This window comes from Ips typographus, linkage group LG15 (assembly GCF_016097725.1).
Source record: "Ips typographus isolate SLU linkage group LG15, UJ_Ityp_2.0, whole genome shotgun sequence".
NCBI lineage: Eukaryota > Metazoa > Arthropoda > Insecta > Coleoptera > Curculionidae > Ips > Ips typographus.
Genome location: NC_138436.1, coordinates 744,214 through 816,302, shown reverse-complemented (window position 1 = coordinate 816,302; position 72,089 = coordinate 744,214). Strand labels below are relative to the sequence as shown.

Below are 72,089 nucleotides of genomic sequence, written 5' to 3'. Positions count from 1 at the left end.
CTCACTTTAGGCTTGAAGGTGTCATCAAAGAACCTACGCAAAATGTCTTCCCAGCTTAAAAAAACAGAGATTAGTATGGATTACTATAAAAGATATAAGAGTATCTACAGGAAAATCTTGCGACTTGCAAAACAAACATATTATGATAATAAACTATCTTCTTCTACTAACAGATCAAAAACTATTTGGAATATTATAAACTCTACTACTAAAAATAAAGGAAACAAGCAAATAAATAGGATATTAGTAAATGATATTGAAATTACGGATTCCAAAGAAATAGCAAACCATTTTAATTCCACTTTCGTAAATATTCCCTTATCGCTCCAAAATCTACACATACCAATAATTTCTAACTCCCTCAATGCAGTACCACATGTTAATAATTCAATCTATTTATTTGATGTTACAGAAAAAGAAATAATTGAAGTAATAAACAGTTTAAAAAATACGAATTCCACCGGTCCTGACGAATTTTCGGCAAAACTCATGAAGTTTTGTAGTTCAGAGGTCAGTAAGCCCTTGTGCATATTATTAAACTTGTGTTTTACGCAAGCGATTTTTCCGGACTTCTTGAAATTATCCAAAGTCATTTGTGCGCACAAGAGGGGTAGCACGGCTGATATCGGAAATTATCGCCCAATATCACTCCTGTCAATATTCTCGAAAATTTTTGAAAAAGTTTTATCAAATCGCATTCTAAACTTTCTAGATTCCAATAATGTACTATCAAACTCACAACATGGTTTTCGAAGCAGGAAATCAACTTTATCAGCACTATGCTATGTTATTAACCAAATTTATAGGGAACTAGATCAAAATAAAAACGTTATGGCCCTTTTTATTGATCTGACCAAAGCTTTTGACTGTGTCGAGCACACCTTGCTTTTGCAGAAATGTCTTTCTTATGGAATACGAGGAAATTGTCATAAATTATTGAACTCGTATCTATCTAATAGAAAACAATATGTTTTATTCAATAAATCTGAATCAGACCAGTTAACAATTGAAGTTGGCGTCCCGCAGGGCAGCGTCTTAGGCCCACTACTCTTCATTATATACATTAATGACATGCCAAAATATTTGAGTGCACCACATTGTGAATTTGCTGATGATATTACTTTGTTATCCTCAAATAAGGATGAGCATATCTTGAGAAGGACTTTGAATGATAATTTGAGCTTGTTATCAAATTACTTTAGTAACAATAAATTAACTCTGAACCAAGATAAGACGTATACAATGGAGTTTCATCCTTGCGGAGCCAACTACCTGAAAATTCATCTTATCAAATTGAGTGGTAAAACTATAAAACAAGTTACATCTTTTAAGTTGTTGGGTTCACTTGTCGTTGAATTGGAAAGAACATGTCAATTTTGTCAGCAGCCAATGTTCGAGAAGCTGTTTTGCTTTACAGCGCCTAAAACAAATAACGAGTCGGGCAACAGTTAAATCATTCTACTATGCTAATATTGAATCTCGTATGAGATATGGAACAGTGCTGTGGGGTGCATCGTCTGCATCCAATAGAACTTTCTTAAACCAAAAACGTGCCGTACGTATAATGTTTAATTTAAAATCGAGGGAATCATGTAAACCATCATTTATCTCAGAGAAAATAATGACTTTTCCTTGTTTATTTATATTCGAACTTTTAAAATTTGTAAGGCAGAATGCGTCCGCTTTCATAACTCTAAATAATAATCATAACTATGCTACCCGATTTGGAAATAACTATCAATATGAGTTACACAGACTTGAATTATTTAAAGCAAACCCCTATTATATTGGTGCTGTGATATACCAGGTGTCCAAGAGCACCTTGGACATAGGAGATTAACATGGGAAAATGGTTTTGATTTTTTTGCGCCTGTACGGTTGATTTGATTGAAAAATCGTGATAATGAAAGTTGTAGTACCTATCACGGACTAGTTTTCTGTATTTTTTTCAGATCTCTAACTTGAGCCCTTTCGTCGTAAAACACGAACAAAAATGCGAAAATTTAAACTTTTTACCTGCACTGTATAAGCGGTTGCCGAGCAACCGTACCCGCAACAATGACCTGTTTACCCGTTGCCCGACAACCGCCTATACAGTGCAGGCCAAAAGTTTAAATTTTCTTATTTTTGTTCGTGTTTTACGACGAAAGGGCTCAAGTTAGAGATCTGAAAAAAATACAGAAAACTAGTCCGTGATAGGTACTACAACTTTCATTAATACGATTTTTCAATCAAATCAACCGTACAGGCGCAAAAAAATCAAAACCGTTTTCCCATGTTAATCTCCTATGTCCAGGGTGCTCTTGGATAACTGGTATAATAATATCCCACCAAAATTACGTCAGTTGTCGAACAGCAGGTTTTTATCAGTTATGAGAGACCTTTTATTCCCAGGCTACAGCTTTGAAGACGTATAACATGTGTAATAAGTGATAAGTATTTTCTTTTTTTATATACGTGATTTTGTAATCTTCCTACATCCCTTTTGTGATATTGGAAATAAATTGTATTGTATTGTAATTGTATTGTTAGTTAAAATTGTACAAGAGATATCATTCAACCAAGAAATATCAGCAATTAAAAATCAAACTGAAATAAAAAACAAAAAGACAATTCTTAGATTAAATCCTTTTATTGATTCAAAAGGTGTTCTCAGGGTAGGGGGAAGAATTCAGTTATCCAATGTCCAAATTCATAAAAAACATCAAATTCTTTTACCAGCCAATCATCATTTTACTTGGTTATTGTTTCAATCTGAACACATACGATTATTACATCCAGGTCCTCAAATGTTGCTAAGCTCAATACGTAGTCAATATTGGGTAATAAATGGTAGAAATTTAGCAAGAAAGGTTTCTTTTAAATGTATGAAGTGTTTTAAAACTAATCCTACAGCTTGCAGTCAAATAATGGGTATGCTTCCAAGAGAGCGAGTTAATCCTCAACCCCCATTTTATAATGTTGGTGTGGATTATGCAGGGCCATTGTATATTAAGGACAGGTATGGTAGAGGTGCAAAGGTAACAAATCTGTTTGTTTATTTGCCTTGCAACTAAAGCGGTGCATTTGGAATTGGTAACTGCACTGACAACTGATGCCTTTCTAGCAACTTTTAGACGATTTGTTTCAAGAAGAGGTAAACCTCAGTCTGTGTTTTCTGATAATGGAAAAAATTTTGTGGGTGCTAACAATGAGCTTCAGCAACTGGGTGTCTTCTTAAAAAATGAATCAAAAAGCATTGCTCAACAGTCAATAGAAGATCAAATTTCATGGAAATTTATTCCATCATACTCACCAAACTTTGGCGGCCTCTGGGAGGCAGGAATAAAATCTTGCAAAACTCATTTGAAAAAGATACTTGGAAACTCTACCTTGACATTTGAAGGTTTATATACTACTTTAACACAAGTTGAAGCAGTATTAAACTCGCGACCACTAATACCTTTATCATCTAGTCCAGAAGATTACGTTTGTTTAACTCCATCACACTTTCTCATTGGGAGAAGACTCACAAGTCTGCCAGATCCATCATTATCAGATATTCCAATTGGAAAATTAACAAGGTATCAACATTTACAAATGTTACTTCAACATTTTTGGAAAAGGTGGTCTTGTGAGTATCTCACAGAACTACAATCTAGAGCAAAATGGCACAGTGAAAAGGACAACATTAAAATAGGTGACTTGGTCTTAATCAGAGACAAAAATTTACCTCCATTACAGTGGAACTTGGGACGTGTAGTTCAAACAATTCATGGTCCTGATAATCATGTGCGTGTAGTACAACTAGATACAAGGGGTGGTAAAATTAAGCGTGCAATTTCTCAAATTTGTCGTCTTCCTTTAGAATAAGTAATGTTAAGTAAAATTGTACATCTGTTATTCTCCTTGTTGTTTTGAAAGGTACTGTCCTTTCAAGGTGGGGGGTATGTTGGGTTATTAAGCTTTGGCAGCAGTGTAATGTCAAATGCCAAAAAACGCAAGATGTCATGTGTCAAAAAATTTAGGGTTAAGTTAGTGTTCCGGCATTAATAGACTTAAGTGCACAGTGCGGCAACGTTGTGTTTGTGCGCGTGTCCTCCCCACCCCGGGAAAGAGACGAGAGACTGAGACGGAAGACGGTCGACGATTCGAGAGAAAAACTCGAGCGCGAGCAGTCATGAGTCAAGTCAAGTTAAACCTTTTACAATTATGTTTTTACGTTTTATAAATTGTTCTGTAAATTTTAATGCGTTGTGTTCAAAATAAATACTAGAAAAACTACAGTCCACGAGTTTCAAAACAGTTAGTTATGTTAAAATATAGGGTTTTTTGGTTTTTGTTTTGAAAGAAAACATTGTAAAACGTTGGTGGAGACGGGAGAGCAATAAAATCCAATCCGATGCCATCATCTTCATTTTGATATGTTTTATTTTATTGGTAAATTAACAAACCTGGTTGGAGAACAATTACATTCCTAAGGAGATCAATTGCGGGATAAAAAGGCCCCATCAATAGATAAAAAAAATGTTGACAAATGTTTTCATTTACGTAGAAAAAATATCGTATATAACTCTCACAGAATGCTTATTTAATCTACTCATACGATTTACGCACGAGCCGTAAGGCGAACATCGTACTCGCAGGAAAGTATCATTCCATGCTTGTAATATAATATACTATTCTCACATTGTAAATCTTAATGGCTCTCTGAAAAAGGCTGAATGCAATGATAATAATAAAATATGTGATAGCAATTTTATGGAGTATATACTGTATTACAAGCCTCACAGATAAGCAAAGAAGCATGTTTTGTTGTCATTGTCATACGGGAAATTTTTGCTAGATATAAAATTCTTGGTTAAATATTTTATTTTTTTTATAATTGATTTTATAGATTATAAACCATGAACATAATTTGTGTCTGTTTGTGCCATGTTCATTGTTTTATCAAATAGCAACCAAGGCAACAAACAAGGTACAAATTCTTAGTCAAACAACTTTCTGCATACTTCATTGCATATTTTCTCTTACAGTACAGTAAGTGTCATGTGTTAGCACTTTTTAACCCAGTACTGATTCACTTTGACTATACCATATATCTCATTAATAACTTGAACTTTTCCTTATCACTTTGATACATTTAAAACTAATTTAAAGATTTTAAGCAAAAAATTAACATAGTTAATTTATGTGATATTTTTAAAAGAGAGTTGGACGTTAGTAACTTTGTGTTGGCGGTGTTCCCCGATTTTAGAAGAGCCCTCGAGACAGTTGACCGCAAAAAAAAAAATAATAAAAAAATTGCATTGTATGGGCTTGAACGGTACGGTTCTGGGATGGTTCGGTCTAACAGACATCAAAGAGTAAAGTATAAGAATAGCATGTCTGATCCTTTGTGTGTTCAGCATAGAGCACCACAGGGAACTGTCTTGGGGCCATTGCTGTTCTTGCTTTATGTCAATCACATAGTTGGGGCTGTGGATCGTTGTTGCATCGAGCTGTTCGCAGATGATACAATGATTTACATGTCTAAAATCTGAGAGTAACTTGAATCTTATGCAGACGAACGTAAACAACGATTTGGAAAATATATTTAGATGGCTATGTAAAAATAAGCTTAGTGTCAATCCACTCAAGTCAAAGTTTTGTCTGTTTGGGAGAAAAAGCAGGTTGAGAATCGTCTCCTTGGAGCAGCTTGATGTAATTATGAATGGCACCAGGATTAAGTACGAAAGTCAAATAAAGTATCTGGGAGTAATTTTTGATTCCGAACTGAAGTTTTATGCCCACGCTGATTATATAACTCTGAAAATTTGCAAAGAAGGTGGGCTACATTTCGAGAGTAGGAAGACAATTGTCTATGGAGACCAGACTGTTATTGTATAACTGTATTGCGGCCCCTCATCTCAAGTTTTGTTCTGCTCTTTTGTACGGTCTACCTTAAAATAGATCAGATCCAGATTGTGCAAAATCGAGCAATGAGGTGCATATTGCGATGCAACAGGTATACTCCCATCGTAACAATGTCCACGATTTTAAGCATGTTACCTGTCCAGAAAATGATTGTTTGCGGTTCACGTGTTTGAGCTTAAATTAAAAAGTCCACAGTTACAGCGCAAGAAACTGTTCTGATTTTGTTTTGAGTGGAAATTGTAAAACAACTCATATATTCAATTCAGTATTGTACAAAGGCCTTCAAGATTTTAATATGTTGCCCAATGTAATAAAAAACTGTGATAATTTGAACAATTTTAAAAGAGCCCTAAGACAACATGTTGTAATTTAAGTGCTTTAGCTTGTTTTTGTTTAATGTTTTTACTTTTTAATTCGTTAGTTGTTTTTAAACAGATCCATATTTGTTCATTTTATTTATTTTATTTTTACATTAATTTTAATATTTTTATATTTGCATGATTTGTCATTGTGTTTATTTTTATAGCTACATGCTGAATAAATACCATTATTATTGTAACATAGAGATTACACTAGGTGCCGTTACCTTAAGTTGCCCCGGTCTCCCCCAGTACAATGTTTGTGTCAGCAAGATTGGCGAATTGGGGTCATGATGTGAGTATAAATACTGTACCAAAATCACGTACAGATCACTGATCTCTGAGTTAGTCTGGGTACGCCTATTGTAACGCAAAGTGGAGCAGTAGGTGACCAAGTGCCACACCCTAGATCAGCCCTAGCAAAGGAAATAGTGTGGGCGAGCAGCATAAGTTGCCGCCATCGGACCTAAGTCTAGTGTTCATTCATCCTCGTTAAAGCGTCGCCCCCCGTGTTGCTCCTACCTAGATCGGACCACATCATGCTCCCCGCCATCTTGGTAATCTGGGGGTAAGATTACTGTTTAGTCACTAAGGCACTATAATCTAATAAAAGTGGTATCGAAAAGTAGTAGTCCATATTCACACAGTGGAGTAGTGAGTATAAGTGAAATCAAAACTCAGAGTCGATCTCCACAAATATTTATTAAAAGGTTGTTAATTGCCTAACATGTTTCGGGTGTATTCAGACACCCATCTTCAGAGGCTTAACTAGATCACTAGTCTGCTGACTGTCATTCTAAAAGGGGGGACAGCTGAACCCAAATGTACCAAGGTGGTTTTTTATTCTGCACGGGGGAAAAAACCTTGATCAAAAACCCGGTTCTGGTACAGAGGTGACAGGTTGCTCCGTTTTTTATTCTCAAAGGGGAAAAAAACTTTATCAAAACCCAGTGTTGATGTCAAAAAGTGAAGTTACTAGCTCGGTTTTTTATTCTTTAAGGGGGAAAAAACTTAATCAAAACCCGAAGAAGTTGAATGATGTAAAAACTGCATGTCTATCTGAGGAGACCAAATGGACACGAAAGGGACGTCACACAACAAAAAACCGCGGTGGACACTCACAAGTTCAACATTAAACAAATTAAAATGAGGGCGACTTTCCCTTTGTCACTGTGGAGGTGTGACCGTGCAGGGCAACATGGCTTGGGTGCAGCAGGACATGGACATGGTATCTAACTAAACTATATGATTTTTGTAGTATGTGTGTGTTGGTTTCGGGTGTTTATATTAAATTTTATTCTCTATAGTCTATATTGAGATCTTGGAAAAATAGCAACTACAGAGGAGTTAATTATGGAAAGTTTTGAAGGCGTGGAGCGACATTTTTTTTTTATTTTTGACAAGCGTTTGATAAAAATATAATTATACTGTATTATCTGATGACGTAGTGTCTACGTCATAAACCTTTTACTATTGAGTATTTTTTTGTTTTTAAATAGGCCTTTCCTTTGGTCCATGTATTTATGGCTAACCGGACCAGGGCACTATATGACGCAGTATTTGAGTACATCGCGAGAACCTTTCCAACGTGCATCCGAGGGACTGTCATTACGGACTACGACTCTACAAGGTCGTTTTTTTCATTATTGCCAGGTATGCATGAATGGTGTCATCATTTTCTGTTTATAAAAAAATTATGTTAAGAACACTGGGTATTTTATTTTTAAGTCTCAAAAGGCAAAAGAACTAGGTGTAATCCGGAAAATTCAAGAGGCAGCCCATAAAGTTTACCTGAGGAAGCTCTGCGCATTGGTACTTCTACTTAGGGACAGAATTATGGATGCATTTAATTATTTGCAGGTTTTTCACATACTACCAATATTGATTAAGAGCAATTAAGTTACTTACAATTTTATCTGTTATTAGAATCGGGAACGGGAACCAATTTTCGGCGAATTCAGGAACTACATCAGACGGCAGTGGATTGGACGGGTCACCCCCCAACATTTCAGCGTTGACGGAGCAGCATCGGACGAACAACGTGATGGAGGCTTACCACAGGCAGCTAAACAGTGAGCTGGCGAGACATCCTGGTGTCTGAGACTTCTGGTACACATTGTACACACACAAAGAAGCAGGACATCAATTAGTGGATTTGTATGAACAATTGTTTAATAACTCTATTCCTAATCAACTTCTTCTTCTTGTCCCTATCCAATGCCCAAATGTCCCTCAAAACCGTCACCAAATAGTAGATAATCCTCCGCTTCTTGTCCCTCTCCAGCGCCGAAATGTCCCTCAAAACCATTACCAAATTCTAGATAATTCTCCGCCTCTTGTCCTTCTCCAACGCCCAAATGTTCCTCAAAACCGTCACCATATCCTAGATAATCCTCCGCCTCTTGTCCCTTTCCAACATCCAAATTTCCCTCAAAACCACCCTGAAATCCTAGATAATTTGCCTCCTCTGAACCTCTTTATCTAGCTCCTTTTCAGCGACCCGTCGTTCATCCTGATCCAAAGTTGAATCCCTAGTTATTATTCCTCCACCCAGTCCTCCTAAAATAATTAATCCCGACCTAAATCCTGATGAACCTTTAAGGTCCGCATCTCCGTTTTATGTCCCCGATTCACCTCGTCGCGAGTCTCTTACCCACGACTTTTTTAATCCGATTCCACTAAGGCACAAGTTTAATTTTCCAGAAATACCCGCCGAAATTGGAACTTCTCGCCGCCTTAGGAGATGACGACCAACTAGATGAACTACCGCCTAGTGTTGACGGCCCATGGGTTCCAGCCTTAGAAGCCACCCCCTACGACGACGAGGATATGACTACAGTGTAAAGTACGCCTATCAAATAGAATTCGATTTTATTCAATGCCCAATCTCCACGATGCGGTGTGTGTGGAGGAGATTTGCATAGAGATAGGCTGCCCATTGCACTGTACTTGTGTAAGTAAAAAAATTTTTGTAGTTTTGTATTTTTTGTTAGGATTTTACTATTTATGATTATAATTAATTCTTGGATAATTTGACTGTTTAATTGTACAAATGGTTTTTTTTATGTTTTTTTTTTACATTGTACATATGATTTTGTAGTTGTGGTTTCAATAAATATTTTGTGTCTCCTAAGTACAACATTTTAAAAATTGATGTACATAGGAATAGGCAAAGTAGTGTAATACATATAATTATCAGTCAGCTTTCTTATTATTTTGGCATATAATTATTAATATTGTCACAAGTAGATTCTCGTTAATTAACTACTACCAATACGTTAATTACTTAGTCAGCAATAAGTCATCAATTGTTCGGACAATGATCCAAGTGCTTAGACAAGCAATTAAGAAATTGAACTGACTAAGGGATCGCAATACCTTACAATAAATAGCCGAGAAATTTGGAAAGAAGTTAGTTAGAAATTATCCGCGAAACTAAACGGTTCGGTCGCGAAAGTAAGGGAACTCTACCCTGACACTTACCCTCGTCCAAAATGGTTTGTGAATTAATTATCATGTAAGTACAAACTCTATAATTTGAATTAAACCAACTTATGTCTGACAATGCTTTTTATAAATTCAGTTTTCATTTAATCTTTCTTTATTAGTTTCTCTATGAATAAACGTTGTTGTTTTTGTTATCCAATCTTTGAGTTTAACTTGACTACGACCCCAGCCTACACGTCCCCGCGTTACGACTAAAACTTAGATCGTGACAATATCATTTATATATTTAGATTATATTTTCAAAATTTTTAACAAAATTTAAGCTAAACTGTTATTATGTATAACATTACTGTGTACATAAATATGATCATTTTGATCATATAGTGAGAAATTTGGACATTTTGCCGTAAGCCATTTTTTTTTCAATCTATTTTTGCATTTTTGGTTAGAATATTTACTTTTGTTTATTCTTAGTTTATTTGACTTTCTAGTTGTTTATATGTTTGGTTGTGGTTTCAATGTAACAAAGAAAAAAGCGCTTTTAAAAGACTCTTCAAAGACAAAGTTTAAGTCAGAAAAGTAAAGAAAGACAATATTGTAACATAAAGATTACACTAGGTGCCGTTACCCTAAGTTGCCCCGGTCTCCCCCAGTACAATGTTTGTGTCAGCAAGATTGGCGAATTGGGGTCATGATGTGGGTATAAATACTGCACCAAAAGTACGTACAGATTACCGAACTCTGGGGTCTTCCCCAGAGGGAAGTCACTGACTGATCTCTGGGTTAGTCTGGGTATGCCTATTGTGGAACGTGGAGCAGTAGGTGACCAAGTGCCACACCCTAGATCAGCCCTAGCAAAGGAAATAGTGTGGGCGAGCAGCTTAAGTTGCCTTTCCTACTTACTTCCCTTTGTTAGGTTCTTCACGTCTTTACCGGCTCGGTGAATGCCCTCGGACCTAAGTCTAGAGTTCATTCACCACCGTTAAAGCGTCGCCCCCCGTGTTCCTTCTGCCCTATAACTTAATAAAAGTGGGTTACCTGTGGAAACCTGTGTATTCTTCCCCCTCAACCAACCCTTAACGTGACATGGTGGAGGCGCCTCGTTTCATCCCCGTCTGCTAATCCCCACATTAGTGGACACGCCCTCGCAGACGCAGTTAACGGCGCAGGAAAAAGGGAATGAATAAAGGGTACAATTTGAGATCCGCAAAGACAACCCATTTGCACTAAGGTACAGAAGCTCAAGTGGAAGAAGATAAGCTAAGACAAGGGCCAGAAGGGTAAGGAATAGACATAGCAAAAACACAATGATAGGTTGTGGAAGAAAAAGGGCTAGCCTGCAGGTCCACAATTGCTTGAACTGAGTAGGGCAATGTCAAGAGGGGCCTGTAGGACGCTCTAAGAAGGCAACCATAGCGCAACATTTTTGGTACATAGCAGCACATTATTTTCGTATTATATTGGGTATGGTAAAAGGCAAATTTTCTTAATTAGGTTTCATAGAATAAGTGTATAGTTAGCGCAATTATTTATCTACAATATCTTGATTTCTAGGTCAGTGTCGCGGTCCCTGACCTAAGTGTAGGTATGTGATGACCTAGCAAATTCGTGCAAGTATAAAGTTTTAGGTTACAACAACAAAATGTACTGGTATACAAAAAGGTTTTATTTATGTTTTAAGAGATGAATGGTAAACAAAGTAATAATTTGAATCTTATTTTATTTTTTTTAGGGTCAACCTGGCAATCTTGTTGCGTCTATCGATCAACCGCTAAAGCCTTGTTGAAAAGCGAACTAGCCTTATGTCTTGGAGAAGCCGACATCTTCAGATGGGTCCCGCCACGACGGTTCTACTTACACCCGTGTGCACCCGAAGTCTTTAATAAGTCGAGCTGAAGAAGCATCTCCAGATGGGCTCACGTTAATTAGGAAGAAATATACATGTCCAAGGAGAGGTGTGCTAAAGGAGCACGCAAAAGGACCGAATATGAAGGAATGAAGCTAAGCGATGGAGTTTGCCGCTTAGAGAATACAGTGCCAAAAGAAGGCACTACGATGAGATGAAGCCTAGGTGAAGCGTTTCCACTTACACGATGGTGCCAAAGAAGGGTACAATGAGCAATTTACGTGAATTTCGCTTAATAAGGAAGGCAATAAGATAGACGCAACAGCAAGGTTGAAAGGTGACCCAATGTAACATTTGTGATATTTTAAAGTACACCCCTATCTCTACTACATTAAGCTATTATATTGTAATCTGGTGAAGAAATAAAGGACTCGTTCACCCTATAGCATTTAAGATTAACATTAGTATATGTAGACTTTATGTATAAGTTTCGCTTTTAGTGTTCGTGGCGAACACTTTCTAGGGGAGGGGCATGTAACATAATTACACTAGGTGCCGTTACCCTAAGGTGCCCCGGTCTCCCCCAGTACAATGTTTGTGTCAGCAAGATTGGCGAATTGGGGTCATGATGTGGGTATAAATACTGCACCAAAAGCACGTACAGATTACCGAACTCTGGGGTCTTCCCCAGAGGGAGGTCACTGACTGATCTCTGGGTTAGTCTGGGTATGCCTATTGTGGAACTTAACGTGGAGCAGTAGGTGACCAAGTGCCACACCCTAGATCAGCCCTAGCAAAGGAAATAGTGTGGGCGAGCAGCTTAAGTTGCCGTTCCTACTTACCTCCCTTTGTTAGGTTCTTCACGTCTTTGCCGGCTCGGTGAATGCCCTCGGACCTAAGTCTAAGGTTCATTCACCACCGCTAAAGCGCTGCCCTCCGTGTATCTTCAGCCTAGCCAGTTTCACATCATGCTCCCAGCCATCTTGGCCATCTGGGGGTAAGATAACTATCTAGACTATAAGGCACTATAACGTAATAAAAGTGGGTTACCTGTGGAATCCTGTGTATTCTTCCCCCTCAACCAACCCTTAACGTGACAATATTGAGGGTGTCGGAATTTATTTTGATGACATTATTGTCACTGGGGCTACAGAGCAGGAGCATGATGCAAATTTGGCATTGGTTTTAGACCGTGCTACAAAATATAATGTTAAGTTTAATGAATCAAAAATGCAGTTTAAATTGAATGAAGTTAGATATATGGGGCAGATTTTTTCAAAAAATGGCATAAAGCCACAGGAGTCGCATATTGAAGCAATTATTGATATGCCTTTGCCGAAACAAAAAAGTGATGTTTTGAGATTATTAGGAATGGCAAAATTTTTGGGCAAATTTATCCCTAATTTGTCAAAAGTTACCGCGCCTTTAAGAAATTTGACACGTCTTGATGTTGTATGGTCATGGACTGGGAAGCACACTGAATCACTGAATCAGTTAAAGCATCTGTTAACACACTCTCCAGTGTTGTCTTTTTTCAATCCTTCTCTTCCGATCGAAATAGAGACTGATGCATCTTGTGATGGACTTGGTGCCTGTCTTCTTCAAAATGGGTACCCTATAATTTTTGCGTCTAGAAGTTTGAATAAAAGTGATGTTAAATATGCTCAAATAGAGAAGGAGACCTTAGCTATCCAATTTGCATGTGATAGGTTTCATTATTTTATATATGGGGTTGACAACATTAAAGTTTGCAGTGATCACAAGCCTCTTGTTTCTATTTTCAAAAAAGATTTACATGCTGTGACTCCACGGCTACAGCGCATGTTATTGCGTTTATTGAAATATGACTTAAACGTGACATACAAACCTGGAAAATACTTGTATATTGCAGACACTTTGTCTATAGTCGATTCACAACCCCAATAGACCAAAACAAAACAAAGCCTGGAACGTGATCAGCTCGTGATAACCGATTTGCAGGTGGCTGGCGCGATTCTTATTGGTCAACTCGGAGAAGGCGGCTTGAGCTTTGAGGTTTGCAAGTGCAAGTTTCCAGGGACGCACTCATTCGTTTACGTGCCTTTTGTTTGCCGTTAAGCTTTTCTGATTGTTGTTTAGAGTAATTTTTTATTTTTTGTTTAGCAAAAATGTCTAGTACAGACACTGCAAGTGAAGTTGACACTTTTTTAACTCCCCCTAAGAGAAGGTCTAAAAAACATTTGAATGTGGAGATAAAACAGGTGATTTTAAATGTATATAAACACGAGATAGTGGAAAACCAAACATCGACTATAGACGAAGTTGTTTTAAAGGTCTCACGCAAAGTAGGAGTGTGTCGTGCTTCAGTTTTTAATGTAATAAGAGAGTACAAACGAAATCACACTTTCTCTGAACCAAACACAAATAAAAATAAGAAGACCATTGTGAAATCATTGGACGAGGCTGATAAACATGCGATCAGAAGAAAAGTGCACGATTTTTTTTTTAAAAATGAAATACCCACAATCGACAAGGTATTGAAAGAGGTTAATGAAGATGCCGTTTTGCCAAGTTTCAAACGATCGACTTTTTATAAGCTTTTAAAGCACTTGAATTTTAAATGGAAAAAGCGTGGACGAAATAGTTTGTTAATGGATAGAGAAGAAATTGTGTTGTGGAGAAGAGATTATCTGATTAAAATAAAGTCATTTAGAGAACAAAACAGGAAAATTTACTATCTGGACGAAACGTGGGTTAACGCAGGCCACACTACCTCTAACGTATGGGTCGATGAAACTATCACAACATCGAGAAAAGCTTTTTTAGAAGGACTCTCTACCGGATTAAAAAATCCCACAGGTATGTTCCAAGCTTTTTCATCTCCTTAAGTTGTTCTTGTTTTCCATTTTAGAAGAAACATGCGATTTTAATTCATTCTTCTGTTAAAAAATATTTCCATTTAAATTGTACAGCGAATACATATTAATTCTAATTCTATATTTTTAGGTAAAGGAAAACGACTAATCGTCTGCCATATTGGCAATGAAAATGGATTCGTTGATGACGGCCTGTGGTGTTTTGAATCCAAAAAAACAGGAGACTACCATGAAGAAATGAATGGAGAATCGTTTGAAAACTGGTTTTCCAACATTTTACCCCGTATAGAAGAGAATGCAGTGATTGTCCTTGACAATGCTCCTTATCATTCTCGAAGACTGGAGAAGATTCCAACCACTTCTTCAAATAAATTAGACATTCAAAACTGGTTGCAGTCCAAAAATATCCATTTTGAAGACTCAATGCTCAAAGTCCAACTTTTGGCATTAGTCAAGCAACAAAAGGCTAAATACGAAAAGTACATTATTGATGAACTGGCCGCCAGTCAACTGTACTTCGTTTACCGCCGTACCATTGTGAACTTAATCCAATTGAGCTAATATGGGCTGAAGTCAAAAATTTTGTAGCCCAGCGAAACACTACTTTTAAATTTGGAGACCTCAAGTCAATTTTCAATGAGGCAATACAAAGCATTACAGCGGAGAAATGGGAAAAGTGTGTTGAACATGTAAAGAACAAAGTGGAGAATCAAATGTGGAAGCTGGACAATATAATGGAGGTACAAGTAGAGGCACTGATCATTGACACTGCAGATGATGATGAGGATAGTGATGAAGATGAAAGCACCTCAAGTTCGTAAACACTTTTTTCATGTTTCGCATAACCCGAATCAGGGATAATATGAAACACCGATAAAAAAAAGTTTATCACAAAAATAAAAATAAAAAAATACATCAAAATTTGAAATTTGTGTTATCATCAAAATTTGATTACTCTCCTAAACCATGTATAATTTTGGAAAAATCTAGTAGCAATTTGAAACAAATTATATGCGTTTATGTAAAAGAAACGTTTCATATTACCCCGTTCTACGGCACCTACATTTACATTTCAATATTTGTAAACCATTTTTATGTTGTCAAATAAATACCCCTTACAATATATTGTAATGTACGTTAATATTCCGCCACTAAAATTTATGTTTCTATAATAGGAAAAGCCCTCTAAAGCAAAGTATAATTATTGACGTTACCGTTATTGCCTCTATCTGGTCAACATATAGAAAAACATTCTCTTGTAGTTTTTCCAGACTTTACAAAATTTCTAGCGTTAACAGTGCACATAACTAAAAAAATTTTAAAAAATCCATTACAATAGTAAGTATACAATATTTATTACTTCATCGTGGTTCCAAATACGGCCCTGTTTTATAGTACACTTTCCAACAATCACCTGCATAGGGCATGCATTTGTTTACGTTCAGTCTATCCATAAAATGAATATACTATAGAGCGTTTTTAATAAAACCTAATGATGGTAAGACTGACTCAGAATTGGAATTTGTTGTACATATGTTAATAAATAATTTGCCTATGTATGAGTTAAAAAAAATGAATTCAAGAAGGCCACTGAGAATGATGTAGTGTTAAAAGAGATGAAAGGTTTTATTCAGTCTGGCTGGCCAGATAAGAATAAAATTCCTTGTCACCTTAGAAATTACTATAAACTTAAAGATGAGCTGTTGGTTTGCAATGATGTTCTATTTTTTAAGAACAAAATTGTTTTCCTGATTCCTTGCGCCCAGCTATGCTACAAAAATTACATGAGGGACACTTAGGAATTGAAAAAGTTAAGTCTAGAGCTCGGGGAATCTTTTATTGGCCTTCTTTGAGCCAACAAATTGAAGATTTTATAAAAAAATGCCATATTTGTGAAAAGTATGCTAGGAAAAATGTGAAAGTGTTTTTACATCCATTTCCTGTGCCTGAAAGGCCCTGGGAAAGAGTTGGAATTGATATTTTCTCGTATGCTGGACACCCATACTTAGTGTTAATGGACGCATATTCAAACTGGTTAGAGGTGGTTCTGTTAAAAGATAAGTCCAGTAGTCAGGTCATTTTAAAACTCAAATCTATCTTTGCAAAATTTGGATGCCCTGATTTAGTGATATGTGATAATATTCCCTTTAATAGTATGACCATGCAAGAATTTGCTAAAGACTGGAATTTTGAAATTGTTACTCGTTCTCCCAACTACCCAAAATCTAATGGGTTAGCGGAAAAGGCAGTTGGCATAGCAAAGTTGCTTCTTAAAAAAAGTGTAGAGGAAGGTAAGGATATTTTTGATGCTTTGGTTCAATATAGAAATACCCCTTTGAAGTTTATTAATTATTCTCCTGGGCAGCTTTTAATGAGCCGAATTTGCAAAACTAAAGTGCCTATTTCAGCTGACTTACTGAGGCCATCTTTATGTAGTGAGGTAGGCAATAGCTTACAGCATAGGTCAGATATCAATAAAACATATTATAATAAGACAGCCAGGAAGGCAACTGTGTTAAAACAGGGCCAGAACATTAACGTATATAATCATGTCAATAAGTGGTGGGAACCTGCTCAGGTGCTAGATGATCATTCATCCCCTCGTTCTTACATTGTAAAGGATGGCTCAGGTAATACTGTAAGACGAAACAGGTTTGATCTAAGAGAGTCTAGAAATGAATGTAAGCCTGGCTATGATCTTTTGAACGGTGATGATCTGTCCCCCAGTATTGCTGTTAGGAGCCATCCTAGAAACACTTCATTGGATGAAGAGGTTGTGCCAGCAAGTACATCATTAAGCCATTGTAATCTTAGTGATAATATTAACCATTTTCAGTCAACATCTAGTCCAGTGAATACCACGTATTCTAAAGTAGTAACTAGAAGTGGTCGCCATATTAAGGCTCCTTCACGTTTAAATCTATAAGTTGGTTTTCTGTTGTAGTTAGTGTTAGTTTTATTTTAAAGTGGAAGGATGTATTATATGTTGTTAGTTCAGCACACATTCCTACTAGTGACTTATGCCACTAGTGACAGTTGTCATGTCAGCGGGATGTCGGATACGCGGGAGTGGCTGGACTGGGAAGTTAGATGGAGGATGTTTAGTTGTTCATCATAAAGCCTGTTTAGTTAGAAATGTGCTTTGTCTTTTATTGCAAGCCAGCAATAATACAACCATCTTAAATAGAATTCCTTTCATCATCATTTTCAGGCCATCTGATGTAAATATGTTTTAGTTTATTAACTATGTATAAACAAGCATTTACAATTTGCATAACTGTTGAGGCAACACTTCCAAATCTATCTGCAATGACAACTAATGGATCATTATGTGCCATGTACCATAAAAACATTAAAACTGATCTTTCTGGGATATAAGGGTAATTTTCGCCCCTATATTTTTTCTTTATTAAATCATATTTATCATGTTCTAAAACAATTCTGACAAGACGTTCAAACGTGTCTTTTTTTAGTCTAAACAATTGGAAAAACACATCCAAATTGTATTTGTATATCCAATCAGTGTGATCAACTGTAGGATGGAAGTACTGGTTCGGAATGAATATTAATTTTTTTCTGGAACTTGCACTCAAGTATTCGTTGAAAATGACCAAAACGGGCGTTAAATCAAATAGTTCTTCCATTAAGGATAGCATCAACAAATATAGAGTTTCCGTTTCCATTTGCAAAATGGAGACGATGGAGATTCCCCATATTAAATCCAAAGTTTAAAATAAAGGATCCATTCTTTATTTTAAATTTATTTATTTTAATTTTTAACGGTTACCTGGTAAAACTTATGCGGGTTACCACTGTATTTTCGTGAGCTCTCGGTCGAGTGATAGTGAACAAAAGATTTGGAAGAGTGGGGGTATAACCGCACGTATACCGGATTTTGTTCACCGGGATCCAGCGTGATCTCGCGAAAAATTGCTTATTTATTGCATGTTAATTTTTTGACACATCAAAACAAAAACAAAAGCAAAGTGACCAGTTGGCATTTGACATCACAACAGATCCAAGATGGCCGATCAGCGGAACTTGTTTACGTAAAGTCATCCGCCGGGTGACGTTGGATGCTCGGGGGCACGATATGCCCTATAACCGAAAAAGAATTACTGGCGTGGTCTGTGGTTATGTATTACTCTTTGATTCTCTCTCTACATTAAAGTAGTCAATCTTCACAGAGTGGAGACATTACTTTCCTTTTGAGATAGGTAAGTTCGAATAATCAAAATATCTAAAAATTTAGATTCATTACTTACTGTTTAAAAAAAACATGGCAGCAACACAAAGATGTTTTCTTTACAATCATAGTACTTGATAGATGTTGTCTCATACAAGTGGTTTGTAGAACTAGTACAACAGGTGTCCAGGAGCATCATGGACATAGGAGATTAACATGGGAAAATGGTTTTGATTTTTTTCCGGATAAACCGGTCATTGTTGCTGATACGGTTGCTCGACAACCTCTTAAGCTGGATTTATAAACTCTGTTGTTCCCGTTGCTCGTAATTCGTTGTTCGTGATTGGCGCTGTTCCGAAAATAACACATAGGGATTCGCACGCATACATTTATAAACCTCGGTTATCGCGTTGCTCGTAGTTTCCATTGTTGCTGGCTGTTATTCTCTGTTGTTCCCATTTAACCAAATTTTATTTCTGTTGCTCGTGATTCGCGATTCAACCAATGAGAGTGCTTAAACAGATCAGATAATATTGACATTTCTAACGTCAACACAAAATTATTAAAAGGCACGTTCCAGTCATTCGACCGTTTTCTTGGCTTGGCTTGGTTATCTGTGCGTTTTTTTGTTGCGTTTGCGTCGTTTTGTTTGAGATGGACATGGAGGAATTGCAAGGAGAAAGTGAAGTAGGAGTAGGGTTGTCTGTAGAGACGGAGGAACTGCTTATAGACCTGATTCAAAACTATAAATATCTGTACAACTTGGCTCACAAGGAATACAAAAATAATATAAAAAAGGAAGCCGCATGGACTGACATGGCGGCTGCCTTAAAAATATCAGGTATCTTGTTTGAGATGCGTTTTTATTATCCAATTATTACCATTATACCGTTCTTTTTTTAGTACAAGACTGCCAAAAGATGTGGAAGACTCTACGAAACAAGTTTACCCGCGAGAAACGCGAAGGGCCTAAGTCGGGAGCTTCGGCAGAAGTGAGGTGGCCATTATATAAGAAAATGATGTTTTTTGAAAAGTGTCACCGACCAAGAAAGTAAGTTTAGATAATGATGTTGCATGATTCAATGAAGTACATGGCACTACATGGGTATGTCATTCAAACAGAACTCATACGACTACCCCACTCCCAACTACGTCAATGACAAGACCGCTTTCGGCAGCGTCATCAATTGCCTCAGTATCGTCGCCAGGGTCCATATGGGACACTATGGAGGTGCTGTTGTCGCCTGAGGATTCCACTAGCAAACATTTAGAAGAAGAGACAGTTACAACACTTACAACACATGATCAAATAATAGATCCTGTAGAAACACCACGATCTGGTAATAAATGATGAGTATTTTGTAAATATTTTCGACAACGACCTTAATCTGTCCCATTTTCAGAAAAAAAAAGGAAAAAATCTAGTCAACAACCCATTGTTGAGGCCACAGAGTTGCTCTCCGTTGCCTGAACTATATAGGAGCAGATGAAGGTTCCGCACAGCGAGAATAAATCATGTACTGACCACATCTGCGCTGTTTTGAATAATTTGCCACCAGAAGTTGCAAAAGAAAAAAGGAAAAAACTCTTAATGATTTCGTATGAAGACTAGAATAAGTTAGTTTAAGTTTTTTAGTCAAAAATTATTAATAGCTTAGTTATGAAACTGTCTATATAGTATTTATTTCACAATGTATTGTAAAGTCAAACCCAAACGGATTTATAATAATGGTTATTTTTAACCTCAATGTTTTTTTAGGAACTTCACAAGTTAACCAAAATATAGAAGTCATAGATGTAGAAGTTGCCAACACTCAAATTATGGACAAATGAATTAGCATTGAGAACGCATTAAAATTCGTATTAATGCGTTTAAACGCATTAGAAATTTCGAATAAGCAGGTTCCAGAAAATAACATAATGGAGTTGTCGCTGCCAATAAAACTACCTGTATCTTCAATAACTCTCCTTTTAGAAGCAGAAAATGAGAGAATAAAAACGGAAGAGAATAAAAAGCAAATGGTAGGTAACATCGAATTTACAATGAAAGTTTGTGGCAGTATGTTATCACTTGTAAACATTTCAGATGCATAAGTTCCTGCAAGTATCGGGAAAAAACGCAGCCGATTTCACTAGAAGAGGATTAGCGACAATTTTTACCAATGAATTGGCGGTTCAGTGTTCTTGGACAGGCCAAAAAAATAATTTCAGAGTAAAAGACTCTGAATTTGTTCGGATATTAAAAGGCAATTTTTTTTTGTATAAATGTATTGTTTTACATTTATTATGTATCTACTTCACAGAAGCCGTACAGCACGTATTCAAGTCAGCCACGGATAAAGAGATTGAAACGTATATGATGGATTGGTTCCGACATGGAAACCTAAGATTGAAAAGGTCCTTAAATTAATTTCATCGCGTTCAGAGCAGTCATAAATAAGAAATCGAAATTGATTTCAAATTGATATTTTTAAATGGATGGAAAATATATGTTAAACTTTCAGGTGAACAAGATTTATCATTAGGTTAGGCGTAGTTATTTTTTATTATTATACTCATAAGATATATGATATACTAAATATAAGTTAAGTATACAGGGTGTCCCGTGACTCGACCGACAATACCTTTGCCATGTATAGGTGTTCTATGAGTCATTCTGATGACAAAAGGTCAGAGCCACTATACATATAGGTAAATTCTTTTTTGCTTTGGAAAAATTAGATATGCAACAAATAACTTTTACTATTCATTATTAGGCTTTTCATATTTTCTTGAATATCTCTTATACAAAAACGAATTGACCTATGGTTGCTACAATTTTGTTCATCAGAATAACTCTTTAGAACCCTTTGTCTTGGTATACCTTTGTCTGTCGAGTCACGGGACACCCTGTATTGTTAGTAAAAGTTAAGATTTGTTTTTATTTAGAATCTGTTCATTAATTTATTTTAGATGTATTTTTTAAATACATATTTTTTTCCCTGCATTTTATATGCAAATAATGTGAAATACAAAAAGATCTGTTTTAACAGGAATATGTTTTATTATATCATAAATAATAATTTAAAATTAGTGGTTTAATAATATTTTTTATACCTTTACTGTTACGGCACTAAGTCGTATTCGTAAGGCAGAACCATTTTGTTGAACGCTCTCGACAAGGATTTTGTTGAATCAAAACTTTTTACTTTACGTTTAACTTAATGTTATTTTTCCTGAAAGTAACTTTTATTTGGTTGGTTTGGATTTTCATAAAAGACTTATTTTTAAACTTTAAGATCTGTTATAGGTATATGCCAGTGCAGAAAGGAGATTTATTTATTCATGTGCAGCGTTACTTTTCATAATGTGACAAGGTGTGGTGCCTTTATTTTTGAGTTTAGAATAAAATTTCTTATATGAAAGTTATAGGTATTTTGTATACATGCTGTCTGACAAAAACACCAAGAACAATGAAATTAACAAAATCTACATTTTTAAATGACACTGGAAAATGTTATTACATAAATAAACCGCTTTCCTGCATTTCTTCCGTTTCAAAGACGAAAATGTCAGTGCTTTACCTATGTATTTTTGAAATGACACAATGCAGCCAATTTATTTATGTAAAATATATGCAGAGTGTTCGTTTGGAAAAACGTATATTCAGGCGAATTTCTTGATTTGCCATCTACGTTTTATTTTTTTATTGACAGCACGTATAAAATATTTATGCAAATATCTTAACTTTTGTATAAGTTTTTTTTTCTAAATTGAAAAATATATAATAAACAACCTCAGCTTGTCACATTATAGAAACTAACCTTGTAGAAATGGAAACGATGCTGGAACGATTTTTACACCAGCATGTGTCGATACTGGTTAGACACAGTTTCGGTTTAATGTCGTAGCCAAAACGAAAATGTTCTAAAAGAGAGTCAAAACTAAAAAGGAACATTTTTAACGTAACAGGGAGAATGTTGAGTTGCGGGACATATAACGAACGTTTAAACTTAAAAAAGATGTAAATGTGTCAAATAAATAACGAAACAAAGAAACATAGAAACTAAATTGTATTGAAACAACGACGTTATTTTGTTTAGTGGGTAATCTAATAATAAACATTGATAAAAAAGTGGAATCACCTGGGTTTACTTGACCCTGCCGGCTGCCCCCCTGAACGGTGTTATTTAATTTATTATTATTGTAACATTTGTTCCTGTATAGCTGTGATTAATAATTTATTGATGGGTAACCAAATTAAAGTCTGACAAATGGGTAAGAAAATCTACTTTTACGTTAATTTATTGTTATAATGTGTTATGTTTATAGATTTAAAAACTAAAAGTTCTCCGATGACGGAAGAACAAAAGTGAATTATGATGGAATTTATAAAGAAAACTCCAATTTTACAAACCGGAAAACTTTCAAATGGAGTGTCTTACAAAGACGTGTCAAAACTATGGTGTGAATTAACAGATATTCTGAGTTCTGTCCCAGTGCCACGTAAGGAATGGAAGGATTGGAGAAAAGCAAGTAAAAATTTATATAATTTTTCTAAAAAAGCCATAAAAATCAAATACAACTTTTTGTTGTGCTTAATCAAATTACCCACCACAGCAGGGTACTACGCTGTGATACAAGGTGTTTTATATTCAACATATGTTTATGCCATAATTAAAAAACGAAAGATTTCAGCAAAAAACAAACTACGTCACTGGATTCTACGGAAAAATATCTATAAGAATCCGTTTTCACCTCTTCAAAAAGTTTAAAGATATCTGAGATACGGTGGGTACCTCAACAATGATATTTTTCAATTTTCCCCTGTATCTTAACAACGAAATGGGTTATGACAATTCTGCTGACGCCATGTTAAATTTCACAAAAAAGTAACACACTGTCGCAAAAACCGCAACCCCGTATCTTTAAAAATAAGTGAGATACCTTACAAGAGTGTCGAAAATAGGACACCCTGTACACCAACATTCTTTTAGCTATGCGATTAATCGATTCAGATACTCACTTAGTAGGTACGGTATGGAAAAAACGATGTGGTTTGCCAAAAGCAGTTGTATTAAAGAAACTTCAAAAAGGTCAAATATTTGCGCAGCAGAGTAGGGAGGGTCTAATTTTTATAAATTGGAAAGACAACATAAATGTTTTTATGCTGTCAAGTAAACATACTGACAAAATGATCGAGGTGAGGGGCACAATAGGGGTAAAACTAAAACCTGAAGCTGTTTGGGCTTCATTATATCAGGGCTAACGAATCTGTCGATCTATCTGATAAGATAGTCGCCTTCGAGTTACTTTTGATCACATCTATGGCGAACGCATACATACCGGGTGTCCAAAAGCACCCTGGACATAGGAGATTAACATGGGAAAACGGTTTTGATTTTTTTGCGCCTGTACGGTTTATTTAATGGAAAAACGCTTTAGATAAAAGTTGTAGAGCACATTTTCGGCTATCAACTCGTAATTTTTTCAATACCGTAGATTTGACCATTAAGACGAAAAACGGCTCTAAAATTCGGAAATTTTAAATCTCGCGCCAAGCGGTCGTTCAGGAAAGTTTATATCCGGCCGTGCTACCAACCTTTCAAAATCATAACAAATCGCTGTCAGTAATTCTGTAATCAAAACATTCAAAACAAGTTTATTTAGTAATAATTTTGAGTTATTATCCACATAATGCGAAGAAAATGCAAATAAATCGTGATAAAAACACTTTATCAGTAGGCACAGCCCAAAAATCTGGTAAGTTGCGTTTATAACCTCATTCAATGTCTCTACTAAACTTATTTACTTTGTAGCAAAATTCTTTAAGAAAACATTGGTTTTGCTTGCAAATATTTAATGAGGACGACCGAATCGCTTATCTCAAGCCTCTTCATAACACTTAAAGTGATAAAAACAGTGGACAATGAAGCCAGATCTTTGAAGATAAGTTTCCTACTGTACAGGGACAACAACAAAGGGGCCAAATACTTCCTTCAAAAGTGGTGTGATTTAGCTTCAATGTGCTTAACTTCATGGACTATCATCAGCGAGGGTCTTCATCAGTGTTGCAACTAAAACTTAAAATGATTCAGTGTTGATACCTGACTTAAATCTCAAAATTTGGTCTGACTGAAATGTGAAAAATCTTAAACTGGCTATAAAACCTCTGAGAAACCTCTTCTAGGAACAGAATATGGACTTACACAGTCAAATTATCAGTCAGGTGACAAAAGTTTTTGTATATAGGGTAGGTATTGTCAAAAAACCAACTTTTCAATTGAGCTATCTACATGAGCTGTTCTATTTTAGCTTTAGGTATTAACATTATAATTGTGTTCTTTTTTCCACACACTCAATTGTTCCAAATAAAACTTTGTACACTGAACGTTTGTATTAATTATTTATTCATAGTTCAAGGTATGGTAGGTAAGGTAGTATACATTTTCTTCAAGCGAAAAGCTTAGGTACGTAAGTTCCAAATTAGCAAAGGTAGGTGAAATGTAGTGATTGAAAGTCTCTAAAGAGAAACAATTTGCTTCTCATTCAATACACCATTTCACAGGACATACCTTTACTAATCAAATGTGAACTCGAGTCACACATTACTTGCAAATAAACTATGTTTGGTTAGTAGACATTTTACAAGTATCCTTGTAGGTGAATGATGTTCAAGTTAACTAATGGAGCTAATTAAATATCAGTACTTGTTTAACTTTACTTTACAAATTTTAAGTAGGTTTTGGAACTTGGTTCTTCATTTCAGTTGTTTATTGGTGTATTTTTTGTAGCAATGATTTTTTCCATTAAGGTTACTTCAAGGTATTTTCTTTTAGTTCTAGCATCCGGTTCCTGTTGAATAATTAGGTTCTGCATAATTGCTATTTTGTGGGGTTGGTGTGCATATGAGGTGCTTAGTTGATGCAGACGGTTCACGATGGGGATGATCCCAGTCCTCTGGTACAATAATTCGTTGGAAGGGTGGTGCATTGGATTTCGTGGGTGTCTGATCTTTGTGACTATCCTCAGACATTGGCTTTCAGCAACTTCCAAAGTTTTGGTGGTACTACTCCTGGAATTCCAGTAGAGGACATGGCCATATTCCAGCATTCTTAATAAACTAGAGATAATTATTATTATAGCATTGTACTTTTTGGCACAATAACAATATTAAATTTTAAAAAATATCATATTGTCACGATTAGCGTGACGTGTTGAATTTAATTCAACTTATTTGCCTGGGATCTCGTTTCAGCGTAAAAATAAAACACAGTTAACTCTACCATCAAGTTCTATTAAATAAGTACCTTAACCTAACAACTCCTAACTTACTAACTAATAAAATAACAGGTTTCCTAACCCAACAAAAACGTTGCTAACTCCCAATAAAATCATAATAAACCAGGCGTAAATCAATACACAACATAGAAGTACAATAAACATACTTACATCACTATAGAAGACAGAATCTTGGAGAGATGCTTGTCACTTGGAGCGCGTTCACGAATAACTTTACTTGAGCGTTACGGACATGTCTAATAGACATTTGCGGTTCGGTCACTAACGTGGTGTACAGCAAAACTTGACTGACTGGAATGAACTGACTGAACCCCTCTCTAGGGTACAACTTCCTTTTTATAGCATTCCAGACACTGGTTCCACCAATCAAAATTCCCAGACCTGCTCTTATCTAGCCGACAACTCGTGACGACCTTTCGACCCTCGGTACTTGGAAAACATTCCACATATTTCGCAAATCAGCAAATGCATCATAAGTGCAGTTGCACTCTGACCGCATTCCACAATTTTAATGTTTCCGTTCAAGTAATAAATTTGATTTATTATCCTTCGTGACAATATCTTGGTAACAAAGCATTTGCGGACCCATGTTTATAGGACATTTTCGACTCAAATTTACCTAAAGAACACATTGTGAAATTTGGTCCCTTACACCCTGTATAAAATAAACTATATTACAAAAAAGCTTTGTTACAGAAATACAGTTCATTTTCATTCAACTTTTTTTCCAATGCGCCATTGATTTTTTTTTCTTAAAAATTACAAATCCTTATTCAACAGGTGTAACATACAACAAGTGCAATTAACTGTTCTCAAAAAAAGTGCAGTGTATGAGACAATAAAGAGGACAAAAAATGGCACGGGGTTGAACCATAGAACGGATGCCGGCCGACCGCCGAGGTTCAAAAAAACAATTTAAACGCTTTAGTGGCCTTTTATGGAATATAAGAATAAGATTAATATAATAATAATATTTTTTATTATAATTAATAATATTTTAATAACCACAGAATCCAAACACCACCGGCAAAAACAAAATTCAAACCTGTGATTCAAACAGGTAAGGCAAATGTCATTCCTTAAAGTTAAAAATATATTAACTTTCTGTGCGATCTTGGGCTTATGCTATGCGTTTTCATAAACGGCACTATATATCTGTATATAACCCACTTTCTACGTTATACACTGAGTTATGCATTGTGCGCTGTATAAACCCACCTTTATACACAGGATGTCCTATGTGTCCTGCATAAATCCACCTTTAATCTTTTTGACATAAAAAAACAAAAACAAAAGCCTGGACGAAATCAAAGTGACAAATCCGAACTTTAATTGACATAACAACACAACAGATGAAAAAAGACTAAAGTTTAGTTCTCATCGACTTATTTCCTATTGGTAGAAGCAAAATTTGAAAATGACAGCCCGCAAGAAGCTGAAAATGTTCAACTTCTTGCGTCTGTTTCTAGTGTTTTGACATTTTGGACGACGCAGAGGGCAAAAGTTATATCTAAATGGCAAAACTGAAAAAAAAAAGAATAAACACGGCAGTCACAGCAGTAATGAGGTAGGTTCCCTATGTTTATATTCATATAAAATATACGTTAATATCTCAAATTCATTTTTAGTTTTTATGTGGCAATTGCCATGGAACTTTGAGAATAGAAGATATTTTCATTCATCCTTGTTTCCAAGGCGACAAGAATGAAGAATACACTTCTGCAAAACATGCTGAATTAGCCTTGGAATTAGCTGAATAGTAGAATACCTATTTAAAACTGTAACAGTTGAGTTAAAAAAATAAACAAAATATTAACAATTTGTGACAATTGACAATTAAAAATATCGTGTTTTGAGGCAACTACTGTGAACAGGGAAAAAGGTTTCGCCAGATCTGTCAGCTGAAAATTTACTGTTGACCAATAGGAAATAAGTGACGTCAGACGCAAAACGTGGTTATGAGAACTAAGCTTTAATCAGCTGAATTTGTTTCCTCAAAAGCCGCATTCGTTTTCAAGCTCCATAGAGCAAGCAGAGCGTTTTTGACGTCACGATGAAGTAATTTGGCAAAAACCATAGATTGACCAATTGTCAAACTACGTCATTGTGACGTCAAAAAAGCTCTGCTCGAGCCTGAAAACGGATGCGGCCAAAGTGATAAGCCGCGTGACGTCACAGTGGGTGCTCGGACTGCACAATATGCACTTTTTTTATATTATATTATTAATTATTTTTCACAGAATGGATGCATTCTTCTTCCATCTGAGACCATATTTATAGAGAAGGGTAAGCTCGAATAATCAAGGTATCTAAAAATTCAGCTTCATTAAGTACCTATTGGATTGTTTTAACAAAACGTTTTAGTAGCACAAAGATGTTTGCTTCATAGTACTAGATAGGCAAAGGTTGTATTTTATAATTGCATACAGGACTATCATTTGATCTGAAAAATTTGCCACTTATATGAATTTGAAAATACACATCAAATTTGACTTTTGATCTCACTACAAACTATTTCATTATTACGGTTACTGCAAACATGCTTTTATATAACACTACATACAGTGCTCTCATAAAGTACAGTACATACTGCCTAAATTCAATAAAATTTATTTTTTCTAATTTTGGCATATAAAGTGACACTTTTCAAAACTGATTAGAGTGACAAAACGTTTTACTTTATGTAACTAGTTATGAAAAGTTCATTTCATCACTCCCTGTTTTTATGCATTTCCGTAGAAACATATGGGCGACATCCATCATAACATGTCGTTGTCACTGTTTATACAAGGTGCTATGAAAGTGAATATTTGTGTTAAATCACTTTAAAAGATGGTTTTTACCGCTTTTTGGTCAAAATTAGAAAAAATTGTGTATGCAACACGTTTCGAAAATGTCTTATTGTGTAACTCATTCAAATTCATCTCAAACATTCATTCCTTACATAAAATCGATCTTTTCGTAACTGGTTACATAAATAGCTATTTATTAACCGCTGTGTTGTGTTATGTGATTTGGAATTATACAGGTCCCAAAAACTAAGTATTTAAAATATTTTTGATCTTTTAAATGGCAACACCTCTTTATTATTGTATAAGTTTCTACACTCCAGCAACAATTTTAAACATCATTCATCATTCCATGCAAGTTGTACCACAATTATTGTTCTGCAAATATTAATATTTTGAAACCAATAATTTTCCAAGAAGTCAAATTAACATCACCAAAAAGTAATGATTACATTTAAGAGAAGTTAATAAACATTAACTTTGTCTTTGTTATTGTCAAACAGTCGATAGAATTCATTTTGACCAACTGATTTTAATTTTTTACTAGGTATTTTTTTAAATAAAAGTTGGGAGACCTATAGTTTTGAAAAAGGTTTTTGACATTTATTTGAACAGAATTGTAAATTGTTGTAGTAATACAAAATCTCTCTTAGAAATATAAACATAAGGTACTGAATGTTTTTGTGAAAAGTAAGTCCCTTCCATTTTATCAAATTGATGCAGTACTTAAAAAAGACACTGTATAATACATATTAACTCAAGGTTGAACAATGCAGTTTACTAAAGTGTATAATTATTAATTATTGTGTTCAACATAACAATAATAAAAACTGCAATGCTTGGATGTTAATTTAAGTAAAATCAGTATACCTACTGACCTTAAAACTTGGTTTTTTATCCACTGTTCTAATGTAAGTAGTTGAACCCATTGCACAGCATTTCACTCTTCAACTATGTTGCAATCTTCTTAGTGGTCAATTTTTTCATAAAAGTTGTGTTTTTTCATCCACATGAAAAAGTAGTAAAGTATTCAGCATATACAGGATACAGATCTTTAAAATAGGCCCAATTTCTTGCTTGAACCCCCTTAAAAAATGTCAGACTACCTATAAAAGTTTGTAGAAATTATGCATCAACATGGTTTATTAAGGTTAGGTATGAAATTGCTATTGCAATCTTACCTGGGCCAGCAGGCATTGTATCCATTATGACCATTGAAAATATACATTTGGGTCTTGTGAACAATAACTAACCACGAATTTACTACGACGAGATGCTTTGTCCGCTGTTGCCAACTTTCTTATTGGAACTTGAAATTGAAAGATGGTTTTTACTTTATTTACAAGAAACATGAAATTTTCTTTACAAACTAGGACTTCAGTTAGTAGTGGACTAATTTTCTATTACTGTTATTTTAAGTGAAGCATTTTCAATGTAATTTAAATTTTTTTTAACTTGCAATAAGAATAATTTACATTCATAAAATGCGTTCCGCACGAAACGTGACAACCGTGTTCAAACACGCGATTTGCGCGACATCTTTCGGAATCTTTCAAAATCTCGGGGCTGCTGCACTGTTGCCAGATTCTCATTGAGATAACTTAGAAGAAATTAAGGTTAGAAGCGTGTTATTTTGTCAGTATTTGTAGTGCGCGTGTCAATAATTTTTAATTAAACGGTTTTTTTCAACTTGCAACTGAAAATGGAGGTACAAAATGTTTTTGGACTGTTCCAAATTTTGGGCCAGGATGACGAAGGACTCTACAATAATATGAAAGAGATGGGGCTGTTACGCCAAGAAGTCAAATGCAAAAAGCGTAACTGCAGGAGAAAGTGCTCACTGCAAAGAAATAGTTCAGCTCCATTAGGGTATATGTTTCGGTGCCCCACATGCAGGGCATTTTATTCTATTCTGACTGGGTCGTTCTTCGAAAGGTGTAAATTACCTATTCGAACGATCATTTTTTTAATGTGGGAGTGGGCCTGCCTGATAAGGGTGGGATGTGCATCTATTTCGGCAGGTTGTTCAAGAACGGCAGGGATTCAACAATATCGTTTCCTTAGGGATATTTGCTCATGGAACTTAATGCGCCATGATGAGTTGTTTTTGTTAGGTATGAGTATTTTAAATTTACTTTTTAACTATTTATTCAATAGGTTTTTTTAAAGGTGGTGTAGGAAACGTCATTCAAATAGACGAGTCCGTAATTACCAAACGAAAATATAACGTAGGCCGCGTAGTACCGGCGCGTTGGATTCTTGGAATTTATGATGTAACCACCAAACGTGGTTTTATTTTATTCATTTCCAATCGTTCAGCCAGCATGTTAGAAGAAGCTATTATCAAGCATGTTCTACCCGGTTCTGAAATTTGGACTGATTGCTGGCCCGGATATGCTGGATTAAATAATTTAGGGGGGGTCTCTCCATATGTTCACAAAACAGTGAACCACTCAAGAAATTTTGTGGATCCTGAAAGTGGTGTTTGTACCAATTGCATTGAAAGTTTCTGGGCCTGCTTCAAACAATACTTGCGAAGGTTAGGTGTATTACAATCGCCTTTTATTCCCGAGTACGCCGACCAATTTATGTGGGAGCAGGCATACGGCGGAACTGCGAGTAGGCGATTTACAAACCTTCTGGCGCAAATTAAAGAAAAGTACAATTTTCGCTGATCAATTGTGTTAATTTGGCAGTCTTTTAGTTAGCTTAGTTTTTTTTGTTCAAACCTTCATTTTGTTTTATATTTTAGAAGTTTTGATATTACAATTTTTTAAGATATGTTTTTTTCTTTGTTGTTTTTTAGTCATTTCTTTCATTACTTTAATATGTGCCTTTATTATGTGTCACTTGATTAGCATAGGTTGAATAAATTATTTTTTCTTTAGAAACAGTTCTACAATTTTTAAGAATGATGTAATATTTGATTTCAGACTACGCGTGCGATTTGGCAACAGCGCAGACGAACTTTCCAAATCAGCTGATCAAATTCCACAAAATGCTTGTAAAATCATCGATTTTTTGAACGATTTTGTGACAAAAATTCGTGGTTAGCTATTCTTCACAAAACCCCTTGAATTTAGTGAATAATCTTCGCCAATTATTGGATTATTGTAATAAAAATACAATAATTATTTCAGCTGAATGTAAATTTTTTTGACACCACAAAAAAAAACCAAACAAAAGCCAAGTGACAAGTTGGCATTTGACATCATAACAGATCCAAGATGGTCTATCAGCAGAACTTCCTTCCACAATGCGTTACGCCGGGTGACGTCACAGTGGATGCTCGAATGCACAATATGCACTCAAGGGATTACAGGCGTTGTCCGTGGTTTTGTATTACTATTTGATTCTCTCTCTTCATTAAAGTAGTCCATCTTCACAGAGTGGAGGCATTACATTCTTCTGAGATGGTATTTATAGGAAGGGGTAAGTTCTACGAAACGAAATATCTAAAAATTTAGATTCATTAAGTATTGCATTTATTGTTAAAAAAAAAACATAGCAGCAGCACAAAGATGGTTTCTTTACAATCATAGTACTTGATACGTAGATATTCAGCCTTATGCCGTAAATCCATTGACTTAATATCAATATTGAAATAATTTCAATGAAAATTGATCACTATTTCAATTTTTGGTCACATTTGATTAAAAAAACTGTAAGTAACAATTGATTGATAAAATTTCAAGCTTCACTATGGCAACATTGCATTTGAGTTATGGCCAGACCAAACCAGACGGAGCAGTACCGACCTAACCTCACAAATTATGTAAATTTTAAACAGATTGTGGAGGTGTCGTGGTCAGTAAGCTCGTTGTTGACTAATCACAACACTCCACGTATAAATCAAACTGCTTCAATTTCACTTATTATGCTGTATTAACATTATGGGGAACTATGAGACATTTTCTCATTAAGAAGGTTGTAAAAAGAATAAAATATTAGGAACTTGTGTCCGAAAACCTTGGCGCCCGAAATCTGACTCTTTACTGTCGACGCTTGACAGATGTCGTACGAAGCGACGTAAAAACGCCGGTTGACGCTACAATACTCCCCACCCAGTAACGGAGTAATTTAAATCTTAAGTTAAAAATCACAACATATTAACTGACAAGATAACAGCTTAATTAAACAAATTAATCATAAACATGTTAAAACATATTAACAGCAGTAAAATAAAAATACAAGATATGTACTTATACTATTAATACTTAATCTAAATTTGAAATTTTACTTTTTTGTTAACGCCTTTAGTTAAGGTTGGATCCTGGACATTGCTGATACTAGCATATGAGTGGTCGTGCAAGATAATATCTTGAGGTAATAAAAAGGCCGGTTTCAACCGATCCATTGAAATATTTACATCTTTGTCTTTTATAGCAAATTGAAAAATATTTGTCAAAACGTTTCTTTACAAGGAAGGGTCCGTCGTAAGGAGGTTGTAAGGGTCTTTTTACTGCGTCACGTCTAACAAAAACATGTGTACAGTTGTTCAATTCAGGTGAAACAAAAATTTTTGGCTGTGAATGGTGATTAAAAGATACTGGTCTTAAAAATTGCATTTTTTCTTTGAGTTTGCCAACAAAAGTAATAGGGTCTGTGTTGTGTATTCATGGCAACACTGCGCGGGCAATTGTCATATCACTCATATTAGTTAGTCGTTGTTAGGTTAAGGGAGTAGGGGATTGAATGTTACAATCGACCGCATGTTTTTTCTGGTGGAATAAAAACTAAGGTTGTTAACGTTCACCCCAGTGGTTTTATTCGTTCGTTCCCCGGGAACAATACATTACATTTTTGGCGACGAGGATGGGATCCCCTGTAGGCAACTCCCGGTGAAGTTAATACACGAAACCGTTTTACACGCGTTTAGACTGTCCAGTGCCAGTTCGCGGACTCTCTAAGTGAAATTTACAGAAGACCTATTCAGACTATAAGATGACTACGCTTGGAAATATCGAACACTTCAATACCAGCGACCCATCGGGGTGGGAGGCTTATCAAGAGCGCGTCGAGTTCTTCTTGGTAGCCAACAACATTACAGATGATGACAAGAAAAAGGCGGTGTTCCTAAGCCTTTGTGGCCCTTCGGCTCATGAAATTCTGCGATCGCTTATCGCCCCAGTGAAAGTCAAGGACAAGCATTATAACGAAATTATACAGATTCTCAGCAATCATTTTGCACCCAGAACATCCGAGATCGTGAATCGTTTCAGATTCTATAGGCGGGATCAGCAACCAGGTGAGAGTTTTTCTATCTTCCTCAAAGAATTGCGACAATTAGCCGAGAAGTGTGGGTTTGATGCCGCTTTGGATACCATGCTTCGGGACCGTATTGTCTGAGGAATTCGTGACAAAGCTCTTCAGCGCCGCCTATTAGCAGAGGACAAAATTACGTTGAAGCGAGCTCAAGAAATGTGCTTAGCTCAAGAGGTGGCAGCACGTAGCGTGGCAATCATACAACAAGAGACGGCAACAGCGTCAAACGCTCCGACAGCGTCAAACGTCAATAGGATTGACAATCGAACAAAACACAAACAAAAATCTGTTTTGAATGTAAACAAATCCAAATGGAAGTGTTACAGATGCGACAATGAACATTAAGCTGAAACGTGCGTGTACAAAACAGCCAGGTGTCGTTACTGTGAAAAGGAGGGACATATAGAACGTGCTTGTTTAAGGAAAAAGAAACAACTGGAAACCAGAAGATCAGTGAATATTGTTGAAGAGTGCGAGGACAATGCAAGCGCGGATAATAGCTTTATGTTAGAGATGGAGAGTCAAGAGCAGCTGGACTTTGAACCATCTATAAAGAATCTGCAAACCAGTCACAGTAAAGTTAAACAACAAACCGCATACCATGGAGGTGGATTCAGGTGCAGCATTTAGTGTCATTGGCCAATTTGATTTCCAAAGGCTATTTTCGGGACAGGCGCCCATTATCAAGCCAACCAGGGTCACACTTAAGGACTACCAGAATGCTGTTATATCAACTATCGGTGAGTGCATGGTTTCAGTTCAGTTTGGCTCCAAGCACGCCCTTTTGCCACTGGTCATTCTGGAAGACGAACGGAGTAGTTTGGTTGGACGGAATTGGTTTGCGCCTCTGGGTTTATCTATAGCAGGTTTGCATCAAATTTCAAATACTGTTGACTACGTTATGGAGTTTCCAGAAGTTTTTGAGCCCAAATTGGGTGCTTACAAGAGACCACCAGTGTCTTTTGATTTGGACCCTTCCGTGAAGCCAATTGCTTTGAAAGCTAGGAAGGTTCCGTTTGCATTGAAGAACAGGATTGACAAAGAGCTTGACAGACTTATTGACGAGGGAGTATTGGAACCAGTAGCTTATCCAAGGTGATGCACGCCCATTGTTGTAGTAGTGAAAGGTGATGGTCAAGTACGTCTTTGTGGAGATTACAGAAGCACTATAAATCGTGCTCTGCGGGCAAATACATACCCAGTTCCTCGGATACAGGATATTTTGACCATTTTAGCTGGAGGAACAGTTTTTGCTAAGCTGGACATGGCCCAAGCTTACTTACAGCTGAGTGTGGATCAAGAAGCAGCTGAGGCGCAAACAATTATAACCCACCGGCGCGCTTTCCAGTGCAAAAGGCTACAATTTGGTGTTTCAATAGCACCTCAAATTTTCCAAAGGTTTATGGATTTACTACTTACGGGAATTCAGGATGTTTTTCCATATTACGATGACATCCTGATAGTGGGACATTCTACCACCGACTTAGACGGGAAGATGCGCGCAGTTCCTTCCCGTTTCAAAGAATGCGGACTTCACCTTCGTAAAGATAAATGTATCTTTCAAGCCTCAAGAATAAATTTTTTAGGTTTTGAAATCAGTGATTCAGGCATAAGTAACAAAGACAAAGTAGCAGCGATCATAAAGGCGCCCCCTCCAAGGAACAAAACAGAACTTCAAGCTTTCCTAGGTTTGGTAAACTTTTACCACGTATTTTTGAAGGATAAGGCTTCTTTTGCTGAACCTCTATACTCTACCTGCTAACTATTGCATAAAGACATGCAATTTAAGTGGGGTTTAGAGGAAAACACTGCCTTTAAACAAATTAAAGACATTTTAGCCAGGGAACCGCTGCTGGGGCACTATGACGAATCGAAGATGCTAATTTTGACATGCGATGCAAGTCCATATGGAGTGGGATGTATTTTGAGCCAACCCAATGACCAGGGACTGGAAATGCCAATAGCCTATCATAGTAGGACTCTGTCATCAGCAGAAAGGAATTTTGCACAATTGGATAAAGAAGCTTTAGCTATAATTGTAGGTATGAGGAAATTTCATGATTACGTGTATGGACGCCATGTGATCATTCGCACGGATCATAAGCCTCTTTTAGGGATTTTGCAGTCCAGTAAAGGGATTCCTGAAATTTTGTCACCCAGAATGTTCAGATGGACACTTATTTTAAGCGCTTATGACTATAACTTACAATACGTGCCAGGGAAGAAAATTAGCAATGCTGACGCTTTAAGCAGACTACCTGTAGAGGGTACAGTGCAAGAACCTCCAGTTTGCGGCGACGTCCTGATGTTAGAAGACCCTCCCGAAAAGATGTTCACTGCAAAGGAAGTGGCTTCTGAGACTAGGAAAGATCCAACTCTGGCCCAAATCTTGCAATGGGTTCAGAAAGGTTGGCCAGATAAAAACAAGAAACTTTTACCCCAATTTTTACCATACTCTATGAGAAGAAACGAGATATCGTGCTACCGAGATTGTCTTTTATGGAGCACTAGGGTGATAATTCCACCAGGGGGGAGGAAAATGGTCCTAAAAGTTCTTCACTCTGCGCATCCAGGGATTGTGAAAATGAAGAGCCTCGCTCGTTCTTACGTGTGGTGGCCTAATTTAGATAAAGACATCGAGGAACTCGTGAGCACTTGCTCAGACTGTCAGGAAAACCGTAAAATGCCAAACAAAGCTCCAGTACATCCTTGGGAGTGGGCACGGGCACCTTGGTCGAGGATTCACTTAGATTTTGCCGGTCCAATGAATGGCATCTATTTCCTTATAGTGGTAGATGAGTTTGTTTGTATGGTAGATGATGTTCTGAGGGAACTTTTCGCCACGCATGGGCTGCCTGATGTGTGTGTCTCGGATAATGGAACAGCTTTCACTTCGGAGGAGTTTCAGAAGTTTCTGAAGGACAACGGCATACGTCAAGAACTAGTAGCACCATACCATCCAAGCAGTAATGGTCAGGCTGAAAAAATGGTCCAGAATGTAAAGGCGTCGCTCAGGAAGATGTCAGGTAAGGACGTCTCATTGAAATTGACACGATATTTATTTTCCCAGCATGTAACACCGCATTGTATGACTGGAAGATCACCAGCGGAAATACTTATGGGTAGAAAACTAAATACCCTATTGGACAGAGTTTACCCAGATTTCTCCAAGGAAATGATGGCAAAGCAAGAGAAACACCTGGAAAGAATACCTACCCGGGTTTTCCAGGAAGAAGACACCGTCTATTCTCGCTCTTTCCTGCCGGGTCAAAAATGGATACCATCAACGATTGTCAGTCAATCCGGCCCAGTCAGTTACCGGGTTAAGACGCCAGAGGGTAAGATCATTAGAAGGCACACCGATCAATTACGTTCCAGGGCGGAAAAAGAGCAAGACCATTCTGATCAAGCAATGGAGCCTGATGATGAAGAGATTTCCGTACCAGCGCCGATTTCTGAACCTGAAGCCATGGTGACCGATACGTCAATCGAATTAAATGTGGAAGCAAGGTCAACCCAGGCGCGTTTACCAAGGTTGAGAGCACCTCCAAAGTACTTGGATGATTTTATATGTACATAATTCTATATTGTCCAGGGGGGAGGAGTGTTGTGTATTCATGGCAACACTGCGCGGGCAATTGTCATGTCACTCATATTAGTTAGTTGTTGTTAGGTTAAGAGAGTAGTCGATTGGATGTTACCGACGACCGCATGTTTTTTCCTGGTGGAATAAAGAAAGGTTGTTAACGTTGACCCCAGTGGTTTTATTCGTTCGTTCCCCGGGAACAATACATTACACAAGGAAAAGAGAAATATTTGATTTTCTGCTCCAAATGGAAAAATGTGAAATGGACAATACGAAAGATGAAAATTCATCAGATACTTTAAGTGGAGTTGGCAGGTAAGTTTTTGTATTAAACATTGTTGCAAAAGGAGCTGGCACTGACTTAATTTAAAAATTCGGTATTGTTTTGTTCAATATTTGTTACTTGGATATTTTTTTTATTTATATATTTTTTCATCTTTGTTTACTGAAGATTAAAATAATAATTACAATATATACACTTTTAGCCTTCCAGAAGACATACAACATGAGTCTACTACAAATACTGGGGATGCAAATATTGTGTTGTCTACCCAGTTTGAAATGGAAACTGAATGGTATAGAATATAATTTTATTTACAACCATATATGTAATGCTGTCATTACTAACGTCATTGAAGGTTAGGAAGTATCATATTGCGCACCTCTACTTCCCGCCCTCACTTCCCTCCCTCATTTCCCGCCCTCTAAAATTGTGATTGTTAATATTTAAAAAAAAAAAAAGATGATTGAATCAAATTTTTTAAAACAATATAATGTAACAATAAATTGTAAATTTTGATAGAAATATGATGGTTGTAAATAAAATAGTATACAAACCTCGGTAGGAAGTTTCATTCCTGTCTCGAGATCCTAGCTAAACCTCGACGCTTCGCGTCTCGGCTATCTAACTAATCTCTCGACAGTAATGAAACTCTTCCCACCCCGGTGTGTAATATACTATTTAAACTTTTAAAGCAGTGTATTTATTTTACATTTTTTTAGTCACAATTACATAGTGTTCACAGAACCTCAACCTGAAGTATCAGAAGTATTATGCTCATCTTCTACAAGCACAGCACCAAGTACTGCAGAACAGTTGTTAGCAGAATTAAATCATAAACGTTCTGGTAGCCCTCCTGATACTTCAGAATTCCATGGATCACTGAAGTTGCTAAAGGGTCCAACAAAAAGGTACTTTACTAAATACTACAAAATTTAGTACTAAAAAAATCATCATATTACATTACAATTACAAACTTTATTTTGTTCAACTTTTTAGGAACAAATTTTCAAATAAGTTTTTTATTAACTTTAAGGAAAAGAAAGAACTACGTTGGAGATTTGTCAAGTGATGATTTTTCAACACCAAGAAAGAGAAAAAGAAATTTATCTACGAAGCTTCAATAAGAAAAAAGAATCATACCATAAAGACTTTACAAAGCAATGTTAGATATTTGAAGAGCAAAGTTAAAGACTTGAAGAGTCTGCTTGATTATATCAAGAAGAAGGCTTTTTTAACCGACCATTCTGTATCTATTGTCAAGGTATTTTTACGTTAAATTAAATTTTCTTAAATCATTTTAAACAATCATCAATTCAATCAAATCAAATCATTTCTTAAAACATTTTTGTTTTTAGGCATCACTTGAAGGTCCTGCCGCAATTATGTTTGAACGCATAATAAAGGGTTCTACTACACACCACTTTGAACCAGAATTAAGAGCTTTTGCGCTAAGCTTGGCCTTCATTTCTCCCAGAGCCTATGAACTTGTTAGGAAGACATTTAAAAACTCTTTGCCACACCTTAGAACGATCTCTAGGTGGTACACGTCAATTGATGGAAGTCCCGGGTTCACTAAAGAATCATTAGACGCTTTAAAACAGCGATTATCTTTGACTGATGGACCATTACTGTGTAATTTAGTAATGGACGAAATGGCCATCAGGAAAAGAATAGAGTGGGACGGAAGCCGCTTTACCGGTTTTATTGATGTGGGGGCACATCACGACTCAGAGGATTTGCCTGAAGCAAAGGATGCTGTAGTTTTTATGTTGGTTTGCCTCAACCAGAGGTGAAAGATTCCGGTGGGATATTTTTTAACCAGCGGTCTTACAGCTTGAGTTGATACAAAAGTGTTTACTCTTTGTTCAAGAGAGTGGTGTTACAGTGACTTCACTGACATTTGACGGAGCTGTGTCAAATATTAGTGCTGTCCAACATCTTGATGCACGACTATTTGACGCTATTAACTTACACACATGTTTTAAACATCCCGTTACAGGAAAACACAGGCACTTCACACCCGTGTTAGTAGTTACGGTGCACACCCAGTAACCAGCACAGTCAGCAAGGTTAGCATAATGAGGTCGCTGACGAATATAAAAGATCGACTCGACTAAATCACCGAATTCTGGGGTCTTCCACAGAGGGAAGTCACTGACTGATCTCTGGGTTAGTCTGGGTACGCCTATTGTGCAACGCAACGTGGAGCAGTAGGTGACCAAGTGCCACACCCTAGATCAGCCCTAGCAAAGGAAATAGTGTGGGCGAGCAGCATAAGTTGCCGTACCTACTTACCTCCCTTTGTTAGGTACTTAACGACTTTACCGGCTCGGTGAATGCCCTCGGACACAAGTCTAGGGTTCATTCATCCCCGATAAAGCGTCGCCCCCCGTGCTCCTCCCGTCAAACCCGGACCACATCATGCTCCCCGCCATCTTGGCAATCTGTGGGTAAGGTTATTGTCTAGCTATTAAATTATTACGTTCAAATAAAAGTGGGTTACCTGTGGAAACCTGAGTATTCTTCCTTCTGAGCTACCCCTTAACGTGACAATATGCTGAAGTTAGTAAGGACGTGTTTTGGTGCGATTAAAATTTTGGAGAATTCTCAAAACGATTTTGTTAAGTGGGAATTTATTTCTAGTTTAGTAGAAATACAAAATATTGAAGGGCTGCATGCAGCTACACGGGTTCGAAACAGGCATCTGCAATGGCCGCGCGAAGTAATGAAAGTCCGATTAGCTGCTCAAACAATGAGTAAAAGTATTTCTGATGCCCTGATATTTTTGAAGAAGGATTTATGTCACCCGAATTTTTCTAAATCTTCAGCAACTGCCGAGTTTTTATTAAATTTTAACAATCTGTTTGATATTTTTAATTCAAAAGGTAAGTGGGCCAAATACAAATATAAGCGTTCTTTGTCTCCTGGCAATGTAGATGAGATTTTTTCATATTTTGAAGAAATGAAGCATTATATTCTTGGCCTTAAATTAGAGGGTCGCCCAGTTACAGAGTGCAGAAGAAAAACTGGGTTTATAGGGTTTTGAATCGCAATAGAGTCGATTAAGGCTTTATATAAATAATATGTTGAAGAAACAAAATTATTAAAGTATATTGCCACATATAGATTGTCCCAAGTTCACTTAGAGTTGTTCTTTGGGGCAATCAGGAGCAAAGGGGATTTAACAACAACCCAACAGCCCGTCAATTTCAGGCTGCCTACAAGCACCTTTTGGTACAAGTTCAAATTGTAGGTTCCAAAGCGGGAAACATTGCCGACTTTGGTACCATAAATATTTTGAACTGTACTAGTATTACAAGGTCGGATGAGAGGGATGATCTTGAAAAAAATGATAAATTTCTTGAAATGGAAAATAAAATTAGTCATGATATAAAAGAATATTCATTTTTATCTTCGGACTCTTGGAACTTGACGTTGTATGCAGAGGATATTGTTGGGTATATTACAGCATTTATAGTACGAAAATTAAGGAATTGTTTAAATTGCGCAAAATGTTCACTTTGCTAGAAAGCGATTCGGTGATGAGCTCTTTGCAGCAAAGAAAGACCTTTGGTAGGTTAGTGAGGGCATCCAAGCTAGTTATTGAAATATGTAAAGGCGCAGAAAAATTTTTTAGATTCTATATTAAAACTCAAAATATTTTTAACCAAAATAGAAATCTGTTAGAAATATTAATAGTAAATACTATGAACCACTGTATATGATTATTTTCAAGATCATTTATATGATGATGATGTGTTAAATGAGCATGCTGTGTTGTTAGTTAAATTAGTTCTGAAACATTTTGTTAAACTTCGACTACACTATGAAAGCAACAAGCTTCTAGAAAAGTAGAAACCCCGTATCAGGAGTATAAATAATAAAGTAACTTTATTCAGAAATGAATAAAAAACAGAAGTGCAGTTGTACTTAGTAATTACCAACTTGTTTACCACATTGTAAGGTCCCTCCCAAACCGGTGTTAATTTCGGTGATTTGCCTTTCTTCCTCTGAGGGTTAAACAACCAAACTTTATCGTCCTTCTGGAACCCTCCCGAATTGGCCATAAGATCATAACGAGCTTTCATCTTGTCGCTAGCTAGATTCAAACTTTCCCTGACAAGATCATGGATGTTCAGTAATCTTTCTTGCAACTCGTTAAAGGCATAGGAATGATAATGTCAGACCAGGACTACCAATACTAGGACCAAGAAGTCAACCCAGACCGATTTCTTTTGGTCAACCTAGCCAAGATAGGAATTGTGAGTACTCCATTGGCCAGATCAGTAATCCAGTGAGGTTAGGAGATGCTGCCCTTTTGACCCAGCAAGTTAAACGAGACATGCGTTTATTACTTTAATAAACGCCTTTACCGAGATCTTGTTTCAGAGGTAGAATCAAACCACTTGCTAGAAAAATATAATTTAATAACTAAATAACAGTTAAAACTAATTGACAAAATGGTTGGTTTATGAACTTAGTGAATCGGAATAAAACCTTCAAACATAATTCCCGAAAGGAAACACTCTAAACAATACCTTTTACATGCACAAAATATTACAATAATAAATCCATACTTACATTTGTTAAACAATGATGAGGGTAGCTTTCTGGAGGGTTTGGCACTCGCGATTTATTATAATTTAGAAAATGGTTTACTATTTAATTAATTTACGAACCCGGTGCGGGTTGCAGAATTCCGGACGACTACATTTTGTGGTGCGAGCCGAGTCTTCTGGCTGGCTCTACCGTCTGAGGCAGAGTCTTCGACTGTCTCTGATCGTCTCTCGTTCATAACGCATGTCGAGCTTAATTTATACCCGATTGACTGGCTGACGTAGTTTGTTATTCCTCGTCGCCTGCATCGCAACAGTAGCGGGGATTTGTCATCGCTAAAAATAGAGATGATGCACTATGGGCATCCTGACTGTAACTTTGCCTCACGCATTTTATTATTTTGCCATCTCCGAATATCTGATTTAATTTAATGAATTTATACTTTTTGAATAATAAGTCCATCTTTTAAATAAATGGATTTTCCATTCGTGACAATATTTTGGAACCAATAAGTGACAATGAAAGATTTGTTTGCACGAATCAGACAAATATTGAACTTTTAGGCTCATTTCAATGTAAGGTTCATATTCAAACTTTGAATTTATGTGTACAGCTTTATGTAATTCCTGATTATGCTATGAATCATTCTTGTCTAATAGGCAGAGATGTATTATGTCACGACAATGTCAAGTTTGCTGTTGAGGGAAGCAATGTTTGTATTCAGCAAGTTAATGATAATAATTTAGAATGTGATTTAGATTTAGAGATTGACAATTTTGATAAACAAATTATGATGATAGATATGATTGATACTAATGATAATTTTCCAGATTTGAATGTCTACGAAGGGCTAAATCCAATGGACAGGTCTAAATTTGAATCAGATTTTCAAATCACAATCCATTTCCACACAAAGAGAGACAGGAGGTAGTTGAAATAATACAAGATTTATGTTAGAGGAAAATTATCCGAAAGAGCAATTCACAGTACAGTTCTCTTATAGTTCTTGTTAAGAATAAGTCTGGAACGACTAGAATGTCTGTTGATTTCAGAGATTTAAATAAGATGAACCGTCGAGACAATTTTCCACTCCCGTTGATTGATGACCAAATTGAATTGTTGCGAGATAAAAAGTTTTTTACTAAGCTAAACACCACACGTCCACAAGTGCAAAAAAAAGGCAACTACACGTGGTGTTCCCAGGCGGTCACCCATCCAAGTACTAACCACGCCCTACGCTACTTGACTGGGTTGATCGGACGGGAACCGGTATATCCAGCGTGGTATGGCAGTTGCCTATAAATTTATCAATAACCGAGTAATAAAAACCACCAAAAGTGTAGGAGAAATGCAAATGTCATTTTCATGGTTGAAATGAATGGCTAAATTATCTCAGAGCTGTAGCTAGTTCCTAAAAAGATGATATAACCGACTTCAAAGAAAAAAGCATAAATTTCATATAATTTTCGTCCACAGTTGCCTATAAAGTTATCAATAACCGAGTAATAAAAACCACCAAAAGTGTAGGAGAAATGCAAATGTCATTTTCATGGTTGTAATGAATGGCTAAATTATCTCAGAGCTGTAGCTAGTTCCTAAAAAGATGATATAACCGACTTCAAAGAAAAAAGCATAAATTTCATATAATTTTCGGCCACAGTTGCCTATAAAGTTATCAATAACCGAGTAATAAAAACTGTTAAATACGCCGTTAAACGCCGATGACCGGAAAATTAATAGAAGTTTATTGAAAAATAATGCAACCGGGAAAAAACAGCTAATCAGTTCAACATCGACATACATAACCTCCATTACCGGTACTAATCTAGTAACCAACCAACAAAAAACAAAAGTTACTATATATCAAGACTACCAACCCACTAAACATAAATGCACAGCTGACTGCGTGTTTTGTGGGTGGTCTATTGGAACATAAATATTCAAATATTATCTCAACACTCCCACTTATTTGAATATTTACAGACATCACATTTATATTTAAGAACTACTATTAACAAGTAACACACGAACAAGTTATGTGTAGCTGTCCAATAACAAAGCATTTAAAAATTATGACAAGTTAAGCTTTTCAATTAAATTAGACAATACAGTTTTTGTAAGCGCTTTAGTAAATAAGTCTGCTAACTGTTCACTGCTGTTCACATAACTTACGATTATATTGCCCTTTTCACACTCATCCCGCACAAAATGCACTTTCACGTCGATGTGTTTGGTTCTGCTGTGAAATTGGTGAGCATGAGCCAACTTTATCGCTGATTGATTATCCACATTTATCCTTATTGAGGGTATTTCGATGTCCAATTCTTTGAGAAATGACTTTAACCACAAAGCCTCCCGCGTTCCTAGAGCTAAAGCTATATATTCAGCCTCTGTTGTTGACTGAGCTACCACATTTTGTTTTTGGCTCTTCCAGGTTACAGGTCCGTCAGCAATGATGAATACATAACCACTGGTTGACTTCCGTGTATCTATACAGCCAGCATAATCTGCATCAGTGTAGCCAATCACATCTATTTTCGTTGATTTTGCATAAACAAGTTTGTAGTGTAGTGTGTGTTTTAAGTAACGCAAGATTCTTTTTACTGCTTTCCAGTGTTGATCAGTCCAGTTATTGAAGAATCTGCTTACTTGATTCACAGCGTAAGAGATATCTGGGCGACTTGATGCTAAGAAAATTAAAGATCCAACTACTTCACGATAAGGTTGATCTTTATTACAACTTGAGTTGTCCTTTGGTGAAGACAGTGGCTCACTTACATCTGCTGGAACTGTTACAGGTTTTGCGTCGGTCATATTACATTTAGTTAACAGTTTTGTGATGTATGATTGCTGGTGAACTAAAACTTTACCAGCTGCTAAATTCTGTTCAATCTTCAGTCCCACAAAATGCAATTTATTATTGTCTAAATTAACTGTAATTTTAAACACTTTGAAATGCAAAGTATCAATAAGTTCTTTAATGGCTATTTTTGACTGAGATAATAACAAGCCATCCTCAACGTAAATTGCCAAATAGATTACAGAATTAGCAAACTGCCAACAAAAACACATTGGTCAGACTTTAGTTGTTTAAATTTGTATTTTTCAAGAAAAGACACAAATTTTGGTTCCAACATCTTGGAGAGTGCTTTAGTCCATACAGACTTCGATTTAATTTGCATACTAAATTTGGATGTTTCTTACTCACAAATCCAGTAGGTTGCCTCATGTAAACACACTCCTTCAGGTCACCATAGAGAAACGCCGTTTGCACATCAAAATTGGAAACTTGTAAGTCCTTTTCAGCTGCTAATGCAAGCAAAACACGAATTGAGTCATAACGAACTACAGGTGCAAATGTTTCTTCAAAGTCCACTCCTTTTTCTTGTGTAAAACCACGAGCTACAAGTCTGGCTTTTAAAACGTTGCACACTACCGTCTTCGTCAGTTTTTACGCGGAAAAACCCACTTAGTGTCAACCACTTTTGAATTTGGAGGCAGTTTCACTAAGTCCCAAGTATTGTTTTCTTTTAAAGAGTCTATTTCTTCTTCCATTGCTATATGCCACTTTCTGGAGTCCGCACAACTTCATAAGAGCCAGGTTCATAAATAGAGCTATAGTTAGCTTCAGGAAAATCCATATAAAAATCAGAAAACTTAGATGGGATTGAAATCTTGGTTCTGTCACGCAGTTGTCGCTCTTCAAAATTATTCTCATTCAATAGCTCGTTATTTCCAAAATCATAAGAGTCTTCAGCATCAAGATATGAGTCATCATCACTATTTAAAGACTCAGTTACAGTTTCACTGGGTGTTTCGATGTTGTCTGTTTCTTCTTCTATTATTTCCTCAACTTCAGTCTGTTCATTAGTAGTAGTACGTTCAAAGTTTCCAAATTTCAGAGTAAAAACTTCTTCTTCAAAATCCATTGCTTCATTTTCATTAAATGTTACATTGCAGCTAACCTCTATTCTTCTTTTAGCTGCATCCCAGAGTCTGTAATTTGAAGAATATCCTTCAAATCCAACAAACAAGAATTTTCTGGATTTTGGATCCCACTTTTTGCGAAATTGAGGTGGTATACCATGTATGCAGGACTTCCAAAAATTCTGATGTGTTTCAGTTCAGGTTTTCTTCCAAACCACTTTTCATAAGGCGTCATCTTTTGAACTTGACCAGAAGCTGTTCTGTTAAGCAGATAAGCAGCTGTGTTCACTGCTTCTGACCACAGCTCCTGAGGGACATGTTTATTTATCAACATTGATCTAGCACTTTCCACAATAGTTCTCAACTCCCTCTCAGATCTGCCATTTTGTTGTGGAGTATAGGGTGCTGACCATTCATGTGATATGCCCTCTTTCTTCAAATAGTCTTGGAATTCTTTGTTGAGGTATCCACCTTTACCTTGATCACTTCTTAAAATTTTTATTTTGTTGCCAGTCTGTCTTTCAACATAAGCTTGGTATTGCACAAACTTGTATAAACTTCTGATTTAGCTTTCAGAAAATAGACAGTTCGATATCCACTGCAGTCATCTTTGAATAATACAAAGTATCTTGATCCACTGGGCGATGAGATGTTCATTGGTCCACAAACATCGGAGTGAATCATTTCTCCTGGTTTTTCACTTCTTCTGGATTCGAGTTTCTTATGTGACTCCTTGACTGCTTACCAAGTTGACAAACTTCACAGAAAAAGTCCTCCTTGTCATTAATGTTCAAATCTTTGACTAGTTTAGTAGTATTCCAAATGGCCTTGAAGTTAACATGACCTAAACGATCATGCCATAATCTTAGTGAATTTTTACTGGCAAGACTTAAGTTGCATTCAAGTGAAGGTACCACTTTAAATTTCATAATCCACAAATTATTTTTCCTTACTACAGCGCAAGAAATGTTTCCATCACTGTCACGAAATTCACATCTGTCTTTATAGGAATGGTGAGTAAACCCTTTATCAGTCATTACTCCCACTGAAAACAAGCTTCTACTAATATTTGGTAAGTACAGTACATTATTTATGATTCTATCATGCCATTGAAGTTGTGGAAACTGGTCCAGTCGCTTCTATCAATTTGTCATTTGCAATTCTGACAAACATGGGATTCTCAATAGGTTTCAAGTTTTTAAACCATTCTTTATGACCAGACATATGCATGCTAGCCCCTGAGTCACAAATCCACTCATCCTTTTCCAAATCATGACTTGCACTGTACAAAGATGAAATGTCGCAGATATATGCTGAACTGAAGGTGGAGAATAATTTCTGTCATGATTATTTTGGTTTTTCTTAGCATCATACATTCTTTTACTACATTTACGCACCCAATGACCCTTCTTTTTACAATAATTACAAGTAGTGGTTTTCTTTAAGTCTTGAATATTGGTTTTACCTTTCTTGAGGTTGGTATTTTCCAATTGGCTTTGCAGTGCCCTCACCTCTAATGCAAGCCTGGACATTTCAGAGTCATCATTTGTCATTCTGGTTTCTTCTTTCAGGAGTCTGGCTGTCAGATTTTCAAAAGTTTGTTGATCACTAGACACAGAGTCCCATGCAGTGCGAAAAGCATTGAACTTGGATGGTAAACTGTTAATGACCTTGGAGCAAATGGCACTAACACTTATATGTTCTTTCACATCTTTTAACTGTCTCACTAAAAGTTCTATTGAGGAAATATGTTCAGCAACTGACGCGTTTTCTGGCATCCTATATTCGTAGAACCGTTGCCAAAGTAGTTCCTTTGAGATTTCAGTCTTTTGTTCATGAATTGAAATTAATCGTCCCCACATTTGAGCGGCATCCTCACAATTTATTAAAAATTGCATCTGCTGCTGTGTTATTGTCGATAACAACAGCACTTGTGCTTTGGAATTCTTCAAATCCCAAACTTTCCACTCTTCAGATCAAAGCGATCGGCGGGCATCTTTTCTGTGCCATTGACTATGGACAGAAGATTTTCTGCTTTCAACAAAATGGTGATACTGAACTTCCATAGCTGAAAGTTTGAGCCATCAAACTTCGGGATACTGGAGTCAAACTTGACTGCTAGTGAAGCCATCACTTTAGTCATTAGTTTAATGATACGACTTGAACGTAATTACAATTACACCACGCGAAAAAAAACACGACTTGAACGTGAACACCAATGTGACGACTTTTTACTTTCGTTTTTACCTGAACTTTCCGATCAACAGGCTGCCCTAAAACCGACACGACGTACCTGGGCCCATAACCTGTTAATTAAAACGCCGATGACCGGAAAATTAATAGAAGTTTATTGAAAAATAATGCAACCGTGAAAAAACAGCGAATCAGTTCAACATCGACATACATAACCTCCATTACCGGTACTAATCTAGTAACCAACCAACAAAAAACAAAGTTACTATATATCAAGACTACCAACCCACTAAACATAAATGCACAGCTGACTGCGTGTTTTGTGGGTGTCTATTGGAACATAAATATTCAAATATTATCTCAACAAAACCACCAAAAGTGTAGGAGAAATGCAAATGTCATTTTCATGGTTGCATGGTTGAAATGAATGGCTAAATTATCTCAGAGCTGTAGTTAGTTTCTAAAGAGATGATATAACCGACTTCAAAAAAAAAAGCATACATTTCATATCATTATCGTCCACAAGTGTAAAAAAGGCAACTACACGTGGTGTTCCCAGGCGGTCACCCATCCAAGTACTAACCCACGCCCTACGCTGGTTGACTGCGGTGATCGGACGGGAACCAACAACAACAACAACAACAAATACATATATTTCAAAATTACAACAAATTATGGTATTACACTATGGATGTAAATACATAAAATGAATGTTGTTACAACTGTTACGCCGAGCGCACTAAGAAGCAACTTCAACATCGTGATAAATCACGGTGGTCGATGTTTTGACCAAGAAATACATCCAGGGAGTGCGAATACAGACGCATCAGTGGGTCTGCCACCTGGGTTTCAACCCTTATGCAGACATTTGAGGAATAAGATATCGCTAGCGCGAGAGATAAGAGTTAGTAAAATTGCGTATGTATATTAATTTTGATTGTAAGCATTGCTGGAAAAATAAAATTCAAAAACCAGCTCAAAAATTGTGTATGTTTAGATACGTGTGAAATAAATAAGTATAAATTTATATTGTTAATAGTGAGTAAACTAGTTGTCATTGCGGATAACAAGATAAACAAATTTAGAAATTGAAGAATTCCAATTTCAAACTTTGCAACCTGCACCGCATTCGAGCGCTGTAAATATTTATGTCCATATCTAGGACGTTTATCGTACCCTTTTTTTTTGGGAATCGCTACGGAAGCCTTTTATAAGGTGGGCCGTGTTTGATAGGTTTTGCGGGTGGTCGAATCTTACTCGGGTTAAATTTTTTGTCAGATGAGATGCGGATATTTTTGATCTATAAAATTTTTCAGATAAGTCATCTACAGAGTTTGAGGAAAATTAGTAGTTGAGTAAAGACAAAGTAGTGAAACGTAGGTACGTCGTTATTGATTTTTAAAGTAGCTGTAAAATAAGTGAATTTAAATATTAAAGTTTTTTTAACTCAGAGCTGAAAAATTTTTGAGATGCTACAAATTTTTCTTCAGGAGATTTACAATTTCTCAGTACGGTTTGGTAATGAGTAAGAGCATTAATTTAAGTTATCAATATTGATAAGCGATTCTAATTCCCTCAAATTTGCTTTTAAGGGTTAAAACTTACTTTGATGCGCATCCGACTCTCCAGATGAATTTTGTCGTTTGTTTAGTTTATCTGGAAAGTGCGAATCGTAGTGCGCTCTGTTGTTTATATCAGCGAGTGGCTGGGATTGAGTGGCTTGCTGTTGGGTGCTCCACGCTGGCTGGGTTGGCTGGGGAGCATCAATATATTTTTCTTGAGGGTTGCGGAGGTGGTGGTTTTTTATTATGCGTATGTTCATTCGATATTCTAGGTTCATTCGATATTCCTTCACAATCTTCGGGTGAAATGTTTCCTAATAATCCACGTAACACAAAAGCATGTGTGCGTTCGTTAGTAGAGGCGTATGTGTGAAATTCTCTTTTTTCATTTAATAAATTTCGTTTTAAGTTTGACCAATCAATTGGACAGTCGCAGTAAATAATGACAGATTTCTTTGCATATCTTTAGTGAGAACTTCCTCTTCACTAAAGCTTTGATGTTACTAATTAATTCAGCATGGCTTTTCAAATGGCCTGGCAGAATAATTGGGGGAGGCTTTTCATTTTTTTTTGATGGTGTTTGCTGGGCTTTATTTCTTATTTCTTTTTCAGTGGGAGAAGCGCTATTTTCTATATCCATTTGGGTTGAATCGGAACATCATCTGTCTGAAGAGGCTCAAAGAAATTACTGGTTTGCGTGCTGCTGGGCTTTCATCGAAAGCGTTCGACCACTTCACGGTTTTGAGGGGAGTGATAAATTGGTCGCTTTGATCGATTGACACGTGATTCCATCGCCGTCGATTTTTGGTGGTTCAACCATTACGGGAAGGTTGATCTGTAATACCTGGTCGTCGATCAAAGTCGGTGTAGGTTGTTGTTCTTTAGTGTTTACGAGAGGTATCTCGTAGTTTGACTTGAATTTGGTTTGGGCTTCTACAGTGTACGATGCGTAGGTGGTTGGATATAGATTGATGTTTTACTTTGTGTTTTCGTTCTAAACTGTACAGAATTTCACTACATCGTCTACATTTTGTATTCGACTTTAGTCTGTCGATCAAGATTCTTCTTTGGCATTTGGTGTCTTCGGGTGACATTCCGCCGTCAACTGATATAAGCGATGTTAACGATGAGACTGAATCCGCGTCATCCTCTCAATGACATGTACACCAAAACAAACTATTGGCGATTTAAAATGTATTGTCTATAACAGCCTGTACAGGGCTGATAAATTCACTATGATGTTGCACACCACTTTTATTAAAAAACACACGGAATTTTGTAAATAAACAAAATCGTATTTGATATCAATAAAGAGCGTTATCTCAAAAATTCGATCTGCGCCGCACGAATGCTGGGCAGTAACTGGGACGGGAAACCGGTATATCCAGCGTGGAATGGCAGTTGCCTTAAAAGTTATCAATACCCGAGTAATAAAACCACCAAAAGTGTAGGAGAAATGCAATGTCATTTTCATGGTTGCATGGTTGAAATGAATGGCTAAAATTATCTCAGAGCTGTAGCTAGTTTCCTAAAAAGATGATAAAACCGACCTTCAAAGAAAAAAGTTCATATCATTTTCGTCCACAAGTGTAAAAAAAAGCAACTACACGTGGTGTTCCCAGGCGGTCACCCATCCAAGTACTAAAACTAAACTAAATCGTTTTTTTTTTGCTACAACCGTCAAAAATTTAAACAAGTAATTCTGAAATGAGTACTCGTTAGGTGATGTGAATGACATTCTTCAAAATTGTTTAGGACGCGTCGATATAGGGGGATCGTCTTTATTTTCTTACGCTCACGGATATGATTCAAAAGTGGCAAAATGTCTACTTGGGTTATTGTATTTTTACTTTAAAATGGTTCAAAAGGATTAAAATCTGGTCTTCTGTGAGGTTTACGAGTTAATTTTAGCACTAAAAATAGTCAAAAACTGGATTTTTGTACTAGTATTAACTGACGTTCAATTTTTAGACTATAGGTAGTGCAAAACTGATCATTCAATTGAAACTTTTTTTTATTCAATTAAACACTGGTAACAGTCCGAATTTTCGGGGGTAATTGCACGAGTGCATAAAAATTACCGATAATATTGCATGAAAACTTGTTATCTCTTAACTGCATGAGTTTATTTTCATATTTTTTTGGCGAAAGAGATATTATTTTTATTTTCCACTATTCCGTTATAGACGGAGCACTTTTAACGTGATGTTCTAAACCTAAATTCGAGCCTAAATTCCTTCCAGTATTTGAAATTGTTTTATCATTAACCGAGTCCGCATGGCCCCTAACTTCAGCATTTTCACTTAAAGTTACCCTTTCCCTAATGTGTGAATTGGAATCCTGTATGGCAAGGTGCTGGAATAAGGTGCCATCGATTTCTGCGGTATTCGTTTGCTGACTTTCCCTATTCATATTCTCTCTCCTAATAACAGTGTCAAAATCTACTTGAGAATTTAACTGGTCTGGCCAAATAGGTAACAGGGTTCTTAGTTTCCTGCCCGTCAGTAGTTCAGCAGGACTATATCCATTTTCTAAGGATGTTGACCTATAGCTCAGTAAAGCCGTCCATATCCTTTTTATTATATATTTTTTTTTTTTTTAATAAATTTTTTACTATTTTAACTGCAGCCTCAACACAGCCATTCGATTGAGGAAAGTGGGGACTACTAGTAGTGTGCTGAAAATCATATGTTGCCGGAAACCTTTTAAAATCTGTTTGAAATTGAGGCCCATTATCAGACTTTACCGTTTCAGGTATTCCATATCTTGAGAAAAGTTGTTTCAATTTTCTATGATTACACCTTCTGTCAAACTTGTAAGAGAAAATATCTCAAAAATCTAAGAAAATTATCAGTCAATAAGGAACCATTTTTCAAGTTTAAACAAATCTAAACCTATTTTTTGCCAAGCTCTTTCAGGAAATTTCTCTTTTACAAATGGTTCTACATTATTTGACTTATTTTCGATACAAACAGGGCAGTTTCGAATCATATTTTCAATTTGTACAGAAACACCTAACCACCACACAGATGTTTTAGCTTTTGCCCTGCATTTAACTATTCCTAAATGACCCTGATGAATAAGTTCCAAACATTTACTTTGCAAAGTACATGGAATGATTAACCTAGTGCCCTTTAGCAGAAAATCTTTTAAATAAGATATTTGAAACCGATACTGGTAGTAGGGTAGTAATTCATCAGGCAGTTTACTTTTAAGAGGCCACCCTTGCTGGCGATATTCTTTTAATAAATTATAAATATTATCGGTGCCCTGTTCAGCTTTAATTTGATCTAAAAAATAACCTTTTACTGGTAGTGACTGCACAACCAACTGGACATGTGCTTCTGTCTCCTCTGAGAGCTCATTATCTTGTGGTATGACTGATCCTTTAGGAAAATTCCTCGAAAGTGCATCAGCAATTACCAAATCCTTACCTGGGGTATAATATACTTTATAATCATTAACGCATTAACCTCATTCTAAACCTCTGTAATCTTGGAGATAATTCATCTAAGGACTTAGTTTGTAAAATCTGTACCTAAGTTTTATGATCCGTTTCTAAAAAGACAGTTAAAGCTGTAATGTATTCACTGAAATGATCAAAAGCCCATGTCAAAACTAAAGCTTCTTTTTCAATTTGAGCATAAAGTTTTTCTGTTTCAGAAAGAAGACGAGAAGCATATGCCACTATTTCTTTATTATTTTCTGATGTACTTTGAATTAAACAAGCTCCTAAGCCAAAAGATGAAGAATCTGCTGAAATAGAAATTTGTTTTGAACGATCAAAAAATGACAAGCATGGCCTAGTCTGTAAATGTTCAATTATTTGCTTAAATGAGCTGCTTTGTGCTACATGCCAAACAAATGTAGAGTTTTTCTTTAAAAGTGATGTTGGTTCAAGAATTTCTGATCTTCGTGGCAAAAACCTAGCACTAAAATTAACCATCCCCAAAAACTGTATAACTTCAGTTCTGTTTTTAGGTTCAGGAAATCTTTTTATTGTATTTATTCTCTCAGGGTCAATAGAAATTCCATTTTCAGATATCAGGTGTCCTAAATATATCTTTTGACACCAAAACAACATTTTGACTTATTAAGGGTTATACCCTATTGCTCTATTCTTTTTAAGACTTCAAACAATATTCTATCATGTTCCTCTTTAGTTGGAGCATGAATTAAAATGTCATCAATGTGGCTTATTACTCCCTCTATTCCTGCTAGTATTTTATTCAACAATATAGAAAAGTATATTTGTGAATCGGTTTGCATGCGTGTCGGCACGTTGTGAACGGACTCCGATATTTCCTGCGGATTTTACCGGAAAAAGTAGTCAAAAAGTAGTGATTTTTTTTTGAGACGGCTTTGTTGAATATGTGAAGTTGATTGGTGATTGGTTTGTGAACTATAATAATTGCCTTGAGGGTTAAATTGGACATTTTTGTTGTGTGACTGTTAAAGGTGAACAATAAAACACCGTGTTTACTTTTGTAGCGGATAACGGCTTGCCGTACCAATATTCAATAAACAGATTTTACTAAACGAGTTTGGATTGCTGGAAATAATATGGTGGGCAACAAGAGTGAAGAAATAGACGACAGTAAGTGTTTTAGCTGCAAGGAGATGTTGGGGGATGATATCATGTCTGTGGCTCAATGTACGGTATGTAACAAGTTGTATCACGTTAGGTGTGAGAATATAGACGCGTGGATTTCATTTGCGGAAAAGTTATTGGAAATGCAAAATATTGTCACAAGTAGATTTTCGTTAATACTAACTACTACGAATACGTTAATTACTTGGTCAGCAAATAATCGGCCACTGACCGAAACAAGTCGTCGACCACTTGAATTGCAAAATAAGCAATCGAACCTTTTAGAACGGAAGCTAGCTAAGGTGTTGCAATCGCCAGTCAGCAATAAGTCATCAATTGTTCGGACAATGATCCAAGTGCTTAGACAAGCAATTAAGAAATTGAACTGACTAAGGGATCGCAATACCTTACAATAAATAGCCGAGAAATTTGGAAAGAAGGGTTAGTTAGAAATTATCCGCGAAACTAAACGGTTCGGTCGCGAAAGTTAAGGGAACTCTACCCTGACACTTACCCTCGTCCAAAATGGTTTGTGAACTAATTATCATGTAAGTACGAACTTGTAATTTATAAATAAGCCAACTTGTGTCTGACAATATGTATAAAATCAGTCTCCAACTTTACTAGTTTCTCTCTATGAATAAACGTTGTTGTTTTTGTTATCCAATCTTTGAGTTTAACTTTACTACGACCCCAGCCTACACGTCCCCGCGTTACGACCAAAAATTAGATCGTGACAACTTGGTGGAGGCGCCGGGTATTTCTAAATGTAGGTCTTCATTACCTACATGCCGGGTAAATCATAATTAGGATGTACAACTTTAAAGAAGAAAGTTTGAACTATGAAAGAATATACAGAGTTAGGAAATAGCATCGAACAAGCTGACAGGTTAGACGACCTTAATAACAACGATTGTCCAAAAAAATGTTTTTTTTTGTCAAAAGGGCTAGTGACTCAAATAAGATCTTTGAAATAAGAAGAATCGAACTTTAAAAGTTCTAGTTAAAAGTAAAAATTAAAACCAAAAATGCGTTCAATTTTTTTTGTTTGTTTTTAAGAAAACTAGCGAGTATGAAACAAAAGAAATAATCGAACTCGTATAAACACCTGATGACGTAGCTTAGTTTTGTATAATAAAAGTGACACATAGGGTTTGTTCTTACAAGCGACCTGTTAAAACGAAATAAAGGTTTCTTATTATGTTGCGGTGATGTAAACATGCACAACAATGATTTGTGTTCTTATAGCGACTTCAGCTATTACGTTGTGTACTTATGAGTGTTAGGTGCACATTACCCCTAAAATAGGATGAAAGTACCCCTAGATTGGGATGAATTTACCCCGTGCAACGGGATGATGTATAATTATTTTGATGATGTCGCAGCGTGTTTAAATAATACAGAAATGTCTGTATTGGTAGGAGTACATTTATTTTAAATGGCACATAGCAATTCTGTTTGCTGTATGTGTAAATAAGGGCCGTAAAAGAATTTTATAAGAACAAACCCAATGTTAAAGTTGAAAACAAGAAAAAGAAAGACTAATATAAACATGCTTACAAAAAGCTCGTTTCTGGTCTCTTTTAATCAGATGAAAATTATTACGCGATTGTGAAAAAGGTGTATAAAACAACTACATTTGTCTAAACTTTCATGTATCGAAGATTCCTAATACTGACAGCAATCGGTAATGCGTTACTTTGGAAGTTTTCTTATTGGTTGTATTTATTATTCACTTTAAATCGATTATTTCTTGTATATTTACGTTTCCTCAAAGCACATTACTCTCACATTTCAATGAATGAATAGATTTGATCAACTTTTTAGTATAACTAAATTATTTTTATCTTAAATAAACTGTCAGACTAAGTTCGGCTCGGACGAGGGTACGTCGAGGGGTACGAGTAACACGAGGCTAAACGATCAGCCACCAAGGTAAAATAAGGTAGTAATAGTAGCGTCAAATTTAGTAACTGCCGCAAAAGCAGACAAAAAAGGGGAAGCATCTCTAAATATGTACATGATGTATTCTTTTATACTACTTGTGCGTGCCTCATTCTTTTCGTAATTATTATAGCACATAAACTCATAAAATACGTAGTAAACTGCAGGAAAAGCAGACGCCGTGGAAATCCGAAATCGCCTATAAAAAAAAAGAAAGAATTGAAATGACTAAGATGGGCGAAAATAAAAGCTCTACAGAATCAAAAATTTTTACGCTCGAATTAAAAGAAAATAAAGAATTACGCTCACTGTCCCAAGGCGAAACAGTATTAGCCCAAATAGAGTGTACTAAAGTACGCAAGTGATTTTCCTTAGTAAGGGAAAAAGGAAAAATGATACATGTATCTACAATTAATTCTTCTCCTATGCTGCAAGCGGATGACAATCACTTTGTTATTTAAGTCATCGCGGTACGAACGTTCACAAAAAACTGCTGATGAATAAATATCATCGTTATTTCATTTCTAACTTGCACAATCCAGCAGCATAGAACAATTAATAAAAAGCGCGCGCGAAGATTAATAATTACATAATGGTATGTAAAGAAACAAAATAATTATATAAAAATAATAAGGGGCAAATGAAAGAAAAAGTATATTGGGGCAAAAATACACTACAGCATATGCGGTAATTAAGTACCGTAGTCAAAATATGGGGCGTTAAATTCCATGGGTTTACAATTTCAAAAATTATGAGTTGCTAAATGTAATAAATAAACGGTTGCAAAATGTAACTTGAAGACTTTATAAAAGTCAAACGGGGCACGTAAGAGAAAGATTACAAAGTTTCAATATTAGGACGTTAACTGTTTTCACATGAAATAATATGGGCAAGCAGCGCTTGATAAGCATATTGCAAGTTTTCGAAGAATCGCAGTAAGCCTTTACAATGTATTAAAACAAAACCAGTGACAGGCAAATGGACAATTTATAATATAAGTTTATATTATATTTAAGAAAAACAAAGGGATTTATTTTTTTTAGTGTATAACTTAACTGAGGCTATTATCAATATGCCTATATATTTTACGAGGGATTTTATGATTATAACGGGAATGTTAGACATTAAGATTTAATTAGCAGTAGGTAGTAATACGTTTTTTTTTATTGCGTTTAACACTGACGGGAGTTACTACGCGAAGAAGCCAGAAGGAAACCACTACAAAATGAAGAGCGATCAAGGCTTTGGATCAGACTCGGTAAAAACTAATACACGCCACTGGAAATGGAAACTAGAATCAGCAAAAGTTAAAGGTCCGGGCATTTCTCTAAGGAGACTGGAAACGCTGACGATGAAAAACCAGCCACGGGACGTCAGACCGCGACCACAGTTGAGTCGGTTTGTGATCGTGGCCGCGGTCGGAATAGACACACTGGGCCGTGGTGACCTGCCGCGGGGGATGATCCCAAATCGGCTCCCGTCAAGTTTTGTCGGGAGCTACACTTTGATCTTAGCGAAAAGGTCCAGCACAAGGGCCTACACTTTGATCTTAGCCGAAAAGACCGAGAAGCAGAGCAGAAAGGCAGAAAATATGTTGCTCTAGTGATATTTTTGTCCTCGGCCAGTACCATCCTACCATCATCATGTCCAGGCAACCGTCAAAATATAGTTCTGGGAATTGTTCCACCTGCACATCCAACGTAAACAGATATGTAGTTCCAGGCTCCAGACACCGTCCAAATTGTCTTCAGAAGCCATGTTTAGTGCAGTGAAGTGCCGCGAAAAGAAAATAGAATCCCCAAACAAACAATAGTGCGCGGAATATTAGTGAATCGCGAGTGAAAAGTCTCCCGCCTCAGTGTTAAAGCATAGAGACATTAAGTTTTTTTTTTTACAAACTCTAGAGGTAAGAAAATAACAAAAAGATTTATTTTTATTGTTATATGTTTTCTTTTATAATTTTTCTTTTGGGGTATGAACGGAATACTAACGAAAATAACGGAATTTATTTATTTTTTTTTATCAACCTATCGGAACTTATGTCCATAGATACTACATTTTATGATTTATTTTTAATTTTAATATTGTGAAAAGCTAGGGACTACCTTTTGTCGGCCGGGGGAATGTGTCACAAGTAGATTTTCGTTAATTACTTATTCAGCAAATAATCGGCCACTGACCGAAACAAGTCGTCGACCACTTGAGTTGCAAAATAAGCAATCGAACCCTTTTAGCTAGCTAAGCTAGCTAAGGTGTTGCAATCGCCAGTCAGCAATAAGTCATCAATTGTTCGGACAATGATCCAAGTGCTTAGACAAGCAATTAAGAAATTGAACTGACTAAGGGATCGCAATACCTTACAATAAATAGCCGAGAAATTTGGAAGGAAGAGTTAGTCAGAAATTATGCGCGAAAACTAAACGGTTCGGTCGCGAAAGTTAAGGGAACTCTACCCTGACACTTACCCTCCTCCAAAATGGTTTGTGAATTAATTATCATGTAAGTACAAGATAATTTGAATTAAACCAACTTATGTCTGACAATGCTTTTTATAAATTCAGTATTAATTTAATCTTTCTCTATGAATAAACGTTGTTGTTTTTGTTATCCAATCTTTGAGTTTAACTTGACTACGACCCCAGCCTACACGTCCCCGCGTTACGACTAAAAATTAGATCGTGACAGTATTCTGTAAACTTCGAATTTGAATGCTTGCTGATTGGGCTGAACTCGGGCTCACACCGTCGCACGAGGCGATACCCGACAAAGATAGAACTATGTCTGGGCCTACTATAGGTGCGGTTAGGTCGAATTGCACGCCTACTAGTCTGTTACAACGTACTGCGTATTAGTATGCTGTAATATGTAAAAAATAAAATATTATATGTCATCATTTTAAGTTTTGTTTTGCTAAGTCTTCTAAAGAAATCTTGTAGGTATTTGTCTAGAAATGGCAAATCTTCAATATAATAAATAGGGAGTTATTTATTTTTATACGCGGCTTTTCGCGAATTTTTTTTTACGTCTCCACCACTGAACATCTACGGCGGTGTTCTTTTGAACAATATATGAAGATTTCGTTAAAATACGTTAGTCTAGTTTAGACTTTTTACTGTTGCGTAGTATTGTGTTTGTTCTTGTGCCACTTTTACCATAAAATGAATCCTGTTGATTTGTTTAACGGCGGCGAAAGGCTAGACATTTTTACTTTAGGGGTTTATCTCGGGACTGCCTGGAATGAGGAGGAAAAACGGCCTGCTAATCACCAAGGAATTCGGCTGTTTCAGCATTTGGGCGTAATTCCGGCAATGGGCGAAGTCGTAACGTGTCCAGTTGTCAATTGCGGTCGAGAAATGAAAGACTCGACCGACAGAGGAAGGAAATTAGGGTGGAATTTTCGATGTCCTGCCAAACATAGGCTTGAACCTACGAAAAACACGTTTCTGGAAAGTGCACGATTGTCGGAGATGGGCGCCGACAAGATAGTGAAACTTGTTTATTGTTGGTTGACGGGGCAACCAGTCGTATCGGCCGTGGAAAACGTCCATGTTTCCAGACACTGCAGTAGCGTGGTACCAGTACTGCAGAGATGTGGTCAGAAAAGTTGCGTGGCATGACTTTCGTCAGTTAGGGACGATCAAGATATTGTGGAGGTGGATGAGACTCACCTCTTCAAGTCTAAATACAACGTTGGACGGGCAACAATGTGGAACCACCACTGGGTCTTTGGTGGAATCTCGAGGACCACCAAAAAAAGGTTTGCGGTTTTGGTGGAAAATCGTACTCGAGATACTCTTATTCCGATAATGCAAGACTTCATTGATGTGAATAGCTTCATATGTTCCGACGAATGGAGGGCATATCGGATTTGTGGTGAAGCTTTTTCTGGACATGGGACAGTAAACCATTCGGTGGAGTTCGCCAGCAAGACCATTGGACCCCATTTGGGTGGCCGAAGGGCGGTTCAGTGATGAATGCTTGGATGATTTCACCGGACTAGCACCAGGTCCTAATTTAGTACCCCTTCGATATCACACGCAGAATATCGAACGGGCAAGGAGAGGGCTAAAAAACGACTTGGGAGTCTGCACGAGTACCATCCATTCAGACGCTTACATTGGAGAGGGGATGTATCGTCAGAACATTTTGGGGGACATTCAATCGGTGACGGGTCGATTTATGAGGTGTATATTGGGGCAAAAAGTACACTACGAGCATATGCGGTAATTAAGTACCGCAGTCAAAATATAGAGCGTTAAATTCCACGGGTTTACAATTTCAAAAATTATATGAGTTGCTAAATATAATAAATAAATAGTTGCAAAATGTAACTTGAAGACTTTATAAAAGTCAAACGGGGCACGTAAGAAAAAGATTACAAAGTTTCAATATTAGGACGTTAACTGTTTTCACATGAAATAATATGAGCAAGCAGTGCTTGATCAGCATATTGCAAGTTTTCGAAGAACTACAGTAAGCTTTTACAAAGTATCAAAATAAAACCAGTAGTAGGCAAAAGGACAATCTGTAATATAGGGTTATATTATATTTAAGAAAAACAAAACAATTAAAAAAAAAAAACAGGAAAAAGTGTATAACTTAAAAACTTAAAACTAAGGCTATTACCAATATACCTATATATATTGTATACTAATAAAGGGATTTTATTAAACAGTGCGTTTTTTTTAACGCGCAACATAGGATTTCACGTGTTAAATTTTTAAGCCCATGTTAGACCATGTTATTTTGGAACTACAAGTATAAAACTTGACGGGTGGCTGTTTCGTACCCTGAAGGTTAAGTAAGTTTACCAATTCGGCCTAAAAAGTGTTAAAAAGCTTGCAAAAAATCATCTTTTTTCGAAAAGGTTTTATCGTTTTATACTCCCTGTATGCATTGTTGTTCTTTGTTGTTTTTGATACTGGCACGGCAGGTAGCAGGTAAAATTTGGGGTAGAAAGTAAAACAGGGTGATCATTAACTTTATAATATCAAGAAAGTTAAGAACAAAAGAAGTATTTTTATAAATTAATTGTTCAAAGTGACCTCCGTTTGAAGCCAAACAGTATTCCAAACAATCATAAAATGCCCTTTTTATGTTCAAAAGATGTCGGGTCGTGATGCAGTCAAAATATGTCACTTTACCTGCTACCTGCCCTGCCAGTATAAAAACAACAAGGAACAACAATGCATACAGGGAGTATGGAACGATAAAATCTTTTCGAAAAAAAATGATTTTTTTCTAGTTTTTAATCACTTTTTAGACCAAATTGGTAGACTTACTTAAGCTTCAGGGTACTAAAGACACACCCGTCAAGTTATAGACTTGCAGTTCCAAAATAAAATGGTCTAACATGGGCTTAAAAATTTAACACGTAAAATCCTATGTTGCGCGTTAAAAAAAACGCACTGTATGGTTGATACCCTATTGAATAAGAGACATTTTCGGACATTTTCTTAAATATCTCGGAAACAGTTTAATTTAAGAAAGTGAAATTTTTATTGTACATGTGTCTGAATATGGCGCAACTTTTTTTTTATGTACACTTTTTCCGAAAAATGTACCGTTTTTTTTGTAAAAAATTATAAACTGAAAATTATAAAATTTTTAAATCGCTATTTTTAGGTTATTTTGGAAATGGTTCTATTGATAAGGTTGACATTTTTATTGTACATGTATCTGGACATTACGCAACTTTTTTCGTATGTACACTTTTTCCGAAAAATGTACTGTTTTTTTTATGAAAAATTATAAACTGAAAATTATAAAAAATTCAAATGCTATGCCATGTGTATGTGTTATTTTAGCCGATAATTGAAAAAGTTTTGCTGTTGAAAGATATTAAAGTATACAAAAAATGTAAATTTACATTAATTTAAATTTTTAGCAAAAAAAATAAATAAAAAAGTTTTCACGTGGCGCCGGGTATTGACCCCACTACCAAGAGCGTACGATTCCACAGCGGTATCTTTGCGCCACAAGCATTAAATTTACTTATTTACTAAAACGTGGTTAAAACCGGCGTGCTGTGTAACACTGATTTTTTTGTTTGTTTTTTTGGCCTGGAAAATATGTGTATCGTATGGAACACGTGAAAATAGAACGTTTTTCACTCTCGGTATTTTTTCGACAAGTGCACCGTTTTCGAGTAAATGAGTGGTTTGTGTGAAAAAAAGTGAAAAAATCGTAGTTTGATGGTAGTCTATCCGATTTTTTACCGTATGTAGAAAGATTTTTGCGTATGAATGTGACACCTATTCAATGAAACAGATCGAGGTCAAGCTTTTTTCACTCTTGACATTTTGTCGAAAAATGCACCGTTTTCGAATAAATGACAAATTTATGTCGGACAGAAAGTCAAAATTGGGCGGTGCCGACGTGCATCGAGATGGTCCGAGCGACGTCACGGAAACAAAAGCCGTTAGCGAACTGTAACCTGTAACGGTTTTTTTATTATACTTAACAGAAAATACTACATTTTCAACTGTTTATAAAATACAGTAAATATGACATTTTCGGAACAGCGCACGGAAATTTTTTCCCGATCCCTCTTTCCGTGCGACTAATAATAAACATAGATATCCATGATACTAGATATCCTATGGCAACCCGAAGAAAAAAAAGAAACGAGTAATGTGTCTATAGCAACGATTTATTTATTAATGACAAATTTTATTTTCTGTCAGTGAAAATTAAGTATTTATGTATTTATTACATTTTGCAAAAATGAATTCAGATTGTGAAGAAAATCGGGATATTCCCGAAAATATCTTACAACGAGCGGCAGAAGTGAGTGCAGATTTATTACCAGTGAAATCCAGGTTGAGATATGAACAAGAATATAACAGTTTTACCGAATGGCGGACTCGGAAACGAATCAAAATTGTGAGTGACGATTCTTTTAGTATATTTTTCTGAAAAAGCCAACACTATGAAATCCTCCACTTTATGGAGTCGATTCTCTATGTTAAAGAGTTGTTTGGCAATAAAAGAAAATACTCACCATCAATATCCAAAAACGATTGCTTTTTTGAAACGACAAGCTGTAGGATATATACCAAAGAAATCCAAGATTCTTACAGCAGAACAAGTAACCAAATTTTTATGTGAAGCTTCAGATGGAGAATATCTACTAGCAAAAGTAATTTTAGTGTTTGGCATCTTCGGTGCATGCCGCAGAGATGATTTAATACGTTTGAGTTTAGATGATGTGGAAGATAATGGGCGTTTCCTTGTCGTGTTCTTACGAGATGGAAAAACTCACAGGTCAAGAAGTTTTACCATTACCAATGAAAATTGCAAATTCGATCCCTGTACAATTTACCGTAAATACGCTGATCTCCGCCCTAAACATATGGAGAGTAGAAGATTATTTGTTGCATACCGAAACCAAAGATGTTACGCTCAACATGTTGGGTGCCATACTATCAGTGGTATTCCAAAACTTATTGCAAAATACCTAAAACTAAAAAATCCCGAAGAATATACCGGACATGGGCTAAGGCGCTCTTCGGCAACCATGTTGGTGGAAAACGGCGGTGATTTGCTCACTTTGAAAAGACACGGAGGATGGCTTTCTTCCAATGTAGCAGAAGGATATATAGAAGAGTCCATACAAAGAAAAATTGAAGTATCACGGAAGTTGTTTAGCCCTTGTAACTTGGAAACTACAACATCTGTAACAGTCAATCAAGAGAACCAAAGCACACACGAACACTCCGCTTCAACATCTTTAGCAGAGTCTTTAGTTCAACAAAAAGAAATGCAAAAGGGATTGAGCTTCAACAATAATACGAATTGTACAATAAATATTACTATTAATAATAACGGTTCTGTCCAAAATTAATTTTCTTAGAATTACCTACTTGTATTTTTTTTGTTAATTTGAGTTGTATGTACTTACATTTTTACTGTTTTAAAAATAAAAATAAATATTCCCGATTTTCTTAATAAATTTTTGCGATATTTTTTGTTTATGTTGATTTCAGGTACCTAAGTATAATAAAAAATATCGTTCATTACTCGTCCAGAAATGGATTTTCCGTTCTTGCATGACTTCCCGTGTTCGGCTGCGCCTCACACGAGAATTTGTCACGCGCGCACGGAAAAATCCTCATTTCTGTACTGGTAATGAAATATACTATTTTCGACGACTGACTTTGAAAGTACCTCATGTACGCTTCCATTTCAAAGCAGAAAGTGGTCATTCGCCGCACGTGCGCAGAAAGTGAATCATTTTCTGCTCTAGAGCGTTTTCGCTTTCTACTAACAATCTAGTCACCAACTTTTTTCGGCGTTTCCATAACAACGCTTGACATACCTGTTTGAAATAACCACATTCCGTCAAAGTGATTTATCGGTGACAATGAGTTCGAGCGACGAAAATGATGTGAGTTGTCCTTCTAATCCACCCCACAGCAGTCGTCGAAAAAATATCGTCTATATTTCGAGCCAAAAGTACTTTTGCCGCTTTTACATGATTGCAGCGTTCGGCTTCGCCTCAAGCTGCAAATTTCATGTGCAAGCGGCAAATATATACTTTCCGCTCTTAATATAGAAATAGTATATTCTATATTAAGAGCCGAAAGTATATATTTGCCGCTTGCACATGAAAATTGCAGCGTGAGGCGAAGCCGAACGCTGCAATCATGTAAAAGCGGCAAAAGTACTTTCGGCTCGAAATATAGACGATACTTTTTCGACGACTGACCATGCTACCTTTCACTCCTTCCACTTCATACAATTAAGTCACAACCCATATTTTTACACTCTACTTTATTATGAAAAACAGCAATATAATTATTAGTTTAAACTCTATTTTCACTGTTATTGTGGACAATGTAATTTATAGTAAACTTCTTACAATTTTGAATAATGATTGGCTCATTCTTGTTATCAGCTACGACTGCAGAGGAGGTCGTTGCATAGCTAATTTCATTTCCTAAGCTTCCGGAACTTTTTCCTAGAATTTTTTCCGATATCTGTGTTTTGTTTTGAATAGAATCTTCAATGTAGCCTTCTGCTGTTGTAGCTGAGCGCCAACCTCCTAGGCGTTTTAAAGTAGTGATACTCGCTCCTGCGTCTGCTAACAAGGTAGCCGAAGATCGGCGGAAGCAGTGCCCTGTATAACTAGACACATTAGGCAAATTTAAAAAAGATGCTATCTGTTTTGGCATGTTTGCAAAAATGTTCATTCCAACCACTTGCTTGTTACATATTCCATTCTTGTATCGTAAGAAAAATCGTCTGGTTGGTGTATTTGGAGGGCGCAATTCAACATATTTACGGTAGAATGAAATATAGTTAGTGTTCTCAACTCCACCATTTGAGACAATAAATGTACGTGAGATATTGGTTTTTGTGTTTGGTATTTTTATTATGAGAACTGATTCCTTGTCTTCTATGTCATCAATTAACATTTTTGTTAATTCGTCGCGTCTGCATGCACCGGAGATCCCGAATATTAAAGCAACCTAAAAATAATTAAAATGGCGTTTTGTAAAGTAACGGGTATACAGTGTTGAGCATATTACCTTGATCATTAAATATCGGTCATCAGGAGCTTCTAACAGAAACTTATTAATTTCCTCACGTTTGAAAATTTCCGACTTTTTGGCTTTATAGCCTACCGACTGCCTCTTTAAAAAGGCAATCACTTTGGTATATTTACTAATGTCTATATCATGTTTAATTAAAAGGGTTGTTCGAAGCATAGAGTAAATAGACCATAATGTTGAAGACTTCTTTGATTTTCCAATTTCAGCAAGATATGTGAGCACTATATTCTCTGAATATGACGACCCCGCTTTATTTGCTAAACACCACTTAATAAAAACTGAATACTCCTTCTCGTAACGGGTTTTGGATTTTTGTGGAAGTAAATTTAAAGTTACATTCCTTGCACTTTCTCGAATGTGGGGTGGAGTAGAAGGATAACTCACATCGCTTGAACTCATTGTTACCGATAAATCACTTTGACGGAATGTGTATATTTCAAACAGGTATGTCAAGCGTTGTTATGGAAACGCCGAAAAAAGTTGGTGACTAGATTGTTAGTAGAAAGCGAAAACGCTCTAGAGCAGAAAATGATTCACTTTCTGCGCACGTGCGGCGAATGACCACTTTCTGCTTTGAAATGGAAGCGTACATGAGGTACTTTCAAAGTCAGTCGTCGAAAATATACTATTTCAGTTTCGGCGCGGTTTACGTTGCGTTCACGCCGGTCCGTGAATTTCCGTTCGGTTTTTCCGGGATTTTTCCGCGAAAATTGCGCGTTTATTGTTTTAAAGTGCTGTGTTGGTGTAGGGCCTTTGTATTATCCACCTGGATTAGTTTTTTTTCGTCAAAGGTTGGTGATTTTCGGTTATTTTTAGGTCGACTTTTTTATTTCAACTCCAATTGCATTTTTAACCCCAAAATCGGATTCAGCACGACGAAATACTCAATTAAATCTATTTTTTGTGCCAAAATTCCGATTTTTGATTTTGAATTTATGGCCATTTTTTCGATTTTTTGGGGGTGCACGAACCGTGCGCGTAGCATTTCGGTTATTTCCACTCTAATTGCATTTTTGACTTCAAAATCGGTTTTAACTCGACGAAATACTCAATTAAATCTATTTTTTGTGCCAAAATTCCGATTTTTGATTTTGAATTTATGGCCATTTTTTCGATTTTTTGGGGGTGCACAAACCGTGCGCGTAGCGTCTCGGTTATTTCAACTCTAATTGCGTTTTTGACTTCAAATTCGGTTTCAATTCGACGGAATGCTTAATTAGTAACCAGTTTTTTTTTTTTAATTCGATTTTTTGCTTAAAATTTTGACAAAAATTAATAGTGTTGCGGGGTGGGGGGGAGAGTATATGCACAAATTACTTTCAAAATTGGTTATATCCTGTACAATATAACTAAATTAAGCTTATTTATATGTGTTTTTTTTTGAAAAAGTGAGTAGTTTTCAAGTAAATGAGTATTTTTCGTCCTTATGACGTCACGTGACTGTGTTTTTTAATGACTGAAAATGTGTCAATAGTAGTTTGAATAGCTTTAGACAGTTTGTAGGCAAGTTAACACTGTAGTTGTTGTTGTTGTTCAATTTAGTTGTAAACAAAGTCAGTAAAGTAGCAGTTTTGTGTTTATTAGTCTAATATCTAACGTAATTAATGTAAATTTGTCATTATTTGATTTGTCCTGTCACATAACCTCAAACATTCTGTCATAAAATCTAACCTAATTCAACTACTCTGTTCAACTACTACAAACAAAGGAAAAATCGTTATTTTAATATTAAATTAAACCAATCCAGAGATGTCCGATTACCTTTGTCCACGTTTTCATATTCCTTTTCTATTTAGTCAATTTTTAGTTAGTCATTTTTTGTCTTATATACCTACCTAAGTATATATTATGATTATTTATAGTTATACATAGGTTATACCTACCTATATTAGTCAAGTGTAGGCTAATTTAATTTCACTGATTTAAGCTTAATTAAGGTGTATTTATATGGTGTACAATAATAAGTTATCATTTAATGGGGTAAGTTTTCAAGGGTTATAGTTTTTAAGAGATTTTATGACAAAACTCAGGACAATTACGTTTTTTCCAACATTTAAAACGTGTCTAGATGCTTTTGCGAAATTTTGCAATTTCTAAAGTCACTTATAATTGCTTTACATCATCAAAACTGTCATTTTAACTGTTTTGTGTTCTACAATCGATATGCACCACTAAAACTGTCTTTTTGACTGTTTTTTAACAATTTCAAAATGTGTGTTTTTTGTGACAAAAAAATATACCATTAAAACTGTCATTTTAACTGTTTTTAACTTTTTCAAAAATTTAAAAAAAGTGTTTTTTTGATTAAAATTAATTCTATTAAATTTTTAAAGTGTTCTGCAATTGATTTGCACCATTAAAATTGTCATTTTAAGTGTTTTTAACTTTTTCAAAAATAAAAAAAAAAGTGTTTTTTTGATTAAAATTAATTCTATTAAATTTTTAAAGTGTTCTGCAATTGTTTTGCACTATTAAAACTGTCATTTTAACTGTTTTTACCTTTTTTTTAAAAATGTTCAAAAACTTAAAAAGTGTGTTTTTTGATAAAAATCGATTTAATTCAATTTTTATAGTGTTCTACAATCGATCTGCTTTATTAAAATTGTCATTTTGACTAATTTTTTTAATTTTTAAAATTTTAAAAAATTTCCAAAAGTGTTTTTTTGAATAAAATTAATTCTATTAAATTTTTAAAGTGTTCTGCAATCGTTTTGCACCATTAAAACTGTCATTTTAACTGTTTTTAACTTTTGTTAAAAATGTTCAAAAACTTAAAAAGTGTGTTTTTTTTAATAAAAATATCGATTTTATTAAATTTTTTTAGTGTTCTGCAATCATTTAGCATCATTAAAAATGTCATTTTAACTGTTTTTAATTTTTTCAAAAACTTTCAAAAATTCAAAAAGTGTGATTTTTTGATAAAAATCGATTTTATTCAATTTTTATACTGTTCTACAATCGATTTGCTTTATTAAAACTGTCATTTTGACTAATTTTTTCAATTTTCAAAAATTTTAAATATGTGTTTTTTTGATAAAAAATGATTGTATTCAATTTTTATAGTGTTCTGCAATCATTTTGCATCCTTAAAACTGTAATTTTAACTGATTTTAACATTTTCAAAAATTTTCAAAGAGTGTGTTTTTTTTATGAAAATCGATTTAATTCAATTTTTATAGTGTTCTACAATAGATCTACTTTATTAAAATTGTCATTTTGACTAATTTTTTCAAATTACAAAATTTTTCAAAAATTTAAATTACTTTTTTTATTTTAAAATTAATTGTAATTAATTTTTAAAGTGTTTTGCAATTATTTAGCGCCATTAAAACAGCCATTTTAACTGTTTTTAACATTTTGAAAAATTGAAAGTGTGTTTTTTTGATAAAAATTAATTCTATTTTATAGTCATCTACAATTGATTTGCACAATTAAAACTGTCATTCTGACGGTTTTTTTTTTTTTTTAATTTTGAAAAATTTTAAAAGCATTTTTAAATTAATTTAAACATCTTCAGAACGGTTATTTTTTACGGAAACGAAACGTGTTTAGGCATTGTTTTGAGTGGAACGAGAAAACGTAATTTTTCAATTGAGGCAGTGGTTTTTTTTTGAAAAGAGGGAGTTTTTGGGAAATTTTAACAACGACGACGAGCGCCAACAACAGTTCCTAAGGCAACTTAGGGTGATGCTCGAGCGGTTCGATTGGGAGCGCCGCATCCTGCGAGTGGCCTTGGAGCGATTTGATTGGGATCGTCGTCGAGAACTCCAGGTAGTATTACATCGGATGGAAGAGTTGCCGCGTGAGTTGCATGTTTTGCTTACGCCTCTCGATTATGTGGGATTGATGAGGGAATTGCGCGTGGTACTGGAACGTTGCGTCGAAAGACCGCGTCAACTACGCGTAATTCTAAATCGTGCGGATGTGTTGTCCAATTCATCGGTTCGACCGCTGTCTTTTCAAAAAAATGGTGACAACAATGTAATTTTGGTAATTGACGATGACGACGTCGTGACAGCAACGGAACCGATTTTGGTTGACGCGTCCGTACCATCATCGCCACCACTACCACCATCTCCTGTCGAGTATATTGTTGTTACACCTGATTTACCAGTTTTGTCCCTGTTTCGTCAGCAACGTCGTCGTCACAAGGTTCTTCTGCGTCTCCTGTTTTTGCAGCGGATTTTGATCTGCTTTCCCCCCCTTTACCTCTGTCGCCACCTTTTTTACCGGCTTTGCACATACCAACACCGGCGGAACAACGACGGGAACGTGTTCACGCTGCCGATCCAATCACACGAACTTACAGACAAGCCATAACTGTGGGCACGCGTCTCGATGCCGAGTCCCGTGTTGCAGTTTATAATGTGGGCGATTTAACAAAACGGTGTTTGTTGTGTTCAGCCGTGGGCTTTGAACAAGAAAAATCTGTCGGCAAAGAGTTTTGCTGTAAGAGTGGCGATGTTGTGTTACCGCCGTTGGGTTCATGTCCCCGCAAGATGTTTGAATATCTCACGGACGATTCACCGATGGTCGTTCAATTTCGGAACAACGTCCGTACAATAAACAGTTTATTTGCTATGGCATCGTTCAAATCGACTGTTCCTACCGATGTTCATCCGGAAGGAGTGAGTGGTCATTGGTGTTTTACGATTTGCGGACAGATTTGCCACTATACTCACGCCATTCCGGTTCGTCTTTTTGCAGCAGACAATAGTAATGGTCAAGTAACGGTAAATAATAGCCAGCAGGTTAGGGACGACACCATTACTCTCAAACTTAATCAGTATTATTTCGTTGACTCGAATAATGCTGTCAATCGAATTAAATTAAACGAATTTTCAATTTTGCACAATGGCGGCAAATTGTTTCAACAGTACGTAGTGGACGCTTATGTCAAAGTGGAGGCGAACGAGCTGTGGTGGCATAAAACACACCAGCTATTTAGACGGCGAGCCAGTTACGGTAGTTTGTTAAGGTACTTGGAGACAAGGGCAAACGCAGCTGGTACGGATTATCGAGTTGGGTCAATTTTCATTTTGCCTGCGTCGTCGAGACGTGGAATGCGTTTCACGAATCGCCAGTACCTCGATGCGATTAATGTAATAGCAAGACATGGCAAGCCGGATCTCTTTATCACGTTTACGACGAATCCGAATTGGCCAGAGATCCAAAACAACCTCGCTTACAAACAGAAATGGCCAAACCGTCCTGATTTGGTTTGTCGCGCATTCCACAGTAGATTAACCGAGTTTATGGACGACATCGTCAAGAAACAATTATACGGTACCGTCCATAACTATTTCTACACGATAGAATTTCAAAAACGAGGTTTGCCTCATGCTCACATTTTGGTGACGTTTTTACCGGGCGACAAACTAAACAGCCGTGAGCGCGTCGACGATGTCGTTTCAGCCGAGATACCGGACTATCAAGTCGAACCGATTTTGTATAGAACGGTAGCCGACTTTTATCTGCATACAAAGTGTAGAGGACCGACCCGCGACCCAAACGTTACCTGTTTGAGAGCGGACGGTACCTGCAAAAAGTATTTTCCAAAGGCCCTACGGGAGGTCACTAATTTAAATTATAACGCTTCAACGGTTAAAGATGGACGCCCTGAATATCGTCGACGTCGCAACAATCACATGATCATTTCGAACAACATTACGTACACGAATGCCGACATCGTGCCTTACAATCGTTACGCTGCACTCAAATATAAGAGTCACATCAATTTTGAGTGCGTCGGATCCTTGGCATCCGTCAAGTATCTGTACAAATACGTGACGAAGGGTGAGGACATGTGTCGCATGGAAGCGAAAAATGAAGTCGATCGCACTATAAATTGGGACGAGATTAGTAATTACCTAGACTGTAGGTGTGTCAGTTCAATGGAGGCGTGTTGGCGCCTGTTCCAATTTAAGATGAGCGATCGAAGTCATTCGGTTGTATGTCTGCCTGTT

The 72,089-nt window shown here is 36.2% G+C and overlaps 3 protein-coding genes, 1 long non-coding RNA gene and 3 pseudogenes across 4 annotated transcripts; 3 read left to right on the top strand and 4 right to left on the bottom strand.

The window, feature by feature from the left end:
- Positions 1-6,879: 6,879 nt before the first annotated feature.
- On the top strand, positions 6,880-8,487 carry LOC145738206 (uncharacterized). The gene is made up of 2 exons (XR_014180642.1): positions 6,880-8,114; positions 8,181-8,487. It is a non-coding gene; the product is annotated as an uncharacterized LOC145738206 (long non-coding RNA).
- A 5,207-nt stretch (positions 8,488-13,694) lies between these two features.
- Positions 13,695-15,223, top strand: LOC145738399 (uncharacterized). Its single transcript, XM_081993217.1, has 3 exons — positions 13,695-14,385; positions 14,533-14,931; positions 14,991-15,223. Exons 1-3 carry the CDS (start codon positions 13,695-13,697, stop codon positions 15,221-15,223), a joined length of 1,323 nt encoding a protein of 440 aa, XP_081849343.1.
- A 17,498-nt stretch (positions 15,224-32,721) lies between these two features.
- LOC145738188 (uncharacterized) lies at positions 32,722-35,286 on the top strand (annotated as a pseudogene).
- An 8,241-nt stretch (positions 35,287-43,527) lies between these two features.
- On the bottom strand, positions 43,528-43,646 carry LOC145738549 (5S ribosomal RNA; annotated as a pseudogene).
- Positions 43,647-44,419: 773 nt separating this feature from the next.
- LOC145738398 (uncharacterized) lies at positions 44,420-45,163 on the bottom strand (annotated as a pseudogene).
- Positions 45,164-47,377: 2,214 nt separating this feature from the next.
- On the bottom strand, positions 47,378-48,054 carry LOC145738397 (uncharacterized). The gene is made up of 2 exons (XM_081993216.1): positions 47,674-48,054; positions 47,378-47,614 (listed from the first exon to the last, which is right to left on the bottom strand). The coding sequence occupies exons 1-2, from the start codon at positions 48,052-48,054 to the stop codon at positions 47,378-47,380; spliced, it is 618 nt and encodes a 205-aa protein (XP_081849342.1).
- A 16,876-nt stretch (positions 48,055-64,930) lies between these two features.
- Positions 64,931-66,886, bottom strand: LOC145738268 (uncharacterized). Its single transcript, XM_081993097.1, has 2 exons — positions 66,100-66,886; positions 64,931-66,039 (listed from the first exon to the last, which is right to left on the bottom strand). The coding sequence occupies exons 1-2, from the start codon at positions 66,520-66,522 to the stop codon at positions 65,374-65,376; spliced, it is 1,089 nt and encodes a 362-aa protein (XP_081849223.1). The 5' UTR covers positions 66,523-66,886; the 3' UTR covers positions 64,931-65,373.
- Between the last annotated feature and the right edge of the window lie 5,203 nt (positions 66,887-72,089).

Coding starts and splice junctions, on each gene's coding strand:
- LOC145738268 (XM_081993097.1), bottom strand. CDS start 66,522: ATGAGTTCAAGCGATGTGAGTTATCCTTCTACTCCACCCCACATTCGA. Junction 66,040..66,099: donor ACCGATATTTAATGATCAAG/GTAATATGCTCA, acceptor AATTATTTTTAG/GTTGCTTTAATATTCGGGAT.
- LOC145738399 (XM_081993217.1), top strand. CDS start 13,695: ATGTCTAGTACAGACACTGCAAGTGAAGTTGACACTTTTTTAACTCCC. Junction 14,386..14,532: donor CGGATTAAAAAATCCCACAG/GTATGTTCCAAG, acceptor CTATATTTTTAG/GTAAAGGAAAACGACTAATC. Junction 14,932..14,990: donor ACTGTACTTCGTTTACCGCC/GTACCATTGTGA, acceptor AAAATTTTGTAG/CCCAGCGAAACACTACTTTT.
- LOC145738397 (XM_081993216.1), bottom strand. CDS start 48,054: ATGCCAGAAAACGCGTCAGTTGCTGAACATATTTCCTCAATAGAACTT. Junction 47,615..47,673: donor GTAAAAAGAAGGGTCATTGG/GTGCGTAAATGT, acceptor TAATCATGACAG/AAATTATTCTCCACCTTCAG.